The sequence below is a fragment of the Bos indicus x Bos taurus genome, chromosome 22 (assembly GCF_003369695.1).
Source record: "Bos indicus x Bos taurus breed Angus x Brahman F1 hybrid chromosome 22, Bos_hybrid_MaternalHap_v2.0, whole genome shotgun sequence".
NCBI lineage: Eukaryota > Metazoa > Chordata > Mammalia > Artiodactyla > Bovidae > Bos > Bos indicus x Bos taurus.
In genome coordinates this window covers 55,148,860-55,220,948 of record NC_040097.1, presented here as the reverse complement: position 1 = coordinate 55,220,948, position 72,089 = coordinate 55,148,860, and the positions used below count along the sequence as shown (strand labels likewise).

The following is a 72,089-nucleotide window of genomic DNA, read 5'->3' as shown; positions in this document are numbered from 1 at the left end:
AACATATTTAGTGGATGGCACTCTACAGAGGCCTCTTTATTGGGGCTGTGGTTCAAAGAGACAGAAAGTCTTGTCCCAGATTGAAACTTTTACAATTCTGTCTGGCAAGAAAAGCTTACATACACACACACACTGCACTTGAATACCAGTATAACACGCAATCAAATGACTTCACAACATGAAGACACAATGTGATAATCTAGATTAAAGGAAGTTTGGTTGGGTTGGGGCAGCCTCATTAGCGATGGACTCTTTGTGAAGTCATGGAGAAAATACTGGCCTTGGAGTCAAGCAATCTTGGTCCACATTTAACTTAAATTTCCTCTTCTGTTAAATGAGAATACATAGTAATAGTGCTGGAGAAGGCAATGGCACCCCACTCCAGTCCTCTTGCCTGGAGAATCCCATGGACAGAGGAGCCTGGTGGGCTGCAGTCCATGGGGTCTCTAAGAGTCGGGCACCACTGAGCAACTTCACTTTCACTTTTTACTTTCATGCATTGGAGAAGGAGATGGCAACCCACTCCAGTATTCTTGGCCTGGAGAATCCCAGGGACGGGGAGCCTGATGGGCTGCCATCTATGGGGTTGCACAGAGTCAGACATGACTGAAGTGACTTAGCAGCAGCAGCAGCAGTAATAGCGCTTGACTCATAGGATGGCTGGGAGGACTTAAGGATTGGAATGTAGAGCAAGGTAATATTTTACAATACTTTTTATATAAACGTTTCACATTGGGTAGTGTGGCAGGGTGAACAATGGCCCCAAGTGTGTCTACAGCCCAATCCCTGAACCCATGAACATGTAACTTTATATGGTAAAAAGGGCTCTGGAGATGTCACTAAGTCAAAGGACTTGAGATGGAGAGATTATTCCGGGTTACCCAGACGGGCCCAGTGTAACCCCAGGGGTCCTTATAAGGGGAAAGCAGGAGGATCAGAGTTACAGCAGGAGCTGGAAAGACAGGAAGGAGCAGAGTTGAGTTTGGAGGGATGCAGGGGCCCACAACGGAACTCAGACAAGAACAGAGCATTAGATGGTTGGCTGCGTGTGTGAGTGCTAAGTTGCTTCAGTCATGTCCTACTCTTTGCGACTCTATGGATCATAGCCCACCAGGCTCCTCTGCCCAGGGGATTCTCCAGGCCAGAATACTGGAGTGGGTTGCCATGCCCTTCTCCAGGGGATCTTCCCGATCCAGGGATCAAACTCGCATCTCTTAGGTCTCCTTCATTGGCAGGCAGGTCTTTGACCACTAGTGCCACCTGGGAAGCCCAGATGGTTGGCTACTACTGATTTCCAAATAGACTCCCAAAGCACGTTCAGAAACAACAGCTGTGGAAGCCAGGACATTCACTTCACAAGAGTTGTGATTTTTTTTGAGCAAGGAGGGAAAAAATGGAATCTCAGGTTCCAAAGATCAAAAGCTCATACACTCAGATCAGAGGATGGAAGAAGAGGTGGGTTCCTGAGAGACGTTCAGCCACCACCCAGGAAGAGCTAAAGCCTGGGAGTGATGTGGAGGAGCATGCAGGGGAACAAGGTCACACGCGAGATGCAGCCCTTCTGACCCAGAGGGGAGGTGGGCAGGCAGCTGTCTGTGAAAGTGAAAGCGTTAGTTGCTCAGTTGTGTCTGCCTCTTTGCAACCCCAGGGGCTATAGCCCACCAGGCTCCTCTGTCTATAGGATTCTCTGGGCAAGAATACTGGAGTGGGTTGCCATGCCCTTATCCAGGGGAACTTCTCCACCTAGGGATCAGCCTGGGTATCCAGCATTGCAGGCAGATTCTTTAACACCTGAGCCACCAGGGAAGCCATGTGTGAGGTGCTAGTGAAACCCAGTAGGATGAGTTCAGGCCTTGCCGACCGTGAAGGGTCTTCTGCCCCAGCTCACTTCAGTGGTTCTGGCAGAAACGCCCTGGGAGCTCCCCAGAGCATGCCCCACCCACCACCAGTAAGCAGGAAGTGAACAGAGACCACGGACTTGAGGCAGCCAGAACGCTTCCCACTGGATCCCAACTCCAGCGCTCCAGTGGAGGGCCCAGCAGAAGGCTGAGAGGATCCATTCACCGAGAGGGAGCTGGGTCAAAGGAAGACAGCAAGTACACGGAAACCATGGCCGCGGCCTGTGACTTGGCCCACGGATGGCGGGGAGCAGCACAGCAAGCTCAGAGCAGGAAACAAGGCCCGCCCACCTGAGAAGAAAGCATGAGCTCCTCTGAGGCTCCCACGACTGTCGACGGAGAACTCCCTCCCTCCAGCTGTGACGCTGCGTGGGCTTTCCTCTGCACACGGGCAGCATCCGGAAAGGAAAGCGGATGGGAGAGCCCCTAAGAAGGGAGAGCAACCTAAGATTTCTGGAAATTTCAACTCTGGATTAACAAAATGTATGAGAAATTTATGACTTGTGAGAATTGATTAAAAAAGAAATTGTTTTAGCCAAATAATTTGAGTTGTCTTGGCATGACAAAAAAATTCTGCCCCACCACCAAAAGCAAGCTGAATTTGATTACAAAGAAGGAAGTTGAAATACACTGTTGTTCTTGCAACTTGTGACCATGGGTGTTAAGCCTGGTACCTAGGCATGAAGCACTCAGCACACAGGAGATGTCCAATGATATTATCACATATTACCTTTTGCAAAGGAAGGAAGGGGTTTGTCTAGGGGAAAAAGAAGGGTAAGGACATATTTTGTAGAAGGAACTAGAATCCAGTCTTAAAGGAAGTAGCAGGTGTCTATTGCCACCCCTTCCTGACCAGCTGCTGAGGCTCGGGGAGCAGGGAATGAATTCACCAAGGCTACACCCACCCTAGTCCTGAGATTTGGGTGGGAAAGGATTTGCCAGAACAAAATCAGGGCAAGTGCAGAAGAGACCATGGGGGCTAGAGAGCAAAAGCCACAGATGCCACCTTAGCGGATATGATGGAGCAGACATCTGAAGCTGGAAGAGAAGCAGTCATAGCAAGGCAAAACTGAGAAAGCCGCCGAGAGAACGGAGGTGAGTGATCCCACTCGAGAGACATGAGCCGTTCTTCCTAAAGTGTGGATGGCAGCCTGGATCTGTTTATCCTGTATCTCCAGGAACCTTTGGCACAACACCCGGCAGTTTTTGAAATGTTTTCATTGAAAATAAAACCTCTCTCAATTGAGAGAATGTTTTCCACAGCTAAGGAAGACTACATTCTTCAAAACTGATGGCTTTGCACGCAGTGTAGGGTTCCCTGGGAGACGCAGGAAGCTCTTTCATTCCACCTTGTTCAGCTTCTGTATGAGAAAGCAATGAGGAATCACAGGTGAGGAAGTTATAGCCTCTGGCCCCAAATTTTGCATGTTATCAGCTATAAACTTCAGAGAAGCTAGTATCAACATTTTTTTTTTTTTTGAGTAAGGCTTTTTTTTAAATTGCAGTATAATTCATTTACAATGTTGTGTTAGTTTATACTATACAATGAAGTGATCAGCTATTTGTATACATATATCCCCTCCCCCTTGGACCTCCCTCCCACCTCTCTAGGTCATCACAGAGCACGGAGCTGAGGTCCCTGTGCTGTACAGCAGTTCCTTGCTAGCTTCTGTTTTACAATGGTAGTGTATATATGTCAATGTCACTCTCTAAATTTGTCCCCTCTCTCTTTTTCTCTCTTTTTCTGTTTAATCAAGTTCTCCAGCCACCATGTTCTGACCAGGAAAAAAAAAAATTGACTCTTTCCCCTTCAGAGAAACTCAGAATCTTCAACTTAGCCTATCCATGATTTAAATTTTGTCTCCCGAAGATCTCTATTCAGTCCCAGCTACATGTTTTGGCCCCATTGCAACACTAATTATTAATCCTCTCAGGACATTATTAATGCTCAGAACAGCCAGAGCAGAACATCACACCAAGCTGTAAGCCCTCTAAGCAGGGTCCCTGGACAGACAGCAGGTGACACGAGCCTGGCCTCTTCATGTCTCTTCCTCCTCCTCCCCTGAAAGAGGAGACTTCCCAAATGCCTTTCCTCTAAAGAACCTGCTGCCAATGCAGGAGACAGAAGAGATATAGATTCCATCCCTGGGTCCAGAAGATCCCCTAGAGGCGGAAATGGCAACCCACTCCAGTATGCTTGCCTGGGAATCCCATGGACAGAGGAGCCTGGCGGGTACAGTCCATAGGGTCGCAAAGAGTCGGACCCCTGACTGAAGTGACAGCACGCACGCATGCACCCCCTCTCCAGGTTTACCAGGACAGGCGGTGCTTTGACTGCAAATTGTTACCAAGCGAGAGGCCTCTCCCGCCTTCAGAGCCTCCATTTAGCACTTAAGTTACATATTCCTTTCCATCCCATCGCTGGCCATTGCTTACGCTTTGGGGTCTGTTTAGAGTTCTTTCTCAGTTATTTTATCTGACTTACTGCAAATCCATAAATCTCACCCCTCCACCCTGACAGGTGAATAATATTTTGGCTGCAAATAAGACTCCTCAGGCAGAGACCTTTCCTCTTGGAAGTGTATGTAGACATCATTCTGCTATCTTCTAATTTGCAGTGTTGTCAGAATACAGTTCCAGTGACAGTTTGATTCTTTTTTTCTGCCTAACTTTATTTTTCTGTCTGAAGGATATAAATTTTTCTCTTTACCCTTTAGGTTTAGGAATTCTGGCAGACACATTTAGTTACATGGTTCTTCTCTTCAATACTGCTTGGTGCTTGGAACACTTCAGTCTGCAGGCTAAGAGTTTTCTTTAGCCTCAACTCTCTCCTCAGTGCAGATGAATTTCTTTTTATTATCTGTTTACAAATAAGCTCTCCAGCATCACTTCTTTGCTCTTCCTGGAACTTTGCTGTTCATACGTTAGGGTCTTGGGGGCCTATGTACAAATCTGTTAAGTCCTTTCTTAATGATTTTCTTCCCTATGCAAACTTGCTCCATCTTTCTGCTCTCACCCTCCTGGTTCAAATCTCAATCGTCACCATCCTCTTCCACTCATCTGCAAGAATTTAAAATTAAAAGATCATGGTCTTGGTTCCACAGAATGTTCTTTTCTTTGTGCTAAAGTCAAATTACCTTTAGTGGGCTTCTTGCCCTTTCACGTGAGCTCTTGAACAGGCCTCCCAGCACCTTCATTTCTTTGAGATGCTGCCTGGACAGGGGTCCCGCTGTTCTTCTTTCTTGCTCTGAATTTGAGATCTCTCCACCCTTGTCTCTGGAGCCCAGGGCTGCACCAAGAGCGGAGCACTGGCCACAGTCTGCCCTGCATGCCCGCTGCTAAGAGCATCTGCAGGAAAATGTAAACAAGCATAGAACCTCTTTATCTTCACTGTGGATGGCAATTGAAACAATGTCAGTGATAAAATACTCCTCTCCCAACACTCTTCTGTTGGTCTAAGTTTTAAACAATGGCTGTGGTTATAGTAGGGTTTGAATTATACATACACTAGCTTCAAATTAGCATATTTTCGTCACTTATCTCTTAATAGACACTACATTCTACATAGAAGCTAATTCATAAAACTTTCAGTTGCACAGTTGGCCTCCAGTACACCCGACTCAGTGCTGAGCTTCTGTGAAGAATAAGCTCACAGCGAGTTGGAAACCCTCCGGTTCAGGTCTGTCTCCAGCCCCCAGGGTACCAAGTGTCCCTGTGTTGGCACAGTGGGCTCTAAGTGAGCAGTGACAGCATGGTAGCTACTGTGGCCAAGAAAGAGAAGCTGGGTCACTTCAGTTCTATTACAGTGGCGTTATCTGTGTTTAAAATCTTTTTTAATGAAACGAAGTATGAACTGCAAGCCAAACTATTTCATTTGGGAAGCGAAATTTTAGTTCATACATCTAACATCTTCCTGAATTTGAATAACATTTTGAAAATTAAAATTTCTTCTTCGTTCATTCTTGTTTATAAAGAACAATTAAAATTATTGTTACCAAATACTACATGATTATCTCTGAAAATAACGTTGTCATATAAAGGCAGGAGTATTAAAATATGACCTATGTTGGCTATAAAATACCTCGATACTTCCCTGGGTCCACTTCCTGGGGCACGTTAGTGGCCAGAAATGGTTCACGGCCTGCCCTGTGGGTCAGTGGGGACCCACCTGCGAGGTGTCATCCCCAGGACACCTCAAGACAAAGCATCTGGGCCCCTCAGCCGCATTGGCAAACACCAGCACTTCTGGGTGTCAAAAGTAGGGATGATTCACTGCCTATTTCAGATCCCTCACAACTTCTCAGGATCTGGCACCAGGAAGAAGTCCCAGAAGCATGCATAGGGCCAGTACTCTTCCCCCGTCACAGGCCGCAGACCCCTTAGGCCATGCTTTCTCCAGGAACCTGTACCTGGCTCCTCACCCCACAGCTCTCTACAGTGCCCCTCAGCTCCTATTAGGCTCAGAAATCGAAAGAAGTCTTAAGATAGTTCCTTCCAAAGACTCCAGCCAAGCCCAAGGCCCGCTGAGGGTCCCCACATCATCCTGCCTGCATGGAAGTTGCGTTTGAGGAGGTCAGTCAACTGCCATCTTTCCAGAGTCCCCACCATGGACTCGAACAGTCACAGCTTCAGATGTACAATCTGGAACTTTATTTTTTGATAACTAAACTTGAGTTCTTTGGCCACTCTTTTTCCTACTTGGAATTGAAAAAATGTTCCCAGTCAATGTAAATCAGTAACTGGCAGACTTAATCATGATCGATTCCAGATTTAAATTCAGTCAGTTCAAGATGGCATCCTTCTCCCTTGCTCTAATCTTCATCCCGTGGCCAACCTGAGTTCCTGAGACGTGCGTTCTCCTGGCCTGGGGGAGGGGCGCTGCTCTGGGTCATCAGCGCCTGGGCCTCCTCTGAAGCTGGGCTCCTCGGAGTTCTTTATGATCAAGCTGGGGAGGTTTGGCAGTTTCCCTGTGAATTTTTTGACACTCCCCCTATCAAGATGTGGAGTCTATCGCCTCCCTTTGAACCCGGGCAGGACTTTGTAACTGCATCCAGGGAGAGAATGCAGAAGCGCTGCCCCATGGTTCTGAGACCAGTTTAGAAAAGGCCACGTGGTTTCTGTAAGCTGTTTTGGGGACACTGGCTCGGGGAGCCTTCAGCCACCACCCGAGATGTCTGGGACTAGTGGCTGCACTACAACAAGACCGCACGGAGAAAGAGAGAGGCCTGAGCAGCACTGATGTGCCTGCCCTCGGCCGTCTGAGTCTTCCTGGCCTGGGGTGAGAAGTGTAAGGAGACAGTCAAGGGAAGCCCGCCCCAAGTGCCTCCTGACTGCATCCACACAAAAGAGCCTGAGCAAGAAGGGCCCCGCTGGGCCCAGCTATCCAGCCCCAGGCTGGTGAGCAAAACTAAGAACTGTTCTGAGTTTAAACTCATGCCAATGGCTTAAGCTAGTGTCTGGTTCATTTTGCAGCAATAGACTGCTGAAACACATGTCTATGAACACACCTATGGTTCCCTCAGCAGAAGCAAAGCTCAGTAGCTGAACTGGGAGCTCCATCTCTTCCCTGCCATGGGTGACTCTGATTCTGGGCTAAGTCCCCATCTGTTCCTGGCCTGGGATAAATAACCCACAGCCTCTCTCATGAGGTCCCTACACCCAAGGCCACACAGATGCCCAGCGGTCCCACCAGCTCTCAACTCTTAGCCTACTTCCTGGTCCCACTCCAGTGTGAGAGGTGGGGTGCTACCCCCCAACTCTTCTCCAGACAAGGTCAGCAGCCTGTGCCTCGCCTACTGTGAGGGCCTCTTTGGGGGATGAGGCTAAAGACTGTTTGGTTCTAAATGAGAAACTGCAAGGAATACCCTCAGCCCTCAGACACACCAGGCATCTTCTCTGCGTGCAACCGCGTCTAAGCTCCAGTTTCCTTCCTTCCTAATTTCTTACCCCTACTGGATAAGTTTTTCCTCTGATGTGAGATTCAAAGGCTCTTGCGCCATCCCATATATTTCCATCTCTACTTTGTGTGGCACATAACTATCCTCAGAATTCTCCAGTAATTATGATCTATACAAGGCTCCAAGTGTTTGATCATCAAAGGTCTTACGGGTTAAACCAAGGAGTCTGCCCCAAAATAAAAATTCCTGAACACAGCCATGAGCAGCAGCCTTCAGCATCCTGCCTATCTCCCAACACAGGCTCTCAAATTATCAAAGAAATGGAAACAAACAAAAAAAAGAAATGGAAACAGAAGCTTCTGCTCCCTAGAATAAATCAGAACACCTCCCACCCCCATCATGACCGAAAATAAGGCAAAGGGGTACAGCAGTGTGGAGCCAGTCGGGAGAGCAGGCAGGATTTCCTCCGAGTAAAACCCTGCCATTGAGACAATCACCTCATTCCGAAATTCCAGAAGAGCTGAAGAGGGTGAGGTCATGGCTGTCTGCAAGTAAGTCCAGTTTCCAAGTCATCATTCTCCATTAGAATCTCCACCTTGGCTCAAAGCTCGTAGAGAAACACTGTGATGGATGCAGTCAGCAGGAGAGGCTTGAAATGCACACGTCCCCCTGAGCACCTTTTCTAAGTGCTGTCCGTGTCACCTGTGTATGTGTGCAGAGCAAAAGGGCAGAGAAGGAAAAGCCGAACTGGGAGAGAAAGAAAGTTTCTCATCAGTTTTCTGATCCAAAACAAAGAAAAACCCGTGAGGGAGGGCTCATCTACTGGATACATCCCAAGAGCTGGGAGAAAAGTACGGCAGAGTCCTGGAGGTTTCAGACACTCATTCCCAGGGCAGGAGCCTACCCAGCTCGTGTGAGAGAGGAGAAAAATAGAAGCAATGTTCCTGAATTTCCAATATGACTGCAGCAGCCTTCCCTTAAAAATACCAAGGGCCTTAGCTCAAAATACCAATTCAGAAATTAGCATTCTTTTATAGCCATTTCTCTGATATTTTGAATAAAATTAACTTTATTAATGAAATCAATTGCAAAAGCATCAAAGCCACTATTTGGAACATGAAGGAAAAGAAACTTCTCTCTCACACATACACAAAACCTTCACTGCCTGGGACACAGCAGGGGCTTAAGAGGGTATATGGAGTAATAGTGAGTGAATGAATGAATGAATGAACAGCCCCTCAGAAGCCATGTAACATATTTCTTACCCTCTCTTTGCATAGATTTCCAGGGAATCCGAAAGAATGGATATAGCTACTGACTCAACCCTGGTATTAAATGATGGCACCATCCAAGGCCTTGCCACCATCACCCAATCGTTACCCATTAGCCATTGCGTCTTCCCGGAAGCAGCGTTCCTCTCTGTCCTGGCACAGTGATCAGCGTGCTGGGGAGACAGCTTTGTTCTCAGAGGTGCGTCTGCAGGATCCTCTGTGAGCCACTGGGAGGACTCACACCATTGGGATCCTCCACTGGGAGGACTCACGCCATCTGGCGAAGGTTCCTGAATCCGGGAGAGCAGGACTGGGAGTCACCCCAGACTCCTGCTGCCAAAGCCATCCTCAATTGAACATGAAGTAGTTGTTCCATCCCTACCACCACCTTTGGCTAAAGAGGCAAATGAAGCTGTTTTCTTCAAATCAATCAGCCAGACTTCGCTGAGCTTTCAGCTCCTGCCTGCAAGGAACTTACATCTGTTGGAAGAGAGAAGCTTTACACCCAAGGAACAATGAAGGAACTAATAACACACGGTCAAGACTAACGGACCACACGGGAGTGTCTTTACCACTTCCCTTCTTTTTGCCCATGACAGGAAAATAAACACTGGCCCACAATAAACACATCACAGAAGTGAAACTGGACAAGACTTCCACTGAGATGCATATGGAGAGAAAACAACGAGGGGTCTCCGTGATGCTCAGAAGAGCACCAAAGGAGTAAAGCACCTTCACTGCACTCGGGTGCTGTTTTCAGCAAATGACGCCTCAGGAAAGCGCAGGCCAGCGGCTCTCAGACTTAGGTGTGTCAGAACCTCTCGGAAGGCTTGTTAAAACAGACTGCTGGGTCTTGCCCCCAGGGTTTCTGATCCAGGAGATCCAGGTGGAGCCTGAGAATCTGCATTTATAATAAAATCTCAGGAGATTTGCTGATGAGAGGGAGGGAGGACCACACTCTGAGATCTGCTGATTTAGGCGGCTATTTTGAAGTGGACACAGTCTGTAAATGTTTGGTCTATGTACGTTCCAAGTGATGCCCAATTCTACATAAAGCATCTCACTGCTTGTTAGTGAGAGCCTGGGGGAGGAGGGAGGAAGGGGTAGAACGGGAGGGGAGAGGGAAAAGAGGAATCAAATTGTCGCTATGGAAGAGGGTTAGCCCTGATTACAGACTAACTCAGGGTTGGCAGACTGTAATATCTGTAGGCTCCAGGAGGTGACACAATTGAGAAAGGGGCAAGCAGGGATGAGAAACAGCCACTGCCCACTACAATGTGAGAGACAGCAGGGGCGCGAGGGCTGGTTTTGGGGACCCAGAACTTCACGCCGCCTCTAAAACAAACAGCCCCTATTCAACTCCAGTGGGCTGTCATTATTCAAAGAATGGGGCCTGGGATTCCCAGAGTTGCTAACTTTTCAAAAGAATGAAAAACTTTGGATTTTTGTAAAATATATCTATTAGGTACTGATAACCAGACCCATAGTTTAAAAAAAAGAAAAGTTATCCATTCAGTATCTGGGATGACCTTAAAGACAAGATTAAGCAATTCTCCAGAATTCGGCTGTGGAACAATGATTGATATCTCTTAAGGACAGAGAGCTCGCCCCTCTGGCCAGAAGGCAAACAGGTCATCTCAAATTTGCTGTGAGGAGCTTTCATCGCCAGCCAGGGACATTGACCAGGGCCCTGTGTGCTGGATGGCAAAAGCTCTTCATCCCAGGACAAGAAGCCAGAGGTACCCCCTCTTCCCCAGGACTCCAGGCAGTCTCCCAGCTGAGAACAGAGGCCACGGCGTGCAGCTCCAGGTGGCCCCAGCACAAGCCTTCCTTCCCAGACACATAAGCAGGGAAGCAAGCTCAAGCCGCTGAGAGCCTCCGGGAGAGCAAGTGAGGAGCCCCCTGGGAGCAGGGCTGTGTCCCCTCACCCAAGGACCTCCGGAGCCCAGCTCAGGGCCCATTCAACACGCAAACTCAGCGCTGCGGACCTAAAGATACTTCCACCCAAATGAGAGCCCTCTGGAGAAGTAACCCACTTTCTTAAAAACCTTCATTTTCCTTTCTCTTCTTTGGTCCCCACAAACCTCTCTGCTCTCCTGGTCTCCCTGCTTTCCCTGTCCCCTCACAACAGGGTCCCTGTGTATCTATGTCTCAGACACTGAGAGATGCTTTTTGAGCCATTAGAGCAGACAACCCGTGCTGCCCTTCATCTCCTGTCTCCAGGGGGTTCCAGGAGAAGAGAACAGGTGCAAGGAAGAGAAGACAACTGAGAATTAAACACTTTGATATTTGGCAAAACTAATACAATTATGTAAAGTTTAAAAAAAAAAAAAAAAAGCTTTAAGCAGCACTTACTTTAGACCCAAGGCAACTTCCAAAACCCCCAGCACAAGGCACCCCATTAGAAGTTGTGGTAGGGGCATGTGGCTTAGCTTAGAGGATGAAACCGGGTCTAGGGAGGTCAGTTCTCTATTTACACGAGACTGAGGGGCTTCCTGGGATTCTGGAGTTTCAGAGCTACAACTCAGAGTGTCCCAGGAAGAACAGGATGGATGGATGAATAAATAACCGCAGGATTCCTGGCCCCTAGGCCTGTCTTAAAGGTTGAATCAACTGAATGGGAAGTTTTCAAATATTCCCACACCATCATCACGCCCCCTTGCCTCCTACTTCTCCTGCAAATCAAAGTGTTGGAGACAAAATCAAAGGATGAAATGGTGGACTAAGAATGAGTCCTTCGGCTTCACCCACACTAGGAGACTCAGCGTGAAGGAAGGAAAGAAAGCCAAAAGGCTTTGCTGACCTTGACAGCACATTATTTAATCCACAAATTAAACAGAGTCCAGGCAGAGCAACCCTGCCTTGGAAGTGGGGGGACTATATAGGGGAATGAGATGGAGACAGAAGCATGCTGGGGAGTGCCACCCTGGAGGATTTCATTCTAAGATCTGTGTGTGTGCTCACTCACTTCAGCCATGTCCAACTCTTTGCGACCCCATGGACTGTAGCCCGCCAGGCTCCTCTGTCCACGGGATTCTCCAGGTGAGAGTACTGGAGTGGGTTGCCATGCCCTCCTCCAGGGGATCTTCCTGACCCAGGGATCGAACTCAGGTCTCTTACATCTCTTGCACTGGCAGGTGGGTTCTCTACCACTATCGCCACCTGGGAAGCCCTTAAGATGAGGGCTCCTCCCCTTCCTTTTCCTTCTGAGGAGCCCTGCCCTCCTTGCACAGGCTGGTTCCAGGATCAGTTCCATAGATTCTCTTTTGCATTAGTGCTCTGGAACAATAAAGAAATGGGTTCTTGCAAATCATTTCTGGAAGCTGATTGCTTTGACACAGTGAACTTCAGCATTTCACCAAAGCAGATTTCTCTTCCATTTAGCTTATTTCACCATGAAATGACCCCATTCAGCAATAGTGTGCTACATACCACACCTGGACACTGCAATTCCTGTCGATTGCCAGAAAGGGAGGAAGCAAAAGAAGGCTGCCCCAATGGAACAGAGACTTTATTTAAAACAATTTTCTGAAAAACAATGACTAACCAGAGGTTCTGAGCCAGGATAACTGGGAACAAGCCATCATATTCCCCTTTCAAGGCACAGCTCCCTGTTGCTTCCAGCAGACCACGTATTTCTTAGTATCTCTGAAGAAGCTCCCTAAAGGTTGCTGACAAATCAGATGCTGCTCTGTAAAAACATGAACCCCACTGCCAGGGAAAACTGAAGGCCTAAAGAGTTTTAAGAAGGAAAAGGCCATTTCCCACTAACACGCCAGCCAGTATTCTGACATCCAGGGCGTCTCGGCTCACATCAAAGGCACAGTCATGGGTCCTGGTTGACTCAGCCAAACCTCTGAGGTTTAAAACTCTTAGGAAGGTACAAAGAGAACATGGCCTTAACCAACCTGGAGCTCCATATTAATTTTGAAAATGATTTCCGATTGCAAAGTAGTCCCTTCTACCTGGGCAGTGCTGTTTCCAGAGTATTTCACACCATCATGTCATTGCTTGCCACAAAAACCTGAATCCGGTCAAGACGGTATTCTCACACGTATCCCTCAGCCAAGGGAAAGGAGGCTCAGAGAGCCCTTCATAACGTGCTCTAGATCACACAGCTTGAAAGCGACAGGGTTGGGTCTAAAACCTAAGGTTTCTAATTTTTCTATTTTACATTCCTCTTTTGAGTACTTCTTCAAATCAATCCAAGATTTCCTGCTAGCTTCTATACTACCTGATAATAATTCATATATTCTGCCACAAAGAGCAAAGCTCCTGGTTTCTCCAGCAACTTTATCTACTTATATTTTTTAATGTATCAATTCTTATGTTAACAATTGTATAGCTTTATGTTTTATTGCTCAAACTCAATCACTTCAGAAATATTTGTCAGACTCCTCCGAGCAGTGTGCAAGAAACTGCCAATGAGACACAGAACTGAGTATTAACAAAACAGCCCCCACCCCCACAGACCCCCACCCACAGCAGGGGCTGGCAAACACCCTCTGTAAAGGGCTGGTTAGTGCATATTTTAGGCCTGGTGGCTGTACCGTACCTGTCACAACTACTCTTTCACTGTTCAGTTCAGTTCAGTCGCTCAGTCATGTCTGACTCTTTGCGACCCCATGAATTGCAGCATGCCAGGCCTCCCTGTCCATCACCAACTCCCGGAGTTCACCAAACTCATGTCCATTGAGTTGGTGATGCCATCCAGCCATCTCATCCTCTGTCGTCCCCTTCTCCTCCTGCTCCCAATACCTCCCAGCATCAGAGTCTTTTCCAATGAGTCAACTCTTCACATGAGGTGGCCAAAGTACTGGAGTTTCAGCTTTAGCATCATTCCTTCCAAAGAACACCCAGGACTGATCTCCTTCAGAATGGACTGGTTGGATCTCCTTGCAGTCCAAGGGACTCTCAAGAGTCTTCTCCAACACCACAGTTCAAAAGCATCAATTCTTCGGTGCTCAGCCTTCTTCACAGTCCAACTCTCACATCCATACATGACTACTGGAAAAAAGGGATAAAGCAACCATGGAAGATGAATGGATGTGCCTGGGTTCCAATAAAACTTTATTTATAATCACAAGCAGTGCATAGGATTTGTCCCATGGGCTGTAGGTGGCCTACTCCCCATCCAGAGTGAGCCCCAAGGCAGAAAAATCCAACGATGAGGCCATATGTTAAATGTTCTAAGATCATGTGTGGGCGACTTGGCACCATCACTCCTCTCTGGGGCTTGGAAGTACATTTCCTAGAATGCCCTTCCTTATGGCTCTAGGTTAAAGATGACTAACAGGAAGTCATGTGAGATCTTGAAGGCAGAAGAAAAGCAGAGGCCATTTCTTTAGGAGGTCATAATGGTCAAACAGGAAGAGAAACAAATGGCCATACGCCCAGAGGGCCCCAGTTGCCCACCTTCTCCTCTCAGTCCACATCTAGCCCCATTCCTGGCTGCCAGCCCTTCTGACCAGCAGTCGCCCCAAGTTCACCACAAGGCATCTCACTGAACCCTGTCCAAGGGACAGATTCCGCAGAGACAGCAATTTCCACATCCATTTCCACAAGCACCTCCCTTGGAGTTTCATGTCAGCAGTCAGGCACACGTAGCATCTTGGATTTTCCTGAAGTTCCAACTGTCTTCCCAGCCTGTGCTTCAGGCAGGCATGACAAGAGACTGTTTCTCTGACACTGTGACTTCCCCCTTCCAGACCTTCACTTCTTCATGGCCTTTCATTTTCACATAAGAAAAAAGTCCTGTGTTAAATTCCATATCCCATGCTATGGTGTGAATATTTGCATTCTTCCAAGAAGCAGACTCTAAAATGAGGATTGCATTTAAGTACTTTATTTGGGAAGAGATCCCAGACAGTCTCACTAGGGCAATAAAAGCAGGAAGGGGAAGCGATAAATAAAAATTGTTTTATCAAGTCACTGCCATTCTGGGTAACTGAATTTTAATCCCAAGGGGTAACTCAGGAAACTATGCAAAATAAATGCCTCAGAGTTATCCCACCTGAAAGGTGAGGGAGCGAGGGTACTGATACACGAACTCCTACCAGCTGTTATTTAAGGGCTGCTGGGAGTGATGGTAAGCGACTTTCCACTGCCTTGAAGAACACCGTCAGGCAAAAAGATACGGATGCTGGCAGCTGGAAACCTCACAAGTGGGCTGGAGGTTGAGGGGATGTGAGCAGGAAATGGACATCATCTTTGCAGTATGGTTCTTTGCTGTAGGAAGCACCTGGCAGTTAGTGAGCTCTCAAGTAAGTGTATGTAAATGAATGATTAAATGTGAATCAATGAATGGGAATGAAGTACTAACATCCCGATTTCATACAGGGAACTAGGCAAGTGATGAACATATCTGAGGCTAAAATTCACACGCTTGCATGCCCAGGCACAGCGACTAACTACCCCTCCATGGGCTGCTCCTACAGGAAAATTGTGCGATGTTTTCAAGTGCCTTAAAAGAGTCAATTTACTACAAAACTGCAACAACAGCAATCATCATCATAATTCTTTGTACTTAATAACACATCGGAGTCAGTGACAGTAACAATTATGCTATAATGCGCTTAGCTGGCAGGGAAATTCAGCTTGGATAATACTGTACGCATACCTGTTTTTTGCTTCCATTTCTATTTCCTTATTTTTGACTAAAGATGTGTTCACCACAATTTCCCCAAAGGTCATATTCCGGAGATAAGCGCTGGAGAGGAGATAGAACTGCTTTCTTGTTTACACAGCTTTTATGTCTGCCCATGTCATCTCTCTGCCACTGACTTTTATGTTCCAGTGTGATTACTGTCATTCACGTTTTTCCTGCATTTGGTGAAAATACCTAATATTCCCATAAGCTTTTATGGTTTTCAAAGCACTGTTCTTTACTGATGCTCATGTGATCCTTGTCACAAACCTGGGACAGAGTCACCTGTAAGATAGTCATCAGAAAGTCATCTGATAGTTCACTGTACTGTTACAATAAAACTCTACATATGAGGGGGATAAATGAGGGCCAAAATTCAGCTGCATAAAACATGGGATTATTGGGAAATTACAAGAGACAACTCTACACATGGATATTGCCAGATGGTCAATACTGAAATCACACTGATTATATTTTTTGCAGCCAAAGATGGAAAAGCTCTATACAGTCAGCAAAAACAAGACCAGGAGCTGACTGTGGCTCAGATCATGAACTCCTTATTGCCAAATTCAGAGTTAAATTGAAGAAAGCAGGGAAAACCACTAGACCATTCAGGTATGACCTAAATAAAATCCCTTATGATTATACAGTGGAAGTGACAAATAGATTCAAGGGATTCGATCTGATAGACAGAGTGCCAGAAGAACTATGGATGGAGGTTCGTGACATTGTACAGGAGGCAGTGATCAAGACCATCCCCAAGCAAAAGAAATGCAAAAAGGCAAATGGTTGTCTGAGGAGATCTTACAAACAGCTGAGAAAAGAAGAGAAGCAAAGGGCAAAAGAGAAAAGGAAAGATATATCCATCTGAATGCAGAGTTCCAAAGAATAGCAAGGAGAGATGAGAAAATCTTCCTCATGATCAGCGCAAAGAAATAGAGGAAAACAATAGAATGGGAAAGACTAGAGATGTCTTCAAGAAAATTAGAGATACCAAGGGAACATTTCATGCAAAGACGGGCTCGATAAAGGACAGAAACAGTATGGACCTAACAGAAGCAGAATATATTAAGAAGAGGTGGCAAGAATTACTACACAAAAAGAAATATACAAAAAAGATCTTCACAACCCAGATAATCACGATGGTGTGATCACTCACCTAGAGCCAGACACCCTGGATGTGAAGTCAAGGGGGCCTTACGAAGCATCACTTCATAGTGATGAGGACCTAGTGGAGGGATGGAATTCCAGCTGAGCTATTAGAAACCCTAAAAGATGATGCTGTAAAAGTGCTGCACTCAATATGCCAGCAAATTTGGAGAACTCGACAGTGGCCACAGGACTGGAAAAGGTCAGGTTTCATTCCAATCCCAAAGAAAGTTCAAACTACTGCACAACTGCACTCATCTCACACACTAGTAAAGTAATGCTCAAAATTCTCCAAGTTAGCCTTCACCAGTACGTGAACTGAGAACTTCCAGATGTTCAAGCTGCTTTTAGAAAAGGCAGAGGAATCAGAGATCAAATTGCCAACATCCACTGGATCATGAAAAAGCAAGAGAGTTCCAGAAAAAAATCTACTTATGTTTCATTGACTTTGCCAAAGACTTTGTGTTCGGTTCAGTTCAGTTCAGTCACTCAGTCATGTCCGACTCTTTGTGACCCCATGAATCGCAGCATGCCAGGCTTCCCTGTCCATCACCAACTCCCGGAGTTCACTCAGACCCACGTCCATCGAGTTGGTGATGCCATCCAACCATCTCATCCTCTGTCATCCCCTTCTCCTCCTGCCCCTAATCCCTCCCAGCATCAGAGTCTTTTCCAATGAGTCAACTCTTCGCATGAGGTGGCCAAAGTACTGGAGTTTCAGCGTGGATCACAACAAACTGCGGAAAATTCTTCAAGAGTTTTCAGGTGGGAATTGACCACCTGACTGGCCTCTTGAGAAATCTGCATGCAGATCAAGAAGCAACAGTTAGAACCAGATATGGAAAAACAGACTGGTTCCAAATTGGGAAAGGAGTATGTCAAGGCTGTTTGCTGTCATTCTGATTATTAACTTATATGCATAGTACATCTTGCAAAATGCCAGACTGGATGAAACACAAGCTGGAATCAAGATTGCAGGGAGAAGAAATATTAATAACCTCAGATATGCAGATGACACCACCCTTATGGCAGAAAGCAGAGAACTAAAGAGCCTCTTGATGAAAGTGAAAGAGGAGAGTGAAAAGTTGGCTTAAAACTCAACTTTCAAAAAATAAAGATCATTGCATCCAGTGCCATCACTTCATGGCAAATAGATGGGGAGATAATGGAAACAGTGTCAGACTTTATTTTCTTGGCCTCCAAAATCACTGCAGATGGTGATTGCAGCCGTGAAATTAGAAGACACTTGCTCCTTGGAACAAAAGCTATGACAAACCTACACAGCATGTTAAAAAGCAGAGATGTTAATTTACTGACAAAGGTCTGTCTAGTCAAAGCTATGGTTTTTGCAGTAGTCATGTATGGATGTGAGAGTTGGACTACAAAGAAAGCTGATCATGAAAGAATTGATGCATTTGAACTGTGGTGTAGGAGAAGACTCTTGAGAGTCCCTGCGACTACAAGATCAAACCAATCAATCCTAAAAGAAATCAGCCCTGAATATGCATTGGAAAGACTGGAGCTGAAGCTCCAATACTTTGGCCACCTGATGCAAAGAGCTGACTCATTGGAAAAGACCCTGATGCTGGGAAAGATTGAAGGCAGGAGGAGAAGGGGACAACAGAGGATGAGATGGTTGGATGGCATCGACTCGATGGACATGAGTTTGAGCAAGCTCCAGGAGTTTGTGATGGACAGGGAGGCCTGGCGTGCTGCAGTCTATGGGGTCACAAGGAGTTGTACATGACTGAGTGACTGAACTAAACTGGACTGAAAGAATATATGACTGTATATTTGTACTTACAGTTACCTTTAGGATGGACTGGTTGGATCTCCCTAAAGGAGATCAGTCCTGGGTGTTCTTTGGAAGGAATGATGTTAAAGCTGAAGCTCCAATACTTTGGCCACCTGATGCAAAGAGTTGACTCATTGGAAAAGACCCTGATGCTGGGAAAGACTGGGGGCAGGAGGAGAAGGGGATGACAGAGGATGAGATGGTTGGATGGCATCACTGACTCAATGGGCATGGGTTTGGGCAGACTCCGGCAGTTGGTGATGGACAGGGAGGCCTGGTGGTTCACGGGGTCACAAAGAGTTGGACACAACTGAGCAACTGAACTGAACAGTTACCTTATGGGAAAAAAATTTTAAATATGTCCTCATTTATTATATGTGTAGTAACTAGGAGAGTTATCATAAGCAATGGGTACACCAAACACTGGACTTAAAATTTGCTCCATGGGGTGGTGGAAGGCTAGTCCCAATCCCAGCTGCAATTCACCCAGTGCAGCCTGAAAAGGCTCAGTAGCATCCGTTTTACTGTCAAAAATGTATCACGGTAAGGATGATAATCTTTACAGTCACTAGTTTTGACAAATTTCACTTTATAACAATGAAGTTCTCAACAGGGTTTTACTGTATTGCTTCATCTTGTGGATACCAAAACTGAGACTCTGAGAAGTTAAATGACAGGCCCAAGCTGACACCGTTGTATTTGTTCACAGCCAGAACCAGAAGCCAAAACTAGCTTCCTGAGTGGGCGTGTGCTTCAGATACCCTCTGGCACACTGCCTGTCCTGGTCTGGGCAGCTATAACAAAGTACCGCAGACTGGGAGGCTTAGAAACAGCAGAAATTCATTTCTCACATTGCTGGAGGCTGGAAGTTTGAGATCACGCTGCCAGCATGGTTAAGTAACTGGTGAGAACTCTCTTCTGGGTTGCAGAGTACCAAATGGTTCTCGTATTCTCTAGTGATAGAAAGAGGGCTAGAGAGCTGTTTAAGGTCCCGCATATACAGGCACTAGTCACATTTATGAGGGCTCCTCTCTTGTGACCAAATTATTTCTCAAGGGCCTCATGTCCTAGTATCATCACACCAGGAGTTAGGATTTCAACACGCGAATCTGGGGAAGGGCAGATTGCAGACCTCGGGTGTATAACAGTAGTTAACTGCATTGTTTCCGTTTTGCAGATGAGCAAATAAGTAAACGGAGGCCCTGAGAAATTACATTACATACCCAACATGACACCACTACTATTTGCTCATAGTTAGAACTAGAAGGCAAAACTAGTTTCATTCCTGGCACACAGCCTCCTCACACAGGCTGACTCTCACCAGTCATCACTTGAAGTGTGTCCCCTTCACATCACATCATCTTATCATTCGGTTCCAGTATCTTCTACTCTGCTCTCACACATTCTATTTTTAGTATATTTACAGCGAGAGCACAGGTAGACAATTAAATCTACATTCTCATTAACTACATTATCTGACAGAATGTGGTCCACTGGAGAAGGGAATGGCAAACCACCTCAGTATTCTTGCCTTGAGAACCCCATGAACAGGATGAAAAGGCAAAATGATAGGATACTGAAAGAGGAACTCCCCAGGTCAGTAGGTGCCCAATATGCTACTGGAGATCAGTGGAGAAATAACTCCAGAAAGAATAAAGGGATGGCGCCAAAGCAAAAAGAATACCCAGATGTGGATGTGACTGGTGATAGAAGCAAGGTCCAATGCTGTAAAGAGCAATATTGCAAAGGAACCTGGAATGTCAGGTCCATGAATCAAGGCAAATTGGAAGTGGTCAAACAAGAGATGGCAAGAGTGAATGTCGACATTCTAGGAATCAGCGAACTCAAATGGACTGGAATGGGTGAATTTAACTCAGATGACTATTATATATACTACTGCGGACAGGAATCCCTCAGAAGAAATAGAGTAGCCATTATGGTCAACAAAAGAGTCCAAAATGCAGTACTTGGATGCAATCTCAAAAACAACAGAATGATCTCTGTTTGTTTCCAAGGCAAACCATTCAATATCACGGTAATCCAAGTCAATGCCCAACCAGTAACGCTGAAGAAGCTCAAGTTGAATGGTTCTATGAAGACCTACAAGACCTTTTAGAAGTAACACCCAAAAAAGATGTTCTTTTCATTATAGGGGACTGGAATGCAAAAGTAGGAGGTCAAGAAACACCTGGAGTAACAGACAAATTTGGCCTTGGAATACAGAATGAAGCAGGGCAAAGACTAATAGAGTTTTGCCAAGAAAATGCACTGGTCATAACAAACACCTTCTTCCAACAACACAAGAGAAGACTCTACACATGGACATCACCAGAAGGTCAACGCCGAAATCAGATTGATTATGTTCTTTGCAGCTAAAGATGGAGAAGCTCTATACAGTCAACAAAAACAAGACCAGGAGCTGACTGTGGCTCAGATCATGAACTCCTTATTGCCAAATTCAGACTTAAATTGAAGAAAGTAGGGAAAACCACTAGACCATTCAGGTGTGACCTAAATCAAATCCCTTACGATTATACAGTGGAAGTGAGAAATTGATCTAAGGGCCTAGATCTGATAGATAGAGTGCCTGATGAACTATGGACTGAGGTTTGTGACACTGTACAGGAGACAGGGATCAAGACCATCCCCGTGGAAAAGAAATGCAAAAAAGCAAAATGGCTGTCTGGGGAGGCCTTACAAATAGCTGTGAAAAGAAGAGAAGTGAAAAGCAAAGGAGAAAAGCAAAGATATAAGCATCTGAATGCAGAGTTCCAAAGAATAGCAAGAAGAGATAAGAAAGCCTTCCTCAGCGATCAATGCAAAGAAATAGAGGAAAACAACAGAATGGGAAAGACTAGAGATCTCTTCATGAAAATTAGAGATACCAAGGGAACATTTCATGCAAAGATGGGCTCAATAAAGGACAGAAACAGTATGGACCTAATAGAAGCAGAAGATATTAAGAAGAGGTGGCAAGAATACACAGAAGAACTGTACAATAAAGATCTTCATGACCCAGATAATGACGATGATGTGATCACTAACCTAGAGCCAGACATCCTGGAATGTGAAGTCAAGTAGGCCTTAGAAAGCATCACTACGAACAAAGCTAGTGGAGGTGATGGAATTCCAGTTGAGCTATTTCAAATCCTGAAAGATGATGCCATGAAAGTGCTGCACTCAATATGCCAGCAAATTTGGAAAACTCAGCAGTGGCCACAGGACTGGAAAAGGTCAGTTTGCATTTCAATCACAAAGAAAGGCAATGCCAAAGAACGCTCAAACTCCCACACAATTGCACTCATCTCACATGCTAGTAAAGTAATGCTCAAAATTCTCCAAGCCAGGCTCAGCAATACGTGAACCGTGAACTTCCTGATGTTCAAGCTGGTTTTAGAAAAGGCAGAGGAACCAGAGATCAAATTGCCAACATCCGCTGGATCATGGAAAAAGCAAGAGAGTTCCAGAAAAACATCTATTTCTGCTTTATTGACTATGCCAAAGCCTTTGACTGTGTGGATCACAATAAACTGTGGAAAATTCTGAAAGAGATGGGAATACCAGACCACCTGACCTGCCTCTTGAGAAATCTGTATGCAGGTCAGGAAGCAACAGTTAGAACTGGACATGGAACAACAGACTGGTTCCAAATAGGAAAAGGAGTACGTCAAGGCTGTATACTGTCACCCTGCTTATTTAACTTACATGCAGAGTACATCATGAGAAATGCTGGGCTGGAAGAAACACAAGCTGGAATCAAGATTGCCGGGAGAAATATCAATAACCTCAGATATGCAGATGACACCACCCTTATGGCAGAAAGTGAAGAGGAACTCAAAAGCCTCTTGATGAAAGTGAAAGAGGAGAGTGAAAAAGTTGGCTTAAAGCTCAACATTCAGAAAACGAAGATCATGGCATCTGGTCCCATCACTTCATGGGAAATAGATGGGGAAACAGTGGAAACAGTGTCAGACTTTAGTTTTTGGGGCTCCAAAATCACTGCAGATGGTGACTGCAGCCATGAAGTTAAAAGACACTTACTCCTTGGAAGGAAAGTTATGACCAACCTAGATAGCATATTCAAAAGCAGAGACTTTACTTTGCCAACAAAGGTCCGTCTAGTCAAGGCTATGGTTTTTCCTGTGGTCATGTATGGATGTGAGAGTTGGACTGTGAAGAAGCCTGAGCGCCAAAGAATTGATGCTTTTGAACTGTGGTGTTGGAGAAGACTCTTGAGAGTCCCTTGGACTGCAAGGAGATCCAACCAGTCCATTCTGAAGGAGATCAGCTCTGGGATTTCTTTGGAAGGACTGATGCTAAAGCTGAAACTCCAGTACTTTGGCCACCTCATGCGAAGAGTTGACTCATTGGAAAAGACTCTGGTGCTGGGAGGGATTGGGGGCAGGAGGAGAAGGGGACGACAGAGAATGAGATGGCTGCATGGCGTCACTGACTCGATGGTCGTGAGTCTGAGTAAACTGCAGGAGTTGGGGATGGACAGGGAGGCCTGGTGTGCTGCAATTGATGGGGTCGCAAAGCGTCGGACACGACTGAGCGACTGAACTGAACTGAACAGAACATTATCAGTTAGGATTAGAAGTGCCCTAAACAAGACAGACAAAGAAGGCAATGGCACCCCACTCTAGTACTCTTGCCTGGAAAATCCCATGGATGGAGGAGCCTGGAAGGCTGCAGTCCACGGGGTCGCTGGGGGTCGGACACGACTGAGCAACTTAGCTTTCACTTTTCACTTTCATGCATTGGAGAAGGAAATGGCAACCCACTCAAGAACCCAAGTGTTCTTGCCTGGAGAATCCCAGGGATGGCGGAGCCTGATGGGCTGCCCTCTATGGGATCGCACAGAGTCGGACAAGACTGAAGCGACTTAGCAGCAGCAGCAAACCAGACAGAAGCTTCGTATCGCTCTTAATTAACAGAAGGCTTCAGGCAGGAAATCCAGACTGCCAAGGTGGCTCCACAGTCATTAGGGATCTTTCTTCCCTTTCTCCTCCACTATCCTAGAATCTGAATCCCATCCAAGGGCACCTTGTGACCAAGACAGCCTGTGAAGCTCCAATTTTCATCTGTGAAGCTGGAAACAGGAAGAAGAAAGGAGGGACAGCGGTTAAAGGGGTGTGTCTGTCAGGGAAGTCGGCTCCTTTCAATCAGATTTCCCGGAAATCTGACTCAGCGCTCTATGCTATTGGACAAACAGTGAAGAAAGGAAGGACAGGGTAAGGGGTGTATTTCTCAGAGAAGTGTGCTCCTTTCAATCAGACCTCTGGCTCAGTATCTTGTACAGAATTTAGCCACAAAGACATATCTACAGTGAAGGAAGCTTTAAAAATGTTTTATTTTAGCTGAGCATACTGCTGTCCCAATAAAATTAGAATTTTGTTTTCACAGAATAAGGAGAGAATCAGTTATCTTCACAATAATGCTGCGTAAGAAACCATCCCAAACCTTAGCGACTTACAACAACAAGCACTTTTTTCTCATTTGTTGAATCTGGATTCACAGAGTAGTGCCTGATTCACAGAAAGCAGGACCGTGACTGTGTGATCTAAGCTGGCAAATTGAGAACAGAGGCCACTGTGGAAGGGTCTGTACTGCTAGAGTTCAGTGGGAAGGGTTGCATGCCTTTAGGGTCCTGCTGGACGCCTTGGAATGGAATCTCTCTAGAGCTTTTCTCGAAAGCCCAGTCACCAACCCCCCCAAAAAAACACCCAGGGTTATATCAAAATAACAAGGAGATGAGAGGTCTCCCCAGAGGCCAGCAAAGTATGCAGCACTTGTATCAGTTAATGGTGCGGTGAACAGGGCTGCAACACTGCCTAACTCCTGAGGTTCCCGATCCCGTCACAGCTGATGCAGGCAGCAGCACAAACTTTACATGGCCTTAAGCATAAGCCCTCACTGTACATGCCATGCACACTTCTCTGAAATGTGTCCTTTCCCAATACAATGAAAACATCCTTCCATGAAAATAGGGGTGGACCTTCTTCTTTTTTGGGGTTGTCTAATATCCTATGGTGTAGATGTACCACAATATGCTTAGGTACTTTCTGAGTCATAGACACTTAATTGTTTCTAGGTGCTTTTTTGCTGCTATAATCACTACTGTGAAAAGCTTTCTTCTCCATATATCCTTTCCATCCTTACCTCATACCACACAAAAATAAAATTCTGGACAGATAAAAACAAATGAACTTAAATATGAGAGAAAAACAGAATGTAGTAGAAAAATATAAGATGATGCTTTTATATATTGTGGTATAGGCAGCCTTTATAATACAAAGCCTTTATCAGTATAACAGAAAGTAGCTTTTATGTATTTGCATAACTATAGAAAAATTCCCCTGGATAGTTTGATTTTATAGGACTTCTAGATGGATAGACATAATACAAAGTTAAAAGACAAACAGACTTGAAGCTAATGTTTGCAATCCATATTGAAAACTAACAGTCAAAATACATTTATTTAAAGAGTTCCTATAAAGTGATTTCTAAAATGAGTGATTTAATAGAATTAGAGCAAAGAAGGTGAATTGGTAATTCACAAAAGAAAAATAAGAATACAAATGAAAAATGGGACATTCAGTCTTACTGGTGAATAGGGAAATGCAATTTAAAATAACAATAAAATATAACTTTAAACAACTTTTCAAACCCTAGAGTATTGGTAACATTTACTGTTGGTGAGAACTTGGAAAAATAAACATTCCCATGCTTGCTGGAAGCAGGGAGCCTTAGTACAATTTTTCTGCAGAATAACTTAGCACTATCTACCAAGATATTTAACAGCTCAGCAATTCAGTCCTGAGAACCCAACCTGAAGAAATATGCTTACAAGTGCAAAGACACAGACACACACTTGCACACACAATCATGGGGTTTTATCTGCAGAGACAAAAACAGGACAAAGACATAAAATGACCTAACTGGTCATGAAGAAGTTTATTTAAATGAATGATATAGATCTATATGGTCTAATTTGGACAAATGTCCACAAAATACTTCTAGAGAAATAAAAAGCATAAAAATATGTGTAGCTTCATTCCATTTATCTAAAAAATATTTTATGTCTTTGCATAACCATAGAAAACTTCTATATAGAAAGCTATATGCCAAAGCTAACTTCTGTAGGAGAGGGGATATTAAACTGGGAGAGAGAGAACCAGTCTTTCATGTTTCATACATTTTGTTCTTTTGAATGTGTTACAACAGGCAAATATACTTCTCTGATTTAAACAATAAAGATTTAAAAAAGAGAAGTGACAAATGTTTCTGTCCTCCACTCCTGAGCAGGATGGGGTTTCCCTCAGCGTAAGCAGCACTGGCTGGTGTGAGTCAAGGTGGACAGCAGGCAGGCAGCCTGGATTGTAGTGTTTGTTGGTTTCCATTGTGTAAATATCCCCACACGCTCAAATTTCAAGTGACTCACGAAAGTCACTTGAGCATAATATGTGCTCAATAAATCAATTTTGAAAATTAAGTGTTAAACAGAACTGAACTGCTGAGGTCCTGAATAAATTAACAAGTTAGGTCAGAAATTCCGCTCTGGTGGAATGGAAACATCCTGCTGGATGGGCAAGTCTCAACCTCGTTTGTTCACAGCACATCCATCTCTCTCCCCCGCTTGCCACTGAAAATTCAGCATTCAAGTTTTCTGAGGTTGGTGTGGTCTTGTTACAGTTTTACAAGGTCAACTGATTTTGCCAATCTTTAAATGAAGCTTCACACTTTAGAAATAGGTCAGGTAGTGGAAGGAAGTCTGCCAGGAAGGTTCCTTGTTCATTATCAGCCCAGGCAACTGAATTCTGCAGATGGTGCACATAGGGAGAGAACCTGGTTGAACTTTCAGCCTTTACAAAAATATTCCTGCAGATGGGAAGATGTGAGAGCTGCAGTGCAGCCCCATTTCCAAGTGCTTCTCTACACTGCAGCAATTAACAAGGCATGTGGAATTCATCCAGCTGGGAATGACGAAGAATTCCTGCCCTCACAACATGATCACAGTCTAGTAGAGGACAACCTGAGCAACATCACAGAGTCGGTGCTATGATGGCCAGCCCACTACCAGCATTTGCAGGGACTATGAAAGTTGCCTTCCTTCTCCTCTCATTCCAGGTTCTACCTTCTACTTCAGGGGTTCTTATGTGGACACCCCGCCCGTGTGTCCAAACTTGATCTACCTTCGCTGTCCTTTAGAACCAGACATGCACACCAGCTACACCATCTGCCCTCTGGTGCAAAGAACCTGGGAAAGAGACCCCTGCAGCTCTTGGAAAGAGGCAAAGGCCATTTGGGATAGGGGTTTCAGGGTCCTGGTTATTCAAGAATGATCGAGAAGCAGGGCTGGGACTCTTCACCTCACCAGAGGAGGAATACAGCCCACATGGGGCCTGACCTGTGTGTGTCAGTCAGGCAGTCATGTCCGACTGTTCACAACCCCATGGACTGTAGCCCGCCAAGCTTATCTGTCCATGGAATTCTCTGGGCAAGAATACTGGAGGAGATTGCCCTTCACTTCTCCAGGGGATCTTCCTGACACAGGGATCAAACCCAGCTCTTCTGCATTACAGACAGATTCTTTACCATCTGAGCCACCGGGGAAACTCCGGGGGACTGACAGGAGTCCTCAAATGCACAGCATGCAGAGCAGGGGCTCCAATGGCCTGGAAAGTATCGGTAATGTGAATAACTGGGGCCAAGAAAACAACTACCCCACCCTTAACCAGTGCAAAGCAGGCTTCCTGGAGGAGACAGGCCTAAACTGGGCTTTGCCCTTGGCATATAGTTTAACCCATCAGAGAACAGGGAGGGAACTTCAGACATGGGAACAACATGTAACAGGATCTTAAGAGCTGAGAGATGCTCACAAGAGCTGATGTTAAATTGTTCCTAAGAGTCTTTGCCTTTTTGTTTACCCAAGTCAGAGAGATGCTGCTGCCTTCACCCTCAAGCCCTGAGAACAGGGAATGGCAATTTAGTGGGATCTAGTCACAGAAGAGTGATCTGCATTCTCTAAGCAGCTAGCTGGAGTCCAAATTGTGAGCAGATGACATTGATTCTTGATTTGCCGTGCAGACCAATCCTGCCCCAGCCCCTCCCCCAGTGCTTTCCTCTCCTCCCTCCACGCCCTCCACAGTTCACCGCTCTCTCAGGAGAGGCACGAGGACCCAGGACTGCAGCCAAGGTGTTCATTTTCCTAACGAGTCGGCAGCTAACCCATTTGTATTGAGTGACACATATCACTTCTGCTTAGAGCCCACTGTCCATACGCAGTCACATGCCCACACTCACTGCAAGGGACTCTGGGCGATCTCGGACAGCACATATAGTGTTTGATAAGCACAGTCCCTCTGCCACACAGGCTCTGCCCGTGTGTAGTTGTACGACCTTGGACAAGGTTTGGAAATATTCTGTGCCATACTGCATCCTCCATAGTGAAGCAGGAGTAACACTAGTCTCTGACTCCAGTATTGTGGTCTAGGAATTGATAATATGCTTTTCAATCACAATGCCAGGCACATAGCGAGCACTCAGCAAAAGTCAGTTGCCATTTTTATTGTTACTGATTGTATGATTGTGAGAAAAATGCTTTGTCCTTCTGGGTCTATGCTCCCTCATCTGCAAACCAGCCATGACAATAACCCTGATTAGGCTGGCTATTCAATTAAATGGCACAATACATAAAAAGACCATAGCACTGTGCTCGACATATAATCAGCACTTAATACAAGTTATCTCCCCTTAGTGGAGGTAATCATGAATTGATAATCCTCCTCAGATCAAGAGGCAAAGGCCTTGTTTGTGGATTTAATAGGGTGCAATAGTATTTAAGACGCTGACCAATGAAACCCCAATACAGAGTATTTCAAAACATAAATGATTTTACAGATTTTCTATTTTCCAGAGGCAGCTTAACACCCAACTAGCAGGCTGAGTCACTCCAGTCAAGTACAACTCTTTGTGACCCTATGGACTGTAGCCCGCCAGGCTCCTCTGTCCATGGGATTCTTAAGGCAAGAATACTAGAGTGGGTTGCCATTTTCTTCTCCTTAACACCCAGAGACACAGTATCTAATATGCAGTATGGTTCTGTGGACCACTCAGTTATGTTTCGAACTGCATTTCCCAGAGTCCCTTTTTAAGGTGGTCTGGGTTAGCATTGTGAACAGTGAACTGAGATTTGGACATGGGTGTGGAGCGGCAGCCACTCTGCTCTGGAGGTCAGTGTTGGTGATAGGTGTTGAGGGGTGGACACCGAGGTGCTGTTGGGTCCACTTTGTCCTTGATGACTTTCCTTTCATACTGCCAGTCCTGGGGAACTGTGCTGAGTCCAGGCCCGCAGCTAGGACTTACCAGGTGACACTGTGCAAGGCTGACCCTCTGAGAACTCCTATATCCGCTCTGTTTTGCCTTTCCAGTAGCTGGACTGTGTCATAGCTTCCATATTTTCCTGGAGGTTCTGCTCATTCATCCCCACCAGGACTGCTTTGTGACCTGCTGTGGACTGAATTATGTCTCCACAAAATTCATTTGTGTAAGTCCTAACCTCCAGGACCTCAGAATGTGACTGTTTGGAGACAGGGCTTTTAAAGAAGTGATTAAGGTAAAATGAAGTCATATGAGTGGGCCCTAATCCAATGTGACCGGTGTCCTTAGAAAAAAAATGGAAATTAGGGCACACACACACACACACACACACAGAGGAAAAACCACGTGAGGACCCCAGGAAGATGGCCATCTGCAAGCCAAAGTGAGAGCCCCTGGAAGAAAGAAACCCTGATGACACCCTGGTCTGGACTTCTGGGCCCCATGAGAAAATACATTTCTGTTATTTAAGCCGGCAAGTCTGTGGTACTTTGTCATGGCCGCCCTAACCAGCAAATGGGCTTCCCTTATAGCTTTTCTTATAGCTCAGTTGGGAAAGAATCTGCCTGCAATGCAGGAGACCTGGGTTTGATTCCTGGGTCAGGAAGATGTCCTGGAGAAGGAAATGGCAATCCACTCCAGGGTTCTTGCCTGGAGAATCTCATGGACAGAAGAGCCTGGTATATCCACGGGGTCGTAAAGAGTTAGACACGACTTAGTGACTAAACCCACCAAACCAACCAACAAATACACAACCTTTCTATGACCTGTCAACTTCTAGCTGTGGATCATTGTTCTTCCGGCTCTTCTCACACCTGGGTAAGGCCCATTTCTCCTGTAAATCCCTTGTTCTATAGTTCTCACGGTGCTTTTGGCTCCCTGATTGAACCCAGATTGATACATGTAAGGCCTAAGAACATGGACTCTAGCGATAGTCTTTTGGGACAGAAATCTCATCTAATTTTATTCTGTGCGATCCCTGGGCTATTACTTAACTTCTCTGTGTCTCTGTTGCCTTATCTGGAAAATAGGATAATAGTACTTTCCCCTGCTCCCTTACAGAGTTGAATTAAACGAACTACTGCAAAGAGACTTAGTATATTCTTACACGAAGATTATGCTCAATAAGTGTTGATTAATGCTGTGATTGTGGTTATTACTTGTTACCCACCCAAGAGCTAAAACACTGATTCATAAGTACCCCTTTCCCTGCCCTGACTTCCTATATGTATGTCCACTTTTCCTCCTGGATTGTAATACCCTAAGAAGGGTATCATAAGTTATTTTTGCTTTTCTACTCCTGAAACTTCCATCTTCATGTGTCAAGAAGCCTCCACTGTCTGGATGCTGGTCAACTGAGAATTAGAGTTTCATATGGTCCAAGGAAGGCTTAAGGTCTGTGAGATCCAGCCTCTAAGATCCTGGCTCTCAGGACTCTTGCCTCCTGGTACTCACACCTGTATAGTCTCCTCCCACATGAAGCGGGGCTGACCTATGTAACCTATAGGACATTGGGGAAGTGATGAGTGTGACTTCCAAGGCGAAGTCATAAAGGAAAGTGATGTTTCTACCATGCTCTCCTGGATCGTCACAGGGGAAGCCAACCACCATGTCATGAGGAAACTCAGGCAGCCTTATGGAGAGGCCCACACAGTGGGGAAGTGATACCTCATCCCAGAAAAAGCCCTAACTTGCCAAGCATGTGAGGTACCATGTTGCAACCAATCCTCCAGCCCCAGCCAAGCCTTCAAAAGACCACAGTCACAGTGGAAATTCTAATTGCACCATCTCATGAGAGACCCCAACAGAGACTGTTCAGGTAAGTAGTTCCCAGCTCCTGACCCAAAGAAATCATGTGAGGTCCTAAATATTTATTGCAGTTTGTTATACAGAAATAGGAAAGTAATATACAATCTAGAAGAAAACTGGCCTGAAAATATGCTTTAGCTCATCAACTGCAATGGTAAGAATCAGTTGTATTATATATCAAGTGCTAATTATCTGTTAGGTGTTATACTGAATACTTTACAATCATAACCTTATTTAATCCTTAATATTATCTTACTTAATGAATGACAGAATTAGGTTTGTACTATTAATAGTCGCATTTTTCAGATAAAAAAAATGAGGCCTAAAAAGGCAATCAATTTCTTCAAAGTCTACCAGCTAGGTGGTGATACAGCCAAGACTGGCTGCTCATCCCCAGGTCCCCAGAGCTGGGTTCTCCTCACTGACACCCTATTACATCTGTTTGGCAGAACTCACCAAGACCTCATCTAAGGTACTGGTTTCCTAAAAACTCAGGGGAACAAAGCCCCTGGGCTATGAATATTGCCCCCAAATCCTCCAGACCTGGATAATGAACGCCAGCTCGCCACTTCCTACAGTCTGGTGCAGCCCTCACTGGGAGTGCAAAGACAACGAACTAATCACAAGTTTGTGCTGTGAACACACTAACACCATATACAAAAATAAACTCAAATGGATTAAAGACCTAAATGTAAGACGGGATGTTACAAAACTCTTCAGAGGAAGACATAAGCAAAGCACTCTCTGACATAAATCACAGCAATATCTTTTTGAATCCACCTTGTACAGTAATGAAAATAAAACCAAAAATAAACAAATGGTATCTAATTAAACTTAAAAGCTTTTGCATAGCAAAGGAAACCACACACAAAATTAAAAGACAACTCACAGAATGGGAGAAAATATTTGCAGATAAACTGATGATCAAGGGAGTAATCTCCAAAATATATAAACAGCTCATACAGCTAACTATAAAAAAAAAAATCAAAAAATGAGCAGAAGACCTAAAAAGACAGTTCTCCAAAGAAAACACACAGATGGCCAACAGACACATGAAACGATGCTCAACAGTACTCATTATTAGAGAAACACAAATCAAAACTACAGTGAGCTATCACCTCATACCAGTCGGGATGGTCGTCATCAAAAAACCTAAACACTGGAGAGGATGTAGAGAAGAGGGAACCCTCCTACATTGTTGGTAAGAATGTAAATTGTTACAACCATTATAGAGAACAGTATGGAAGCCTCTTAAAAAATCTAAAAATTGAACTACCATATGATTCAGCAATCCCACTTCTGGGCATGCATCAAGACAAAACCATAACTCGAAAACACGCATGCGCCTCTATGTCTACTGCAGTACTATTCACAACATCCAGGACGTGGAAGCAAGCTAGACATCCAGCAACGCGGGAGAGGACAAAGGTGTGCATATGCAATGGAATGCTGCGCTTGCTTAAGTCACCTCAGGCGTGACCATCTCTCTGTGAACCTTTGGACTGTAGCCCACCAGGCTCCTCCATTCACGGGATTCTTCAGGCAAGAGTACTGGAATGGGTGGCCATGCCCTCCTCCAGGGGATCTTCCCGACCCACGGATCAAACCCGTATCTATTATGTCTCCTGCATTAGCAGGTAGATTCTTTAGCACTAACATCACCTGGGAATGAAATACTACTCAGCCATTAAAAAAGAATAAAGTAATGTCATTTGTAGCAACAGGGATGGACCCAGAGATTATCGAACTAAGTGAATCACAAGTCAGAATGAGAAAGACAAACACCGTATGATATTACATGCAGAATCTAAAAAAAAAAAAAAAAGATACAAATGAACTTGTTTACAAAATAGAAACAGAGTCACAGACTTCGAAAACAAATTTAGGCAGTGGATTAAATTAGGAGTTTGAGATTGACATACGCACACTACTATATATAAGACAGATAACCAACAAGGACTCACTGGATATCATAGGAAACTTTACTCAATATTCTCTAATATTCTACACATGGGAAAAGAATCTAAAAGAGAAAGAATGGACATGTGCACATGTAAAACTGAATTACTTTGATGCACACTTGAAACTAATACAACATTGTAAATGAACTCTAATATAAAATAAAAATTAAATTAAAAAAAAACCCATGCCCCCAGGTAACTGCAATTCAAGTATCCATATTCCTTCCCTGTCACTGCACTCTGACTTCCCTCCTGGCGTAAGTGGTTTTTTCCCTGCTCGGGGAAGGGCTCGAGGATGCTTCAGGAGCAATTTCACACCTCATTCTAGAAACCTGCCCTGCTCTCCAGGGGAGGATACAACAAAGAAAGTAATTAGCTCAGAAAATTGAAAAGTGAAAGTGTTAGTCACTCAGTCATGTCTGACTCTTTGCAACCCCAGGGAGTGTAGCCCTCCAGGCTCCTCTGTCCATGGGATTTCCCAGGCAAGAATACTGGAATGGGTTGCCATTACCTTCTCCAGGGGATCCTCCCGACCCCGGGATCAAACCCAGGTTTCCCGCATTGCAGGCAGATTCTTTACTGTCTGAGCACCAAGGAAGTCCAGTTCAGAAGATTACAGATCTTATTACGAGAACCAGTTGCTTTCAGTTTTCAGCGCAACTTATATTCTCTTTGGCTCTTTCTATGTGTTAGCACTTGGGCTGACTTGGATTTCTTGCTGGTATAGTCCTTGATTACTTAAACAATTCCATTTTCCACGAATCATAAGCCAGTGACTTCCTATTAGTGAACTTCCTCGACCACAAAACATCTACTTAATCAAGATGTGTTCTCATAGCATGGTGCCTAAGTCCTATGAAAAAAAGTGAAAGTGAAAGTTGCTCAGTCACGTCTGATTCTTTGCAAACCCGTGAACTATACAGTCCATGAAGAAGGCAATGGCACCCCACTCCAGTACTCTTGCCTGGAAAATCCCATGGACGGAGGAGCCTGGAAGGCTGCAGTCCATGGGGTCGCTGAGGGTCGGACATGACTGAGCGACTTCACTTTCACTTTTCACTTTCATGCATTGGAGAAGGAAATGGCAACCCACTCCAGTGTTCTTGCCTGGAGAATCCCAGGGACGGGGGAGCCTGGTGGCCTGCTGTCTATGGGGTCACACACAGTCGGACACGACTGAAGTGACTTAGCAGCAGCATACAGTCCATGGAATTCTCCAGGCCAGAATACTAGAGTGGGTAGCTGTTCTGTTCTCCAGGGGATCTTCTCAATCCAGGGATTGAACCCAGGTCTCCCGCATTGTAGGCAGATTCTTTACCCTCTGAGCCACCAGGGAAGCCCTATAATATATTGCAAAGGAGAGGAGAGACTTTTCAGATTTCTACTTAATTTGCTAGGAGACCAACCAATCTTTGTTGTTTTCTTTCAAACTATAATACAGAGTTGGCTGACATACAACTATTTTCCAAGTCCTGCCAGCTAAATAATGTCACTCGACATCTAGTCCTACAAGGACTGAGTCCTGAGCCACTGCAAACCCTGATCTACAACATACCCTGAGAGGGGTGCAGGGTGCAGATCTCCATGAGGCACTCTGTGCACTGGGAAACTGTCAGATCAGGCCTTCAGAGAGTTAGACGTTTTCAGGAGAAAATATTATGAACCCCATTCTTGCACCTTCCCATCCTTAGAAAAGCACTGAAACCATTCACTAAGACATCTGTTCCTTGTGACCAGCAGCAACCTTCTACCAAATGTTCCTGCTTGCTGCAGAAACCCCTTCATAAAAATCACGAATATACTGATACCCCTTCAGAACAGTTCCTCAGAGCTGTGAGAAGCTGACTCCCGGCTAGAGTCTCAGTAAAACACTGAATAAACTTGACTCACAGCTTCCACATGTTGTATATTTTTGTTTTCCAGTCAACGACACATAATACATAAAGTGGAACTTGCCCAATATCCTGCCTTATCAATTATCATTATAAACAAATCAGAGTACACACATTCAACTTGTATGCTAAAATATTTTACTTTCATTTTCTCCTTTAAAAAACAGAGCTTATACGTACTCTCTCGTGTATTTTTTTCTCTTAGAAGTCTCTCTTGGAAAGACTACATCTTAGAAAGATGTTTTGCATTAGTACTGACGGGGTTTGGGGCACAACGCTGTAAGATGTACCACTTTGGCAAACGGATTATTTTGAGCTGAAAACAACTGAGGTGTAAAAGATTCAGGAAGAACCTTTGGACTTGCTTCTTATTGCCTAAAAGAATTTAAAATAAGAGGCCTGTCCCAGGAAGTAGCTATCTTCCTGGTTAACTATAGTGAACGATTAAGTGTGATAGACGGGGAGAAATGTAGCAAAGCCCATTTGATCAAAGTTCTCTCTGTGTCACCGTCTTTGGATGGCCCAGCAAACAGCTGTCTGCCAAATATTAACATTTTTTACCTTCCTGTGAATTATCTTACTTTCCTTTGGAGTCTGAGACCCTTATTTCTTCTCTTTGTTTAGTCACTAAGTCATGTCCTACTCTTTTGAGACTCCATGAACTGTGGCCTGCTAGGCTCCTCTGTCCATGGGATTTTCCAAGGTAAGAATACTGGAGTGGGTTGCCATTTCATTCTCCAGATAATATATATACCTCATCTTGCCTGGCTGTCTTTGGAACTCTTCATTCCTATGTGAATTATCCATGCACATAATAAATTTGATTTTTTTTTCCTATTCATCTGCCTTAAGTAATTTTTAATTGCCAGCCAAAAGAACTAAAAGGGGAAGGATGGGGATATCCCCTTCCCCCACAGCATGAAGAGATTCTTATTCTTTGAAACAGTTACTCTGACATGATCAACTATTCTCATATTCAAGGAGCTGTGGGCTGCTTCCTTCCTTTTTCCAATGGCAATCTAATGTGGAAATGACCGTTCTTACCTGTATGCCCTGCACATTCAGAGGAGTGTTTCTGGAGCGTAAATTCCTATAAAGGGGAATTCTGAGATAGGATTTGTGAGCTGTATCGGCTTACATTCCCATCAACAGCATCTGAAGCTGCCTGTTCCTCTGTACTTCTTCAAGATTGGATATTATCCTTTCTTCTCTCGTTTTGCATTATGCCTAACTCTTCTTATAATTAACACTGGTGAAGGGAACAATGGATTCTTTTCCTCCTCTACAGGTGGACTGAAAAGGAAATTCCCTCAGTAGTAAACAGGAGATTAAGTTGGCCCAGAAGTAATTAGCATTTATATAGTGCTCATTCTCAGAACTAATTCCCATTTACACACACAAAGAGGAGTTTACACTGAGGGGAGCTCTGCATGCGCTTCCTCAGAGCTTGAGTTCTGCTGTTCTTGGCTTCAGCCAGTGATCTAGAGCCAGGAGGTCCCCCTGAAGATAGGTTAAATTGTGGGTGTTTAAGAATCACTTAAGAGGACTCAGAAAAAAATGGAGTTTCTAGCTCTCTTATTTCCCATTTGATTCAGGAGGCCCTGGGTGGACATTTCTGCGTCTTTTGGAGCATGAAATGCTGAGGTCATTATCCTGTCGGGCTTGGCACACTGACATCGCTACTCCACGTGAGGCCACTTCTTTGTTTTATCCAGTGACTTGCTTTGACTCCCATCAACTCCCATATCCTCTATAAGCAACCATCTCTAAGCATTGGATATATTTTCCAGAATTTTAAAGTATCTCTGGGAAATATGTAGTGTGGTTTTACATGAATGTATGTATAAATTTTATATAAATATATATTAGATAAAAATAATGTTATAGGTATAATATAAAAAAAGAATTAAGTTGTGGTATAGATGTTTCTTTTTCTTGCTTTTCACTTCAGCACTCTATTTTAAGATCTATTCTGACGGCTGTGGGTTGCCCCACAGAATTCCCTGGTTCTAACTGCCAATCTTTTTGTCTTTTCATACTGTTCATGGGGTTCTTGTGGGAAGAATACTGGTTTGCCATTTCCTCCTCCCATGGACCAGGAGAAGGGGCCGGTGGAGGATGAGATGGTTAGGTAGCATCACTGACTCAATGGACACAAATCTGAGCAAACTCTGGGAGACACTGGAGGACAGAGGAGCCTGGCAGGCTATAGTCCACGGGGTCGCAGAGTGGAACAACTGCAGATCAGATCATCATATCCTCCTGCGCTGCCATCACCTCCCGCCCAGGCATGCCCTCAGAAATGGGCAGGGTGGTTGTGTCCAAGTCCACGCCCTGCTGCTACAAACCAGGCCGCAGTGGCCAGCCTACCAAGTCCTGAGAGGGAATTTCCCTGGGTTTTATGCCTGGGAGTTTGACTGTTGGGGTTGGGCAGTTGTTTTTAATCTCTTGATAGTTTTGAAAAATAAACAAAAGTACAGTAAGTGGTATAATGAGCTCCTTACCCCCATCTGCCTGAATTTTGAATTATCACGATTTCACTGGACTTTAGCTCTTTCTTTTACGGCACTATTTTAGAGAAAATCCCTGACACTGTGCCATTTTACTCGAAGTATTTCCATCTGCATCTTTAATACATAAGAAAATATTTTACATAACCCCAGTGTCAAAGTCACACCTAAAATATTAAAAATATTCTCTCGATATCATCTTCTTTAAAGCTTTTTAAATTTTACTCAGGAATAATTGACAAATAAAACCGTACATATCTGGACTGTAAATATATATATACACATTGTGTACATATATACACACATTGTGAAATAATTACCAAATTAATTCAACATTTACCTCATGTAGCTAACTCTGTTGTAGTAGTTAGCTTTATTGAGATATAACTTGACAAATAAAGTCATATATCTAAGTGTACAATGTGACGATTCAACATAAGTTTAACTGTGAAATGACTCCCATCACCAAGTTAATTAACACATCTGTTTCCTCATATATGTATATATATATATGTATATATATCACATTGTGAAATAATTACCAAATTAAATTAATACAAGTATCACCTCACACAGCAAACTCTGTTATAGTAGTTCTTCCCTACCTATAGGGTTTTTAGCTTTACTGGATATAACTGATAAAGTTGTATATTTAAGTGTACAATGTGACGATTTGACAAAAGCTTACACTGTGAAAAGATCCCCGTCACCAAGTTAATTAACACATCTGTTACTTCACATGTTTCTTTCTTTTGGATGAGAATACTTAAGTTCTACTTTCTTAACAAATTTCCATTATACAATAGGGTGTTATGTCAACTACAGTCACCATGTCACACAATTAGGTCTTCAGACCTTATTCATCTTAAAGCAGAAAAGTTTGTATCTTTTTACCAACTTCTCCCTCCAGGCCCTAGAAACTACCATTCTACCCTGTCTCTGAGTTTGACTTTTAAAAAATTTTTACACTCCATATATAAGTGATACTGTGCAGTATTCGCCTTTCTGTCTAGACTATTTCACTTAGCATAATGCCCTCAAGGTTCATTCATGTTGTCGCAAGTGGCAGGGTTTCCTTGTCTATCATGGCTGAATATTACTGAATAGATCTACCACATTTTCTCTTTTCAATTCATCCCATGACAAACATGCAGGTTGTTTCAACACCCTGGCTGCTGCGCGTGCTGTTGCAGTAAACCTGGGTGCACAGATACTTTTTGACCTTTGACATGGTGATTTCATTTCCTTTGGATGCACACCTAGAAGGAGGATTGTTGGATCATATGGTGGTTCTATTCTTTTTTTTATTTTTTGAGACTCCTCCATAAACTGTTTTCCATAGTGGCTGCACCAGTTAATATTCCCATCAACAGTGAACAAGGGTTCCCATTTCTCCACATCCTTGTCAACACTTATGTCTTATCTTTTTGATAAGACATCCTAACAGGTATAAGGTGATAATGAGGAAACTGGACACCCAGTTCAGTGTTTATTATATAAAAGAAACAAGAGAAAACATCAAAGGGGCAAACAGGTGCCCAGAGATACATTCTGCTGCTTCTCAAGTTTGCCTTAATCCAGTTTTACTGGGATATACTTTATACCGTGAACAATAAAGTATATGATTACACTCAAACTGAGAGTCTGGTCTCAAAGGAGCTTTGTATATACTATCAGCATAGCTAAGGGAGAGGAACACAGCAACAAGGAATATTTTCTCTAAGTTACCACTCACAACTTTTAATAATTTGTCTTTTTTAATTTTTGAGGCTTGAAGTAACATAATTACAAAGTTGAATGCTGTCTCTACTGTTTACTGTGTGATCTTGGATAAGTCATGTAAACTCTGATTCCCAGTTTCCTCGTCTATAAAATCTGGGTGACAATATCTATTTCTCATGATTGTTGTTCAGGGATTCGCTTATTCCTCTAAAAAACATTAATTCAGTGTGAAGGGACTTACAGAATATGCCACTCCGAAATATGTCACATTGGCACATGGATCATTTTGGGCCCAAGACAATTGAAAACAGATGCAGAGAGAAACCTTCTCAGAGCTTCTCTTGCCTGATGAAAAGCAGAAAAACTTCTGAGAAATGAGAACTGCCCTATATCACTCCTCCAGGGGAGTTTTGTGACCATAAAGAAAATGGGAAATTGAGCACCAAGATGAATGAAACAAATCTAGCTAAAAGTAAACCTTATCTTCCATTAGTTTCCCCACACATAAATACACTCCCACAATTTACTACTCTAAGAAGCCCAAACTTCCCTTGTCTTGTCCCATCTCTTATCACCTTTTCTTAAAGTGGTATATAAGCTTCCACGTCTAACCACTTTTTTGGCTCTTCGTTTTTTTGTGGAGCCCTGTGCACATAAAACTGAAATGTTTTTCTCCTGTTGATCTGCCTTTTGGGAGTTCAATTTGCAAACCTTTGTCACTTACCCTTGGCTGGGGTAGAAGGCCATCCCTTGTGGAGGGCTCTGCTTCAAAGACGGACGTAAGTGGCAGACGTGAGCACTAAATGAGCTGACTACCTCCAAGGAGTAGGTCTCAATCAATTTTCACTTCCGTCTTTCCTGCATTCTTCTCTGCCAATAACCCAACTGATGCCACAGGTATTCGTTTTAAAGAGTAAAGAAGTCCTATAGGCATTTAGTACTCCAGCCTCTGCCTGTGGACCAGGAGCCTTGGTCTCACCTGGGAGCATGTTAGGAATGCAGTATGTCCGTTCCCAGCCCAGACCTGCTGCGTCAGAATCTACCTTTTAACTAGATCCCCAGGTGCGCGTTCTGCACACAAAGGTTTAGGAAGCACCTCTAGGGGATACAGGAAGGGACTAACTGCACTGACAGATGAAAGGGAGATTCCAGAAAGCAGAGAACGTCAAGGAGAGCTCCTCAAATGCAAGGCTGCAGCAGCATCGGTGAGGCAGGTCTACACGTGATCCGGGATGGTTGATACATCACACGTCCTCCACTTCCGCAACGTTCCCTTCCACAAAGTAGCCCTGTCGGTCCTGCTCTCAACCTGGTTCCCTCTTCTGACAATATCTTCTTGCAATTTAGGAAGCACAACTCAGATGCAAATAACAAGAGGCTCCAGTAGTGCCAGGCCTTGTCTAAACGAGATTAGTCAGCCTCCGCCTGCAGCTGCGAAGTGTGAAATGAAATTCCCTAGTTCGGATGGATGGACTCTTTCTGCCACGTCTAAATGCAATGGTAGCTTGAAACAAGCGGAGCTGCGCCCCAGCGTTTATTATTTCTGGCTGCACTGGGTCTTCACTGCTATGTGCAGACTTTCTCCAGTTGTAGTGAGTAGAGGCCACTCTCTAGCTGTGGTACGCAGGCTTCTTTTCTCATCGCGGTGGCTTCTCTTGTTACAGAGCACAGGGTTTCGGGGGTGTGGGATTCAGTAGTTGTAGCACACAGGCTTAGATACTCTGAAGCAGGTGGGAGCTTTCTTCCTGGACCAAAGATCAAACCCGTGTTCCCTGCACTGGCAGGCAGGGTCCCAACCACTGGGCCACTGAGGAAGTCCCAGTTTTCTAGAGCCCGAGAGGGTCAGAGTGAGGCAGAAAGAAATGGAGGTAGACCTTACTTCCCACAGGGCAAAGGCAACGCAAGGAACTGGGACCTAAACAGGCCCAGGCTTAGCAAATGCCCACTAAATCTGGACCAACTTCTGTCCCCTTTTTACTATATCCCACTCTTCCTCACTTCTCATTTGTACTAATTAACAATTAGGCAAATGATTAGATAGATAATATCGGTGAGGGAAAAAACCAATTCTCCTCTCCTCACTTATGTTTAATAATTAGGGGTATTCAAAGTAAACCAGAAAGACACATTAACCCAAGAAAAGACAAAGTTTATTCCTGTAAGTACAGGGGAGCTTCCAGAAAATGTGGCTCAAAGCAGCAGCTAGAATTTGGGGCTTATATAGCATCTTAATAGGAGAAGAAGAGGGGAAGGAAGGACACTTTGGGGAAAATGAATGACTTTGGGCAAAGATAAATCCTACTCCAGGAGAGTAGATGGGGAGGGATGATGGTTTTCTAACAATGTTTGTTTCTGCAATTTCTCTTCCCAGTGTCAACTTCTCATTCTCCCCAGTACATCTTCCCCCAGTATAGGAACCCCGCCCCCCGAAGGGGAACTTATGGCAACCGAATTCTTTTGGAAGATTCTACTTGTAGGCAAATAAAGGGGGATGGGGGTCAGACAGACTCTCTTTCTGCATCTTTTGATTCCAAATGACTGTTCAGCTCAAAATAATTTTATGCCACATTGGGTGTAATTTCCTTCAATAATTGGGAAAATAAGAGAATATAAATAAAACTACATGCAGGCATGCACACACACATGCACACCATCCACTATTGACACCAACGGAAATGACTGTTAACATTTTTTTTTATGATTTGTTTTTTAATCTTTCTTTCCACTTTTTGGTACAGCTTTGGGATCACACTATATATACAGTTTCATTTCTTGGTTTTTCTACTTTAATATTTTCAGCTTAGCACTGGAGAAGTGTATATGAAGAAGACTTTTTAAAATTTAATTAAAAAATTATGAAACCCTTCAAATGTAAAGTTCAGGAAGTAATATAACAACTATCCAGGATTTAAGAGACATGACTATTCTGCTATATTTGCTCTAGATTACTCTGCAAACAATGTCACAGATGCACTTAATATGTCCCCCCAAACCCCACCACAACCACCCCTTTCCAGAGGTCACCACCATCCTGAGACTGGTATGTTCCACTCTCAGCCTTATTTTTAACTGCTGCCAATGAAATATGTCAATATTTCTTGGGGTTTTATATCTCCCATAAATGGTATTATGTTGCAAAAATTATCCTTTTGCAATTTGCTTTCTATCATTCAACATTAGGTCATCTCCATAAAGATAATCTCTTTTCCATTTAATTATACAAATGAAAAACAGGTATCCATTGTTCTGTTAAAAAATGTTCCAGTTTTGCAAAGGCCCAGAGCTGAGAGCTGATGGCAGACGGAGTTAGATGGTACCTTCTTGTCTTTTTTTTAAATTTATTTTTAATTGGAGGATAATTGCTTTACAACTGCTATACAACAGTGTGAATCAGCTGTAAGTATACATATATCTCCTCCCTCTGGAGTCCCCCTCCCACCCACCCCCCGCCCATCCTTTTAGGGTTCTCCCTTTCATGTGCCTTTTTGAATCTGTTCGTTGTCAGAGGACTCAAGGGCATTCTGGGAGAAACAAGAGCAAGCACAAAGCCCAAATCCTCTTAAGTGTCAGGTTGTATAGACACATTTAATGTGGCCCTGGCGGAGGCTAGGTGGCAGGAAAAATCAACAGAGAATTCTTAGGGTACCCATAATCGTGGGGAATCTAATCTGAGACTCAGATTGTAAAGCAAGCCTATTTCTAGGCACAGACTAGAGAATATCTGGTTATGAACACTGTGTGAGGATGTGGCACCCAAACTTCATCCCATCTGGATGCCCTGGCTCATGGGCAGGAGAAGGAGAGGCTGGGGCAGGCAAGGCTATCTGTGCATACACGGCAAGAACCAGTCCTGCCAGCAAGTCAGCTTGATCGCCCTGGACGGTGGAGGCTCTGTAACGTGGAGACCACGTCTCCCGTGGCCAGACGCAGGGGGGGTGATGCAGACGCCACCTCGAAGGGCAGCTGGGAGGAGCATTAGAGGCAGAGGTACTACAGCTTCTGCTTTTCCTCCGCAAGCTGGTGGTTCTGAGCTTTTGCTGTCCTTGGACTTGTCTAGGGAATGGGATCTGAGAGAGTGAAGGATGGACTTTCCCTAATCAGATCCCACTGATTCTGTGCCAACAGATTTGAACACTTAAAGCAACGTGACCCATCTGCACATTCTCCAGAAGCCACGTACAAAGATGGTCGTGATGGCACTGTTCCCATCGCCCTGAACTGTACCTACTGCCATGCCCTTCAACAGTATATAGGTGAATACATGGCTACCAACTTACACAATAAAAATTTCTACACCCACGGGAATGACCAATTTCCACAGTAAAGACGAGCCTCACAAATACAACATTGAATAAAAGAGACCATATACAAATGAGCACAGATTGCAAGGTTCCATTTATAGGAAGTTGAAAAACAGGCAAAAGTTAATCTGCACTATTATAAGTTGGATTGTAGTTGCTCTTGGCATGAGTTAACGAGTGAAAGGGGACTTCTGAGGCCCTGGTGCTGTTTTATTTCTTGACTTGGGTACTAGTGAAAAGGGTACATTTCAGTTTGTGAAAATTCATCAAGATTTACACTTATGCCAAACTTTCTATAGGTATACCATCATTCCAAGGAAAGTTTTTTAAAAGCGATATTTGACTTCAAGCTGAGGCTTACACATGAACGCCTATCAAAGCCTTAACTTTACCCTCACATTCCCTGGCACTGGTTAAAGGTCAAGACACTCTGTCATCCCTCCACTAAGCAGCCCACTCTAATGACCCAGCCATCTTCCCAGTGTCCTCCCAAAACAACGCTGTGACCTGACTGCTTCTCCACACCCCTATTCCACCTTCTCTGCACTTCTATGAGAAAGTGCTAGAAATCGGTGCTAAGCCAAGACAGGAGAGTTCTCGATCCCCAGGACAGGACTCTGGGGGTAAAGTGATGATCTGAGGGCCGACAGGGCCCACAATGCAAACATTCCTAGGAGAGGGAAGGCCCAGCTTCGATCTTGCAGCATCTATATTTAGCAGCCTGGGGTTTGCCTCATGCAGGCCTCAGTAGGCATTTTGAGACCTTCTGTTGCTGCACACCAGAGAGAAGCATCAAATGAGAAACTCTCTCAGCTTTAAGGCTTTGTTCCCACTGGACACTGTGAGTTCTGAGCAGGCTTTCAATTCTCTGCATTTTAACCGTGGTTCTTACCTCTAACATCCCTCTTTGTGTGTTTTTTTTTAAAGCCAGTCTCTTTAGAGCACTTAATTCTGTTTCAGACATTTGTCTCCGTCGTGCCAGCAAGTCTGAATTTGCCTGTCTGATTCCTGTTGGCGAAGTCTCTTTCCTGTGACCCCTCACTAAACGATGGTATTGCAAGGGGAAAAGATCCCTCTGAATACAGAGGGGGCTACCCCTCCCCCATGAGCCGTGTGTCCAGTGGCGCTGCCTGGGGCCTCTTCCGGGCGCTTGTGGACTTCAAAATCTTTTAAGTGTAAAATGCACCGAGATCAAAGATGATATTAATACGTTACTGGAAAAACTAAGCCCCACTAATTCCCTTTGTTCCGTGTATGGCACCTCTCTTATTACATTGTTCCTGAATAGTGCCGGAATGATAATATGTCCTCAGTACATGAGGAGGAAGAAAGGAGAAAGAAAGATGAACAAGGAATGTGAGACGATTTCCTGATTATAGTCCAGAAGCCTGTTAGTCTTTTTTCACACTTCAAAATCAACTGGTTTGGCAAGATACGCTGTCAAATAATTATTCTAAGGTTTTTTTTTAAAAAGTGGTAAAACTCTGTACACGGTAACGTCTTCTTGGATATTCATAATGCACATAAGACACTAAAGCTGTTGGAAGTTCTATATCACAGAAACATGTTTGATTTGGGTTTCTGCAGAGTGCTTCATGGAATCCTCTTCAGGTCCTCAATTAGATCTCTCAGTACCATCCAGTCACATCCTACAAGACTAATGTTCTTTAGAGGATGCTTTGGCAAATGCACCTTTAACTCAAACAGATAGGATTCAAAGACTGTCAGTCCCACACAGAGAGTTTCTGAACCCTTAGTTATCACCACCATGAATGCCAGAGACTGCACCAAAGACACTCTGATTAAATACCTGCTTGTATGAAGCAAGGATACATGGCTGTATTGCACTGCACACACTGTGCCTTCTGTACAGCCGGAAGGAAGCTGTCAGTCTCAGGGGTTTCAGATACAAGTGACAGTAGGCAGCATGGCTGAACAATCGGGAGAGCAAAGGTCCACTCTGGGGGTCATTACAGATGACTCAGAGGACTTATCAGTCCAGTCCAGTCACTCAGCTGTGTCAGACTCTTTGCGGCCCCACGGACTGCAGCATACCAGACTTCCCTGTCCATCATCAACTCCTAGAGCTTGCTCAAACTCATATCCATCAAGTCAGTAATGCCATCCAACCATCTCATCCTCTGTCATCCCCTTCTCCTCCTGCCTTCAATCTTTCCAGCATCAGAGTCTTTTCTAATGAGTCAACTCTGCATGAGGTGGCCAAAGTACTGAAGTTTCAGCTTCAGCAACAGTCCTTCCAATGAACACTCAGGACGAATCTCCTTTAGGATGGACTGGTTGGATCTCCTTGCAGTCCAAGGGACTCTCAAGAGTCTTCTCCAACACCACAGTTCAAATGCATCAATTCTTTGGCACTCAGCCTTCTTTATAGTCCAACTCTCACATCCATACATGACCACTAGAAAAACCATAGCTTTGACTAGACAAACCTTTGTTGGCAAAGTAATGTCTCTGCTTTTTAATATGCTGGCTAGGTTGCTCGTAGATTTCTTCCAAGGAGCAAACATCTTTTAATTTCATGGCTGCAGTCACCATCTGCAGGGATTTTGGAGCCCAGAAAAATAAAGTCTGTCACTGTTTCCATTGTTTTCCCATCTATTTGCCATGAAGTGATGGGACCAGATACCATGATCTTCATTTTTTGAATGTTGAGTTTTAAGCCAACTTTTTCACTCTCCTTTTTCCCTTTCATCCAGAGGCTCTTTAATTCTTCTTCACTTTCTGCCATAAGGGTGGTGTCATCTGCATATCTGAGGTTATCGATATTCTCCCAGCAATCTTAATTCCAGCTTGTGCTTCAACCAGCCTGGCATTTTGCATGACGTACTCTACATATAAGTTAAATAAGCAGGGTGACAATATACAGCCTTGACGTATTCCTTTTCCTATTTGGAACCAGTCTGTTGTTCCATGTCCAGTTCTAACTGTTGCTTCTTGACCTGCATACAGACTTTTCAGGAGGCAGGTCAGGTGGTCTGGTATTCCCATCTCTGTAAGAATTGTCCAAAGTTTGTTGTGATCCATACAGTCAGACTTTGGCATAGTCAATAAAGCAGAAGTAGATGTTTTTCTGGAACTGTCTTGCTTTTTCGATGATCCAATAGATGTTGGCAATTTGATCTCTGGTTCCTCTGCCTTTTCTAAATATATCTTGAACATCTGGAAGTTCATGATTCATGTATTGTTGAAGCCTGGCTTGGAGAATTTTGAGCATTATTTTGCTAGTGTGTGAGATGAGTACAATTGTGCAGTAGTTTGAACATTCTTTGGCATTGCCTTTCTTCGGGATTGGAATGAAAACTGACCATTTCCAGTCCTGGGGGCACTGCTGAGTTTTCCAAATTTGCTGCCATATTGAGTGCAACACTCTCACAGCATCATCTTTTAGGATTTGAAAAAGCTCACCTGGAATTCCATCACTTCTACTACCCTTTGTTCATAGTGATGCTTCCTAAGGCCCACTTGACTTTGCATTCCAGGATGTCTGGCTCTAGGTGAGTGATCAGACTGACAGACAGGTTAATATGTGTATTACCTGATCCTGGCATTCAGGTTAATTTTGTGTCATTTATTTCAGGCAGCAAAACAAAGCATTGATTATCTCTCCAAATCCAACTGCAGACGGCCATGCTTAACAAGGAGGAAGAAAGCAAGTGGTTATTGAGACCAGAGTTTGCAGATGTCAACCACCCAGTGATAAAAGTGATCTGAGCCTGTCCTGTAGGGAAAATAATGGAAAGCTGGTCTTGTCATGGCATCTCTCATGCCAATAAGAGGCAGGCAGGATATGACCTCTCATGAAGACAGATGTTTTTTTGACCCCAGATGGATACTTTATCAATATCTTCAGTGCGGGGATGCACTGACATCTAGTGGATGACCAGGTGGCTGATGTTTTGGCCACAAATGATAAGGTAGGAATCAATAAACTACACAGTAATGGCATCTGAAAAAAACTTAGTTCAAATAACATCTAAAGTAGAAATACAGATTTTCTTTTCTCTCATGGCTGAAGCCAATTAATTAAATTCATATTTAAATTAATATTACATGTGAAGACTTTTTCCTGCTAACAGTACCACCCCTCTGGTCTTGTGAAACGCTGGTGCATGGTTTGATGCCTACCAGAATTAACAAGCTTACAGGCAGGTAAAGACAGGTAACAGAACACCAGAGATACCCAAATAAGGCAGGAAATACTGTCCATTTTGGTTTTAGAAAATAAATATTTAATCTAATCATCAAATACAAGTTGAATTGTTAGGTTCTAGCCACCTGTGTGGATCACAATAAACTGTGGAAAATTCTGAAAGAGACGGGAATACCAGACCACCTGACCTGCCTCCTGAGATATCTTTATGCAGGTCAGGAAGCAACAGTTAGAACCGGACATGGAACAACAGACTGGTTCCAAATAGGAAAAGGAGTATGTCAAGGCTGTATATTGACACCCTGTTTATTTAACTTATATGCAGAGTAAGTACATCATGAGAAACGCTGGACTGGAAGAAGCACAAGCTGGAATCAAGATTGCCGGGAGAAATATCAATAACCTCAGATATGCAGATGACACCACCCTTATGGCAGAAAGTAAAGAGGAACTAAAAAGCCTCTTGATGAAAGTGAAAGAGGAGAGTGAAAAAGTTGGCTTAAAGCTCAACATTCAGAGAACGAAGATCATGGCATCCAGTCCCATCACTTCATGGGAAATAGATGGGGAAACGGTGGAAACAGTGTCAGACTTTATTTTTTTGGGGTCCAAAATCACTGCAGATGGTGAATGCAGCCATGAAATTAAAAGATGCTTACTCCTTGGAAGGAAAGTTATGACCAACCTAGATAGCATATACAAAAACAGAGACATTACTTTGCTAACAAAGGTTCGTCTAGTCAAAGCTACGGTTTTTCCAGTGGTCATGTATGGATATGAGAGTTGGACTGTGAAGAAAGCTGAGCACCAAAGAATTGATGCTTTTAAACTGTGGTGTTGGAGAAGACTCTTGAGAGTTCCTTGGACTGCAAGGAGATCCAACTAGTCCATGCTAAAGAAGATCAGTCCTGGGTGTTCTTTGGAAGGAATGATGCTGAATCTGAAACACCAATACTTTGGCCACCTCATGCAAAGAGTTGACTCGTTGGAAAATACTCTGATGCTGGGAGGGATTGGGGGCAGGAGGAGACGGGGACGGCAGAGGATGAGATGGCTGGATGGCATCACCGACTCGATGGACGTGAGTTTGAGTGAACTCCGGGAGTTGGTGATGGACAGGGAGGCCTGGCGTGCTGCAATTCATGGGGTCACAAAGAGTCCGACATGACTGAGTGACTGAACTGAACTTAACTGAGCCACCTGTCAGTATGGAATTTGAGAATTTTAGAAGTTTGGTCAAAAAACTGCAAAGCTGAATACGATTATACCAGATGCTACTCTAGAATGGGGAAGAGGGCATTTCAAGTTTAAAGAAGAAAGTCTGTGTGTCTAGTTTTCCTAGAATCACTGATCAAGGAGTGTGTAAAGTAAATCTTATGTATCTAGTTCACTGAATGATACATTGCAGGAAGTAATTAGTGTTAAGATGCAAGGGGAAAAATGGACTCTTGGATTGTGAAACAACTGGGAAATGGACTCATGGAGTAAATCAGACAAAGATTTAACAATGCAAGTCCTACTCTGGGTAAAACAGATTGAAGAACGCTGTTCAAACTGTGCCCGGCATAGATTTTTCTAATAATACCATTGACTCCTGGGATTAAATTTATGCTGATATGATTATAGTGCTTCTGTCCAGTTTCTGTCTCATTTCTACTTTTTCCAGAACTCTATGTGTTACCATCTCTTATATCTATTCTTCCCTAACATACAATGATAAGAAAAGCATTATCCAAAATTTGGAAATAAGGTAAAGAGTATGACTTTTCAATGAGGTGCCTTTTCAACGTCATGCTAGAATTTTGTTTAATAGGTCAACATAAAGGACTTTGTAATTTTCTAAGAGAGTGCACCTATATTTGACTTATAGCTTATTATTTGAATAGAGCTCAACCACTGTGAAGTTACATGTTAATCTGTAGAGTTCTCTAGGAAGAATCTGAATACACAAATGGGAAGTAGCCAGACCATGTATAAAAACAGAATTCTGAGACAGAACTTGAAGGAATTATCTCCAGTAACCAGTCCTGGAAGCCAGATGGCTGTAGGTTGGACCTGTAGGAATCAGATCTCCATCTCCAGTAACAACTCAGGGAGCCAAACAATAAGCTCCGTAACGATCGGTCCAAAATGGCTAAGACTGGATCAATAACTGACAGCTTTCTGATTTGTATGCCTGCTTCCAACTGAAGACCAACCAGAGGAAGTCAAATATCAGTTCAGTTCAGCTCATACACTCAGTTGTGTCCAACTCTTTGCGACCCCATGGCCTGCAGCGAACCAGGCTTCCCAGTCCATCACCAAATCCTGGAGCCTACTGAAACTCATGCCCATCGAGTCAGTGATGCCATCCAACCATCTCATCCTCTGTCGTCCCCTTCTCCTCCTGCCTTCAATCTTCCCTGGCATCAGGGTCTTTTCAAATGAGTCAGTTCTTTGCATCCGGTGGCCAAAGGATTGGAGTTTCACCTTCAGCATCAGTCCTTCCAATGAATATTCAGGACTGAACTCCTTTAGGATGCACTGGTTAGATCTCCTTGCAGTCCAAGGGACTCTCAAGAATCTTCTCCAACACTACAGTTCAACAGCATCAATTCTTAGGTGCTCAGCTTTCTTTATAGTCCAACTCTCACATCCATACATGACCACTGGAAAAACCATAGCTTTGACTAGACGAACCTTTGTTGGCAAAGTAATGTCTCCGCTTTTTAATATGCTGGCTAGGTTGCTCGTAGATTTCTTCCAAGGAGCAAACGCCTTTTAATTTCATGGCTGCAGTCACCATCTGCAGTGATTTTGGAGCCCCCAAAAGTCTGTCACTGTTTCCACTGTTTCCCCATCTATTTCACATAAAGTGATGGGACCAGATGTCATGATCTTCATTTTTTGAATGTTGAGTTTTAAGCCAACTTTTTCACTCTCCTCTTTCACTTTCATCAAGAGGCTTTTTAATTCTTCTTCACTTTCTGCCATAAGGGTGGTGTCATCTGCATATCTGAGGTTATTGATATTTCTCCCAGCAATCTTGATTCCAGCTTGTGCTTCATCCAGCCCAGTATTTCGCATGATGTACTCTGCATATAAGTTAAATAAGCAGGGTGACAATATACAACCTTGACGTACTCCTTTTCCTATTTGGAACCAGTCTGTTGTTCTATGTACAGTTCTAACTGCTGCTTCTTGACCCGCATACAGATTTCTCAAGAGTCAGGTAAGGTGGTCTGGTATTCCCATCTCTTGAAGAATTTTCCACAGTTTGCTGTGATCCACAGAGTGAAAGGCTTTGGCATAGTCAATAAAGCAGAAGCAGATGTTTTTCTGGAACTGTCTTGCTCTTTCGATGATCCAATGGATGTTGACAATTTGATCTCTGGTTCCTCTGCCTTTTCTAAAACCAGCTTGAACATCTGGAGGTTCACCGTTCATGTACTGTGGAAGCCTGGCTTGGAGAATTTTGAGCATTACTTTGCTAGTGTGTGAGATGAGTGCAACTGTCAAATATACACCCCAACAATCACACAGGATGCCGTGCTTCTGTATAGCCCACCTAGGCTGCTCTATCCCAACAGCCTCCGTCAGGGCACACCCAGAGCTCCCCCTCATTTCCACTATAAAGGCTTCTTCCTCAACTGCCTGCCATTGAGTTTCTTCCAAAGTGTGAGTGGCACGGCTGACTCCCTTGCTATGCCAAGCTCTGAATAGTAACCTCTGTTACTTCACTCATCTCCACAGTCCAGTAGAAAAGAAAGCCTCAGAGGTTAATGTTTCCTCATTCTGTAGAGAATTAACCAGTTGTGTATGTAACCCAGCCACTTTATTTTAACAATCTTTTCTGATTGCCCAGAAATAACTGTCCCTTATATGCTCTTGGAACCAGTTTTACCATCTCACTTGTTCCCTCATTAATGAGTTAATTAAACTGGTGACATGCGTTCACTTTATATTTGTATGGGAATGGTGTTTTTAAATTTTTGAAAATTACACATTGAAAACAGAAAAGAAACAAAATGCATATAAACATCTAAGGAGAAATTCAAATACATATTATATTAAAAGTTATATTAAAAGACAAAATAGCATACTTATTACGCCTATAGAATATCTTCAGTTTATTTTAATATTGTGAAGTAGCTGTCCGAGATATTGAGATTTACCAAAGTTCCTCAGCTCACTGGAATTATTTGGCTCTGAGTGGCATTAGTCAGTTTTTGCTGTGTAACAACCCCACCCCCGCTGCCAAATCCAACTTTCTGCAATATTTATTTTTCATACTCAAAGCTGTGCAAGTCAGCTAGAGTGGCTCTGCCTCAATATGAGCAGGCTCAGATCTGCTCTACCTTTGAACCAGAGGCTATTTGAGACAAATTTTTCCCATAGTGATGACAAAAGAACAAGAGGACAAGCTCTCCCAGGCCAGCCACCTCGCCTCATGTCATCCTAGTCACGCAGCGGAGCCCACATTCAGGGTGAGCGCAGGACATACACTCCCTCCAGAGCAGCAGGCACTGCAAAGTGTCAGGTCAAAGGTCACAGATGTATACACCCCCACAGAGAGGCAGTAACCTCACTGAACCTACAACGAAAGCGAAACCATGGAGGAAGGAAGAACCCCACTGACTGGCTTTCAGAGGGGCTACACGTAGCCACAGACCAGACGTGGAGGACGGCAGGTAGGGACAGTACTCACCTCCCTGAGGGACGTGCCCTGCGCTGGTGTGACCACAGCTCTTGGAGACCTCAGAGCGCTTCTGCAGCATGAAGGTCACAATTCCAGAAGCAACCTACAGGGAAGTATGAGTCAAGATTTTAAAAGCCCGTGTCAGCTCTGTGAGGAGAATCTCAGGAATAATCTGGCATTAGCCCTGGTGTGCTTCAGTTCCCAGAGGCACTGACTGGGCTGGAAGAAAACCATGCAGAGCCCGAGGCCTTGGAAATAGAAGACAATACATTGTGAACACTTGAAATAAATACACTGCATAAAATCTCTGAAAAATCTTATTATAGTCTAATTCTGAGTAATGTTCATAAAACTGATGAAATAAAAGCTAAAGTCTAACATCACTGATATGCCTATTTGTATACATCCCAAGTTGGTCACTAATTATTCTCTCTTAAAGTATCAACAGCTCATTGATTGTGACAGATGGTTTATTAGGTGTAAGCTTTATTTTTATATGAATAAATTTGATGAAATGTTGTAACTGTTCTTACATAACTTTACAGATAAAGCCATGAAATTAAAAGACGCTTACTCCTTGGAAGGAAAGTTGTGACCAACCTAGATAGCATATTCAAAAGCAGAGACATTACTTTGCCAACAAAGGTCCATCCAGTCAAGGCTATGGTTTTTCCAGTGGTTACGTATGTATGTGAGAGTTGGACTATGAAGAAAGCTGAGTGCCGAAGAATTGATGCTTTTGAACTGTGGTGTTGGAGAATACTCTTGAGAGTCTCTTGGACTGCAAGGAGATCCAACCAGTCCATTCTGAAGGAGATCAGTCCTGGATGTTCATTGGAAGGACTGATGCTGAAGCTGAAACTCCAGTACCTTGGCCACCTCATTCGAAGAGCTGACTCATTGGAAAAGACTCTGATGCCGGGATGGATTGGGGGCAGGAGGAGAAGGGGAGGACAGAGGGATGAGATGGCTGGATGGCATCACGGACTCAATGGACATGAGTTTGGGTAAACTCTGGGAGTTGGTGATGGACAGGGAGGCCTGGCGTGCTGCGGTTCATGCGGTCACATAGAGTTGGACACGACTGAGTGACTGAACTGAACAGATAGAGTCTGTACTCCAACTATCAAATAAGCTATGATCACTATGTTTTCCCATGCAGCTTATAAGTGTCTGATTACGGGAACACAGGCTTAAAAAAAAAAAAATTAGATGCCTGATAGAAAAATGCTTCAGTTTGCTACCCAAGTTGATTTTTTCACTCAAAATTATGTTAGTGAGATTTCTCTTATACGTGTAGTTTTTGTTTACTCATTTCCAGTGCTATATTGCATTTCATTGTCTATGTATCCTGTTTCCAAATTAATTCTTGTACTAATAGTTATTTAAGTTATTACTTCAGTTTGGCATCCCCAAATATTCTTTTCCTTATCATTTATCCTTCCACATATGCTCATGTCACTCCCTAGCAGACGTGCGCCATGGCTGGAGTTTGGCACTGACTGGTTCTAAGTATGTGAAGGAGGGCCCGCTGGGGGATGTGCTGCCTCTCCTCTACTCCATTCATGGTTGAGGCCAAGATTACTCAGGTAAGAGAAACATCCAAGATGCTCTGCACTGGGCCAGGCTTGGTGGATCCTGACTAGCTTGCTCATGCATCTGCAGTTGGTCACGGGGAGGTGGACTGGTCCAGGAAGGTTTCACATTTCTAGAGGCAGCGTGGTTACTGGCCTATTGACTGGGGCAAAGAGCAGCTGGGCAGAAGTCTCTTATCTTCCAGTAGGCAGGATATCAAGATGGAAGTAGATGCTCCTAAGGCCTGTTAAGTATCGGTATAAGCTAAACATCACCTCTTCAACATTTTATTGGCCAGCCAGCTCCTATTCAAGGGAAATAGTTCAGTTATCTATATTTCTATATAACAAATCACTTCAAAACTAACTACTTTAAAACAATTCATTATTTTACTCACCAATCTATCATTTGGCCAGAGCCCGGTGGGGACAATTCATCTCTGCTCCACTAGATGTCAGCTGGACTAAGGCTGAAGGATCCACTTCCAAGATGGCCCCATCCCATGGCTGGCAAATTCCTGTCCAGGGGAGATTCTCAGCGGGCAGGTTACACTTCTTGAATCATGGGAGATGGATCCTAAGAGACTGGAAATGGAAAATTGCTAGTTTCTTAAGTCTTGGCCCAGAAACTGGTGTAGCATCACTTCTGCCAACTCCTTTTATCACATCCTTATTCAGGAGGAGGGAGACTTGAGACTGTATCTTAAAACTGCCATAAGTGGGCTCTAAGCCCCAGCTTTATGAGAGACGTGACAATGCCACCTTGTAAAGGGCATGGGAACTGGAAGAGGAAAGAGTCGCAGCCATTTTCACAATCAGTGTGAGCGTGAAGGGGGAGAGATTTCTGGTTCAATACTCTCCTTTTACAAAGCTACTATTTACTCATCTCAGCCTTATATTAACTATAACTTATCAAGAGGCAAATTTAGAAAGCCTACTCATTATTTAAATGGCTTGGGATTTTATATAGAAAGGCTTTAAAGTGCCTCCTTTTTATTTCAACATAAATGTTAGTACTTTAGCTCCCCTTGAAAGATGTGAAACCATGTTTTATTGATGGGATAACTATTATGCAACAAGAGCGAGGGTAATCATCTTATTCCACTCCACAGGATGAACATGGCCACTTCTGCACAAAAAAGACAGTGAAATGCTCAATTACAGCTGTGTGGTCAGTGTAAAATCTCTCATTTATATGAGCTGCAGAGTCATTAATTAGACATGGGCAAGGAAAGCTGTGGCCACCTTGGATTTTCTTTAGGCTGTCTTCTCTGTGCTGTATGAGCCACAGCCAAAATGACCTAGAGGCCAACCAGATAGAATCAGTCATTGACTCTCTCCATGCTCATTCATACTCTTCACACGTGACTCCATGGGATAGAACCACTCCTTCAGGGAGGAAATTCTGAACTTCATGCCTCAATTACATTCCCAAATCCCTACTTTCCTTTCCTAGACAGAAACTTAATTTCAATAAGAAGATCTGACCTCCCAGAAGTCCTAAAAATAAAGCGTCTACGATGTCCACCTAGTATGGTTTAACAAGCTTTGTCCAAAAGTTCCACGCCAATTCCACCTCCTGGGGAGCACTGGGGTGGTGATGGCTCTATTCACTGAGACAATTTGAGTCAGTCTTTTTACGGCTTTTCAGCTGCTCTCAGTTAAAAACTGTGTTTGGCAACAAATGATGGAAAACTTTACGTACAATAGCTTTTGAGAAACGGAGTTGCTCTTGTTTCCCTTTTATGTTAATGTTGACTTATTTATTCACTTATTGAAGTATGGTTGATTTACAGCGTTGTACCAATTTCAGGCACACAGCAAGGTGACTGTTACATATTAATATATATTCTTTTTCAGAGTCTTTCCATTATGCGTTATCATAAGATACTGAATACAGTTCCCTGTGGTATACAGTAGGTCCTTATTGTGTATATATTTTTATATGATAGGTTTCAGGGATCATTTCTATAGTTTTTTGTTGTTGTTGTTTCTTTTAATGCACAAAGAAGTATAAAATTCTGGCAACCTCATGATGCAATCAGGTACTTATACTGCTGTTTGGATTTTCTTATTCTATGGTTTTCATCCTCATGTTTGTAACCACAATGTTACCAATCAACATTTTAAAATTTTGGATTGAAATTACTATGACGATCTTCCTAGGGGAAGTGTTTGAGGCTGTAGACAACAGAAGAGGAATCAGCCAAGAAACATGAGGAGCCCGGAGCCTTTATTCATTTAGGTTAAGGCCATTCTGAAAACACTCTTAAAATACATGTACCTGTGGTTTTTTAAATTATCTTTTTAATAAACAGATTGGTCTAAAGTTTCTTGTCTTTTGGAACTGAAAGAATCTTAACTGATACAAACTGTATATTGCATATAAAGTAATTTCAGTTCAGTTCAGTCACTCAGTCGTGTCCGACTCTTTGTGACCTCATGAACCACAACACGCCAGGCCTCCCTGTCCATCACCAACTCCCGGAGTTCATCCAAACCCATGTCCATTGTGTTGGTGATATCTGAAGGTCTCTAAATCTATCTTTAAAAAATATTTATTGAATGTATTTGCTTTTTGCATTCGTGTAACAAGAACTCACATGGCAAGAATTTGGAACATGAGGAATTCCTGAACTGAATTTGGGAAAAACTACAAAAGTTGTATTTAGAGGGGACAGATAGTCTTGGATGCTTATAACAGAAGTAGAGACTGAAATTTATTGAGCTAATCACCAGTGCCAGAATTAAGAAAAGGACTGAATATACGTAGGCATTTTCAAGATGGTGGAGAAGACATGGAAATCATCTTCCTTCCTACAAATACATCAGAATACATTTACACATGGAACCACCCCTACAGAACATCTACTGAATGTTGCAAGAAGACCACAGACTTCAAAAAAGGGAAGCTGATCTCCACAAAATGAGATAAGACCAGAGAAGAAAGGAAAAAAATGGACAAAAGAAATGGGATGAGGCCTGCAATTTAGGGAAGGAGATGTGAAAAAGGAAGTTTCTGCACACTGGGAAATCCCCTTACGGAGGGGACAGAAGGGTCCTTTTGAACCTCAGAGGCGGGGAGTGTAGCAGCAAGTGCATGGAAAACAAAGTGGAGAGAATTCACCACGGAGATCAGTGCCGACCAGCACTCCCCAGTGGGACATTTGTACGCCCACCGCAGCAAGTTGGGGCTAGGTGCTGAAGCTCAGACTTCAGAGGCAGACCTCAGGCAGAGGACTGGGGTAGACTGCTGGGAAGATACTCTGGAGGGGCTAGTACAACACAGCTGAGGGAGACCAGAGAAAAGCCTGGGCCAGTCAGAGAGCCAAGAGATCTTTGTTGCAGGGACCCTCTAACTCCCTTCACTCACAATCTGCAGAACACCACCTTTACAAGGGCCAGAAGCAGGGTGGGATGCGGCAGTGGTTTGCGACCCCAGAGGCAGCCAAGCCTGCCGGCCACCAACCACCACAAAAATCCACGGGAGAGCAAGAGGCGGGGGACTGTAACTGCGATCTGGAACCCCAAAGATGAGCAGACTGGCTGGCTGCTGCCTAGGCATACCCAAGTACTAGAGGTAGGAGATAAGACGCTGCTGCAGTCCCTGACCTCAGAGGTGGGCATGACGGGACTCAAGCTGTGGTATCTTACTGTGGGCCTCTACTGCTGCAGGCACTCCACACATGTCCCAGTTGTGTCTGCTGGACCCCTCACTGCCCCCAGACCAACTGAGCAAGTGAGCCCTGATAAGCCAATGCTTTCGCCCCTCTCTTGTCTGGGCAGGAACAGATGCCAGAGAGAGGCCTACCAACAGAGACGGGACCAAAACAAAACTGAGCAGCAGGGGCCGTGTGACCCAAGAACAGGAGGGGGATTTGCTTGCAGTCATGGGATCAGCAGATTAAATGCCCACAATTAGCTTGAGACTGTGGGCTTCGGGGGCAACTACAGCTGGAGTAAGACCAGTCTAACCTGACCACACAGTGCCCACAGCAGTTCCAGAGACCAACCCGGAAATCCCGAGGGAATTCCCGAGTAGGAAGACTGGTTGGAGCTAATTGTGTGGCAAGGACACTGACAACTGAGGCCGTGGGAGAAATTCTTATTGCCACCCTCTCTATATAGGTTTTCATCTTTTTTCTTTTTCATATTATTCTATTGTTTGTTTTTGTTATTCCTTTTCAGTTTTTTACTTACATTGTCCTTTTTTAATGTTTTTGCTTTTACGTAAACTTATTTTACTTTACCTTTTTCCTATTTCTACAGTACTTTTTTCTTATATTGCATTTTCCCCATGTTTTTGGTTTTCTATTTTTGCTAGTATAGTTTTAGCAGTGTTTGTTTTTATTTAAAACACTTTTTGGGAGTGCCTGAAGTTCTTTGTGAGTTCTTGTCCATTTAATGTTGCTTTTACCATTTGTCTTGGGGTTTTGTCTTTCTGTTCTTTTTTGTTTGATTTTTTCTTCTCTCCCCTCCTCTCATTTTCTCTCTTTCTTTCTCTTCTATGCCATGTAGCTTGTGAAGTCTTGGTGCTCTACCAAGGGGCTGGCCCTGAATCTCAGAGGTGGGAGACCCAAATCCACGTTCACTGGACCACCAGAGGACTCCCAACTTCATGGAATATTAATTGAGAACAGCTCTCCCAAAGGCCTCCATCTCAACACTAAGACCTGGCCCCACTCAAAGGGCAGCAAGCTCCAGGGCAGGATGCCTCACACCAAACAATCAGCAAATCAGGAACACGATCCTACCTAACAGACAGGCTGCCCAAAGCCATACCCAGTTCACAGACACCCCTAAACACCCCACTGAACATGGCACTGATCATCAGAGAAATAAGATCCAGCTCCCACCAAGAGAACAGAGGCACCAGTTATCCTCACTAAGAAACCTTCACAAGGCACTGGTCCAACCACACCCTCTGGAGGCAGAATCCCCAAATAAGAGGAACCATGACCTTGCAGGCTGCAGAAAGGAGAACCCAAGCAACAGTAAATTAAACAAAATGAAGAGTCAGAGAAACACTCAGCAGATGAAGGAACATGGTAAAAACCCACAAGACCAAACAAATGAAGAGGAAATGGGCAGTGTACCAGGAAAAGAACTCACGCTGCTAAGTCGCTTCAGTCGTGTCCGACTCTGTGAGACCCCATAGACGGCAGCCCACCAGGCTCCCCCATCTCTGGGATTCTCCAGGCATGAACACTGGAGTGGGTTGCCATTTCCTTCCCCAATGCATGAAAGTGAAAAGTGAAAGTGAAGTCACTCAGTCGTGTCCAACTCTTTGCCACCCCATGGACTGTAGCCTACCAGGCTCCTCTGTCCATGGGATTTCCCAGGCAAGAGTACTGGAGTGGGGTGCCATTGCCTTCTCCACAAAGAACTCATAGTAATGACATTAAATATGATCCAAATTCTCAGGAATAAAATGGAGGCACAGATGAACCAAATGAAGGCACAGATCAAGAAAATACAAGAAATGTTTAAGAAGGAGCTAGAAAAAATGAAGAATAGACAACCAGCAATGAACAACACAATAACTGAAATAAAAAATACACTAGAGGGACCCAATAGAATAACTGAGGCAGAAAAATGGTAAGTGAGCTGGAAGATAGAATGGTGGAAACAATGAACGCAAAGCAAAATAAAGAAAACAATGAAAGGAAATGAAAACAGTCTTAGAGACCTTTGAAACAACATTAAGCACACCAACATTCGAATTATAAGAGTCCCAGAAAAAGACAAAAAGAAAGGATCTGAGAAAACATCTGAGGAGATTATAGTCAAAATGGGGCTTCCCTGGTGGCTCAGATGGTAAAGGATCTGCCTACAATGCAGAACACCTGGGTTCGATCCCTGGGTCTGGAAGATCCCCTGGAGAAAAAACTGGCAACCCACTCCAGTATTATTTCCTGGAGAATTCCATGGTCAGGGGAGTCTGGCAGGCTACAGTCCATGGGGTCAATAACAGTCAGACATGACCAAGTATCTAGCACACACACAGGGTCAAAAACTTCCCTAACATAGGAAAGGAAATAGCCACCCTAGTCCAGGAAGTCCAGAGTCTCATGCAGGATTAATGCAAAGAAAAACACACTAAGACACATAGTAATCGAACCAGAAAAAATTAAACCAAGAAAAAATATTAAAAGCAGCAAGGAAAAAGCAACAAGTAACATAGAAGGAAACCCTCATCAGGTTCAGTTAAGTTGCTCAATCACGTCCAACTCTTTGTAACCCCATGGACTGCAGCACGCCAGGCCTCCCTGTCAACAGCTCCCAGAGCTTGCTCAAACTCATGTCCATCAAGTCGGTGATGCCATGTGACCATCTCATCCTCTGTCATCCCCTTCTCCTGCTTTCAATCTTTCCCATAAGGTTAACCACTGATTAATCAGCAGAAACTGCATGCCAGAAAAGAGTGGCAGGATATACTTAAAGTGATGAACAGAAAAGACCTACCACCAACATTACTCTATCCAGCAAGGATCTCATTCAGATTCAATAGAGAAATCAAAATCTTCACAGATAAGCAAAAATTATGAGAATTTAGCCCCACCAAACCAGCTTCCAGAGAAGGCAATGGCACCCCACTCCAGTACTCTTGCCTGGAAAATCCCAGCTGGTTTTGTAAACCAGCTTTACAAAAAATGACAAAGAAATTTCTCTAGGCAAGAAACAGAAAAGAAAGAAAAGTTCTACAAAAACATCCCCAAAACAAGTAAATGGTAACAGGATCATACATATCAATAATTAACTTAAATGTAAATGAATTTTATGCTCCAACCAAAAGACACAGACTGGCTGAAGGGATACAAAAACATGACCTATCAGCTGTCTACAAGAGACCCACTTGAAACTTAGGGACACATACAGACTAAAAGTGAGGGGCTGGAAAAAGATTCCATGCCAATGGAAATTGAAAGCAGGAGTAGCCATACTCATTTAAAATAAAGACCATCACAAGAGATAAGGAAGGACACTACATAATGATCAAGGGTTCCCTCAAAGAAGATATAACAATTATATATGCATCCAACAAAGGAGCAGCTCAATACATAAGGCAAATGCTAACAACTATAAAAGGAGAAATCAACAGCAACATAGCAGTAGTGGAGGACTGTAACACACCACTCACATCAGTGGACAGATCACCCAGAGAGAAAATTAACAAGGAAACACAAGCCTTAAGCGGTACATTGCACCGGATGTTCCTAATTGATATCTATAGAACATTCCATTGAAAAGCAGTAGAATTCAGTTTGTTCCCAAGTTCACATGGAACATTTTCCAGGATATATCACATCTGGGGTCACAAATTAAGCCTTGTATATTTAAGAAAACTGAAATTGTAGTGAGCATTTTTTCTGACCACAGCACTGTAAGATCAGATATCAATCACAGGAAAAAATGGCAAAAAGCACAAACATATGAAGACTAAACACTATGCTTCTAAATAACTAAGAGGTCACTGAAGCAATCAAAGAGGAAATCAAAAAATATCTAGAAACAAATGACAATGAAAACACAACCGAACACCTGTGGGATGCAGCAAAAGCAGTGCTAAAGGGAAGTTTAGAGCAATACAAGCTTACTTCAAGAAACGAGAAAAGCATCAAATAAACAACCCAGCCTTATACCTGAAGCAACAAGAGAAAGAACAAAAAGCCTCCAAAGTTGGTAGACTTTGGATAATAAATCATAAGATGAGAGCAGAAATAAAAAGACATGAAGGAAACAACAGCAAAGATCAATAAAACCAAAACACTGGTTCTTTGAGAAGATAAACAAAATTGACAAACCATTAGCCAGACTCATCAAGGAAAAAAAAAGAAGACTCAAATCAATAAAATTAGAAATGAAAAAGGAGAAATTACAACTGACAATGCAGAAATACCACGGATCATGAGAGACTACTGTAAGCCACTATATGCCAATAAAATGGACAACCTGGAAGAAATGGAAAAAGTCTTTACAAAGTACAATCTCCCAAGACTGAACCAGGAAGAAACAGACAATATTGACAGACCAGTTGTAAGCACTGAAATCAAAACTATGATCAAAAACCTTCCAACAAACAAAAGTCCAGGGCCAGATGGCTTCATATGCAAATTCTACCAAAAGTTTAGAGAAGAGCTAATACCAATCCTGCTCAAACTCTTTCAAAAAATTGCAGAGGACAGAACACTCCCAGACTCATTTGACAAGGCCACCATCACCCTGATACCAAAACCAGACAAGAATATCACACATACAAATGTTTCAGGACAATATCATTGATTTACATAGATGCAAAATCCTCAACAGAGTTCTAGCAGAATCCAAAAACATATTAAAGGGATCATACACCATGATCAAAGGATTTAGTGTAGTCAATGAAGCAGATGTTTTTCTGGAATTCTCTTGCTTTTTCTATGATCCAACGGATACCTACAATTTGATCTCTGATTCCTCTGCCTTTTCTAAATCCAGCTTGAACATCTCAAAGTTCTTGGCTCACCTACTGTTGAAGCATAGCTTGGAGAATTTTGAGCATTACTTTGCTACCATGTGAAATGACTGCAACTGTGTGATACTTTTAACATTGTTTAGCTTTGCCTTTCTTTGGGATTAGAATGAAAACTGACCTTTACCAGTACCGTGGCCACTGCTGAGTTTTCTAAATTTGCTGGCATATTGGGAAAAGGAATACACCAAGGCTGTATATAGTCACCCTGCTTATTCAACTTATATGCAGAGTACATGATGCAAAATGCCAGGCTGGATGAAGCACAAGCTGGAATCAAGATTGCCAGGAGAAATATCATTAACCTCAGATATGCAAGTGACACAACCCTTATGGCAGAAAGTGAAGAGGAACTAAAGAGCCTTTTGATGAAGGTGAAACAGGAGAGTGAAAAAGCTGGCTTAAAACTCAACATTCAAAAAACGAAGATCATAGCATCCAGTCCCATCACTTCGTGGTAAATAGATGGGGAAACAATGGAAACAGTGAGAGACTTAATTTTCTTGGGCTCCAAAATCTCTGCAGATGGTTACTGCAGCTGTGAAATTAAAAGACACTTGCTCTTGGAAGAAAAGCTATGACAAACCTAGATGGCGTATTGCAAAGCAGAAACATTACTTTGCTGACAAAGGTCCATCTAGTCAAAACTACGGTTCTTCCAGTAGTCATTTATGGGTGTGAAAGTTGGACCATAAAGAAGGCTGAGTGCCAAAGAATTGATGCTTTTGAACTGTGGTATTGGAGAAGACTCTTGAGACTCCCTTGGACTGCAAGGAGATCCAACCAGTCCATTCTAAAATCAATCCTGAATATTCACTGGAAGGACTGATGCTGAAGCTCTAATACTTTGGCCACCTGATGTGAAGAGTTGACTCGTTAGAAAAGCCCCTGATGCTGGGAAAGATTGAAGGCAGGAGAAGACGGGGATGACAGAGGATGAGATGGTTGGATGGCATCACCTTCTCAGTGGACATCAAGTTGAGCAACCTTTGGGACATGGTGAAGGACAGAGAAGCCTGGCATGCTACAGTCCATGAGGTTGCAAAGAGTCAGACATGGCTAAGCGGAACACCACCACCACCACCACCATGATCAAGTGGGTTTATTCCAGGGATGCAAGGATACTTTAATATATGCAAAGTGATCAATGTGATATACCATATTAACAAACTGAAAGATAAAAACATATGATCATCTCAATAGATGCAGAGACTTTTTGATAAAATTCAACACCCATTTATGATTAAAGAAATCTGTTCAGAAAAATCAGCTAGAAGAAACCTACCTCAACATAATAAAGGCCATATGCAACAAACACATGGCAAACATTATTCTCAATGATGAAAAACATAAGGGCATTTCCTCTAAGATCAGGAGCAAGACAAGTGTGTCCATTCTTGCCACTATTATTCAATATAGTTTTTGGAAGTCCTAGCCACAATAATCAGAGAAGAAAAAGAAATACAGAGAATCCAGATTGGAAAAGAAGAAGTAAAACTTTCACTGTTTGCAGACAGCATGATAATAAACATAGAAAGCCCTAAAGATGACACCAGAAAATAACTAGAGGTAATTAATGAATTTAGTAAAGTCATAGGACATAAAATTTATGAGAAATCAGAAAGAGAAAATTTTAAATTAAGAAACAATCTAATCCACAACAAAAAATATAAAATATCTAGACATAAACCTACCTAAAGAGAAAATAAAAACCTATATGCAGAAAACTGTGAGGCAGTGATGAAAAAAAATCAAAGATAACACAAACAGATGGAGAGAAATACCATGTTCTTGGATTGGAAGAGTCAACATTGTGAAAATGACTATACTACCCAAAGCTACCTACAGATTCAATGCAATCCCTATTAAAATGCCAATGGCATTTTCCACAGAACTAGAAAAAAAAGTTTCACAATTTGTATGGAAACACAAAAGACTCCAAATAGCCAAAACAATCTTAAGAAAGAAAAATGGAGCTAGAGGAATCAACCTTCCCAACCTCAGACAAAGCTACAGTCATCAAGACAGTATGGTACTGGCACAAAAAAAACAGAAATGTAGATCAATGGAACAAGAATAAAGCCAAGGAATAAACCCATATGCCTGTAGGCACCTTATCTTTGACAAAGGAGGCAAGAATATACAACAGAGAGAAGACAGCCTCTTCAGTAAGTGGTGCTGGGATAATGGAGCAGCTACATGTAAAAGAATAAAATCAGAATGCTTTCTAACACCATACACAAAAATAAACTTGAAATGGATTTAAGACTTTAAAAATCAGAATGCTTTCTAACACCATACACAAAAATAAACTAGAAATGGATTTAAGACTTTAATATTTAAGGTCAGAAACTATAAAACTCTTAGAGGAAAACACAGGCAGTTTGAAATCACAGCAAAATTCTCCTTGACCCATCTCCCAGAGAAATGGAAATAAAAACAAAAATAAACAGGTAGGACCCAGTTAAACTTAAAAGCTTTTGCACAGCAAGGGAAACAATAAACAAGATGAAAAGACAACCTTCAGAATGGGAAAAAACAATTGCAAGCAAAGCAAATGACAAAGGATTACTCTCCAAACTATATAAGAAGCTCATACAGCTCAATATCAGAAAAACAAACAACCCAATCAAAAAACAGGCAGAAGACCCAAACAGACATTTCTCCAAAGACATACAGATGGCCAATAGATTACATGAAAAGATGTTCAACATCACTCATTATTAAAGAGATGCAAATCAAAACTATAATGAGGTATCAGCTCACACTAACCAGAATGACCATCATCAAAACAATGACGAACAATAAGTGCTGGAGAGGATGTGTAGAAAGGGGACCCTACTGCACTGCTGGTGGGGGTGCAAACTGATGCAGCCCCGATGGGAGACAGTATGGAGATTTCTTAACAAACTAGGAATAAAACTACCATATAACCCAGGAATTCCACTACTGGGCATATACCCTGAGAAAACCACAATTCAAAAAGACACATGTATCCCAATTTACTATTTGAAATAAATCCCAACAGCACTGTTTACAGCAGGCAGAATAGGGAAGCAACAAAGATGTCCATTGACAGATGAATGGATAAATCAGACATGGTACATAAATACAACACAATATTACTCAGCCAGAAGAAGGAACAAATATGAGTCAGTTCTAATGAGGTGGATGAACACAGAGCCTATTATACAGAGTGAAGTAAGTCAGAAAGAGAAAACATATATATTAATGCATATATATATGAAATTTATAAAAACGGTACTGATGAACTCATTTGCAAAGAAGAAATGGAAACACAGATGTAGAGAAGTGACATGTAGACACAGCAGGGGAAGGAGAGGGTAGAATGAATTGAGAAAGTATCATTGACAGATATACTCTATCGTATTTAAAATAAATAACTAGTGGGAAGCTGCTATATAACACAGGGAGCTCAGCCTGGTGTTTTGTGATGCCTTGGAGGGGTGGGATGGGAGGAGGGATGGAGGCTCCAGAGGGAGGGTATATATATACATATATATATATGTGTATATATATATATATATATATATATAATTATGACTCATTCATGCGTTGTATGTCAGAAACCAGCACACACTGTAAAGCAATTATTCTCCAATTAAAAAAAAGAAAGGGTTTGCTGAAAAACTTCAAAGAAAGTGAGACAAAGATGATGAAAAAGAAGACATACAGATGGCTAACAAACACATGAAAAGATGCTCAACATCACTCATTATCAGAGAAGTGTGAATCAAAACCACAATGAGGTACCATTTCACACCAGTCAGAATGGCCGCGATCCAAAAGTCTACAAGCAATAAATGCTGGAGAGGGTGTGGAGAAAAGGGAACCCTCTTACACTGTTGGTGGGAATGCAAACTAGTACAGCCACTATGGAGAACAGTGTGGAGATTCCTTAAAAAACTGGAAATAGAACTGCCATATGACCCAGCAATCCCACTGCTGGGCATACGCACTGAGGAAACCAGAATTGAAAGAGACACGTGCACCCCAATGTTCATCACAGCACTGTTTATAATAGCCAGGACATGGAAGCAACCTAGATGTCCATCAGCAGATGAATGGATAAGAAAGCTGTGGTACATATACACAATGGAGTATTACTCAGCCATTAAAAATAATACATTTGAATCAGTTCTAATGAGGTGGATGAAACTGGAGCCTATTATGCAAAGTGAAGTAAGTCAGAAAGAAAAACACCAATACAGAATATTAATGCATATATATCGGAGAAGGCAATGGCACCCCACTCCAGTACTCTTGCTTGGAAAATCCCATGGACAGAGGAGCCTGTTAGGCTGCAATCCATGGGGTCGCTAAGAGTTGGGAAGGACTGAGCGACTTCACTTTCACTTTTCACTTCCATGCACTGGAGAAGGAAATGGCAACCCACTCCAGTGTTCTTGCCTGGAGAATCCCAGGGACGGGGGAACCTGGTGGGCTGCTGTTTATGGGGTCTCACAGAGTCGGAAACGACTGAAGTGACTTAGCAATGCATATATATGGAATTTACAAAGATGGTAACAATGACCGCATATGCAAAACAGCAGAAGAGACACAGTTGTATAGAACAGACTTTTGGACTCTGTGGGAGAAGGCAAGGGTGGGATGATTTGAGAGAATAACATTGAAACATGTATATTACCATATGTGAAATAGATTGCCAGTCCAAGTTTGATGCGTGAAACAGGGCATTCAAAGCCAGTGCACCGGGACAGCCCTGAGGGATGGGATGGGGAGGGAGGTGGGAGGGGGGTTCAGCATGGGGGACACATGTACACCATGGCTGATTCATGTCAATGTATGGCAAAAACCACCACAATATTGTAAAGTAATTAGCCTCCAATTAAAATAAATAAATTATTTTTTTTAAAGGGTTTGCAGAAAAACTCCAAAGAAAGGGAGACAAAGATGAAGAAAAGAGTGAAAGCTTATAAAACAAATCAAAAATAAAATACAGAGGATTAAAAATCATAATAGAAATGTAAAAGTATTTATAGCTGAATTATAATGAGAATTCTATTCACCAAGACTTGTAGGTTGAAACAAAATTGTTACTTGGAAGAGAACAATTCTAAATTCTTGTATTTGAGGGAAAAGGCTAGACTTTAATTTGCTAGATATCCAAGTTAAGAATTTAGAAAAAACAACAAAATAAATCCAAAAAGTAAAGGGAAGAACAGAAAACAAGTGCAGATCAAAGAACAGGATCAAAAAGCCAGAAGTTAGTTCTTCAAAAAGACTGTGGCAATAGGCCAAGTCTAGTAATATTCAGCAAGGGGAAAAGCAGGCGAGGGGGACAAAGGTAAATAACATTAGGAATGAAAAGCTGGCCCTATTGATAGACTCAGCAGATTAAAGCAAGAACAAAGCAGCATTATGGACAATTTCTATGCTAATGATTTGACAACCATGAAAATGGACAATTTCCTAGAAAAAAAAAGAAGATTCATTCAAGAAGAAATAGAGTCTCCACAGCGCTAGAAGCGTTTAAAAAACAGATTCAGTAATTTAAAAATCTTCCCAGAGGCAAGATCTTTTTTCAGGAGGATTCTATCAAATTTTCAAAGACTATATTTAAAGTATACAAACTCTTCCAGAGAATAAAAGATAATATATTCACAGCCCATTCTAAGAAGGCAGGATGACTCTGATCCAAAACTAGAAAAGAATATGAAAATGACCAGCTTTCTTATTGATAGAATATTTTTATGACCCAAAGGTAGGGAAGAATTTCTTAAACAAAAATCACTGAACAGAAAGAACTGAAAACTTCTACATTAAAATTAATATATATTCATTGAGAACCACCATCCAGTGCACAAAGACATCATAAAATAAGGGAAAATTTCAAAACACATATAATAGACAAAGGATTAATATCTAGAGTATTGAAAGAATTCTTTAAATCAGAAAAACAAACAAAAAATGGACAGACATGAACTGGTATTTCACATGGAAAAGAATTACAAATAGCAAATAAACATAAGAAAAGATGACCAACTGCATTATCATTGAAGGAAATGCAAATTAAGACCATAAGAAGTTACATTTTAAATAGAATCCATGGCAAAAATTAAGAAATTTGACAATGCTATGCCCAAAGGATGCAAGTCAATGAGAACTCTTCTGCACTTGATTGGAAGGTAACTTGTTAGAACAATTGTGGTAAGCAATTTGCTCTTCCTTATAAATTCAAGTGTTCACATATCATAAGACACAACCACACCTTGCTTGAGTAACACCTTAGAGAAACTTGCCCATATGTACCATTACTAGAGTGATCATAACAGGACTGTTGCAAATAAGTGACAAATTTAAAATGTCCATCAGTAGGAGATGGGGTAAATAAACTGTGGAATATTCACACTGGGGACTATTTTATACCACTATCAATTGAACACAGAGGTTACGAGAAAAGGAACCGTCATGGAGCGTTGACGGGAGTTACTAACTAGTTCAGAGAATTCAATGAGCAATTTGGTATTATTTCCTATATATATATATACATTTTGTCATTTATTTCCAGTATGCATATGTGCTAACTCATGTCTGACTCTTTACGACCCTTTGGACTGTAACCTGCCAGGCTCCTCTGTCCATGGGATTTTCCAGGCAAGAATACTGGAGCGGGTTGCCGTTTCCTCCTGAAGAAGATTTTTCCAACCCAGGAATCGAACCCTCATCTCCTGTATCTCCTGCACTACAGGCAGATTCTTTACTGCGGAGCCATCGGGAAAGCCCAGAGAACCTCTCAAACGGGTCCATGAGGAGGCATGTGCGAGGATGCTCATTTCAGCACTGTTTGTGAAAGCAAGACTCACCTCCAAAGGGACAAGTAGAATGTGACAAGTGTATGTGATGGAACACTGTGGAAACTGCAATAGGCAGGAAAACAAACCAGACTCACCAAGTGCACATAAAGAGTTCTTTAAAACATAACATCGAGTGGGAGAAACAGCATTTGATTAGCATTTCAGCTATACTTATGTAAATTTAAATAAACATACACACCACCAAACATTCTCAAAGTACACCAACGTCTAAATACTATTGAAGTAGAGGAAGTTCACTTCTTAAATACAGCAGTTCAGCTGTATTTCAGTTCAGTCGCTCAGTCGTGTCCGACTCTTTGTGACCCCATGAACCACAGCACACCAGGCCTCGCTGTCCATCACCAACCCCAGGAGTTCACCCAAACTCATGTCCATCGAGTCGGTGACGCCATCCAACCATCTCATCCTCTGTCGTCCCCTTCTCCTCCTGCCCTCAATCTTTCCCTGTATCAGGGTCTTTTCAAATGAGTCAGCTCTTTGCATCAGGTGGCCAAAGTATTGGCGTTTCAGCAGCAGCAGACTGAGTGTCTAAGAGGCAAAATGGCATTGGAAGTGGGGATGGAAGAGAATAAAATAAACGTGGGGGACTTCTTTAGTGGTCCAATGGTTAAGAACCTGCCTTCCAATGCAGGGGGTGTGAGTTTGACCCCTGGTCAGGGAACTGAGATCCCATATGCCAATGGTCAACCAAACCTGAGTGCCCCAACAACAGAGCCTGCTCGCCACAACTAGAGAGAAGCCTGGGCACTGCAACTGAGACCCAACATAGCCAAAAATAAGTAAATTAATGTTTTTAAAAATGAAAATATTAGTATAAAACAAAAGAAGATGCCTGCATAGATTAAAGCAGGGATCAGGCCAGCAACTGCAGTGTGCACTCAAACTCCTCTCTGTGCAGTTGAGTCTCTCACAAACGCATGCACACACACACAGTCATTCATTTTCAGGGAGGTTTTAAAACTACCCATAAATCTACTGAACCCTCGGATCTTATAGCCTTTGTTTTATCACAACAATTGACTTGTTATCAGAGACCAGGTTAGTTCGACAGGACTTACACCAGTAATTGTCAAATTCTTCTCCAAATTCCCACAGATAGAACATTGCTTGGTTATCTTCTAGAATTGTTTTCAATTTTTTCTATCAACTATTAGATATGTGGGCTTTCCCTGTAGCTCAGCTGGTAAAGAATCGGCCTGCAATGCAGGAGACTCCAGTTTGATTCCTGGGTCAGGAAGTTCTCCTGGAGAAGGGATAGGCAACCCACTCCAATATTCATGGGCTTCCCTGGTGGCTCAGATGGTAAAGAATCCACCTGTAATGAAGGAGACCTGGGTTCGATACCTGGGTTGGGAAGATCCCCTGGAGGAGGGCATGGCAACCCACTGCAGTATTCTTGTCTGGAGAATCCTCATGAACAGAGAAGCTTGGCCGGCTCCAGTCCATGGGATCACAGAGTTGGATACGGCTGAGGGACAAAGCATAGCATTAGGTCTGTAATTCCTAGGATCTCCCTTTTGAAAAACAGGTCATATTTTTCCCAGCTTTACCTTTCTTGTGTCTCTCCCATTCTCCAAAAATTTTCAAATATGGACAATAATAATAATCTTAAAATAATAAACAAGATAAAACCTGCGAGTGCTTTCAGGACTCTGGAATGTGACCTGTCTGAGCTTGTTGGGGTAAATGCATTTAAAGCAGCTTTTTGATTTCTTTGCTAACTCATTAATACTTGCTGCATCTTCATACTAAGACATTGATTACTCACTAAAGGCCACAGCTTTTGCAAAAAGCTTCTGTGATTTAGAACAATACATAAAAATATAAACATAGCATGGAGACAGAACTAGCAGTGGAATATGAAACTGCTCATTCAATATTCAACTGACTATGTTTAAAAGGAATTTACATGGTGATGTCATGAGTAAGAACCAGAAATGTGAATTCTAGTTTCCTATTGCCCATTAATGACCTTCATCTGTAAAATGGTGCATATATTTGTCAGGATCAAATGGGACAATGGATGCAAAATATCCCTGTAAATGTCAAAGAATTTCTAAAAAATGAACATTTTATTTTTTTATTTCTACAACTGTGTCTGAAGAAGTGGAAGGGTGTATTCACTAAGATGTGTCTTGTTACTCAAGCAGTAAGAGGGATGTATTAGTTGAGCGTCTGGAGAAGCTAGATGGGCAGGCAGTGCCCACCTCCCCTCCCTCAGTTTTCAGCCCCAGGTCCTCCGCTCATGCCCACTTTCACAGTCACATGATGCCAACAGCACCCAGGGCCATCACGCAGCTGGTGGTACAGACCTGGAAGAAACTAGGGCTGCAACCCTAAGAGTTTAAATGACACCCCTGCAATTGTGTCTTCCGTTCTGAGTAGCCTGACTTGGGATGCGTGTCCACCCTCTACCCATCCCTGCGGCCAGGAGCCTGGGACATGTGGATGGGCGGAAGCCAAGCAGAAAGCCTGGCCAAAGGAGCAGGCGTGCGCAGCTCCAGAGGGCAGCACTCCTGTGTCCCTGAGAAGTAGGTCCTAGAGAGTCAGTCAATACAAGTAGACGCTGTGGACCCCTGGGAGAAGAGGCAAGGCTTGGACTGAAAGTCCTTTGAGAGTTGGGAATAGGACAGCCTTCCTCACCACCCACAGGCCAGACCCCCAGGAAAGCCCTGGATCTCACCCCATGACGATTTCCCTCATCCCTGCACACTCCTCTCCCCAATTCTTCTCTGGACTTGTTCCCACCTTGGCTCCTAAACCCACAGGCTGAGGAAGTTGTGTGCAGCCACTCTGGTCATTTCCCAAGCCCCCCTCCCTGTCAGCTTACTGGCAGCCTGTGCCTAGCATTCCAGGCCAACATCAGGTACCGTTCCACCCTAATCCCACATGACCATTCAAAGCCACGCTACCTTCTTCTCTCCTTTAAGAGTCTGTGACCCAAATCATAATTTTCCTCCTTTCCTCTGACTTAATTTCATTTCTTTTACTGGTTCCTCTGTTTTGACAAAGGAATGCTGATGTGTTTCTGGCCTCTCTTCAGGGTTCTGTTCTTTTGCTATTGCA

The 72,089-nt window shown here is 43.2% G+C and overlaps 1 long non-coding RNA gene across 2 annotated transcripts; it reads left to right on the top strand.

Moving 5' to 3' along the window:
* The first annotated feature begins 35,362 nt into the window (after nucleotides 1-35,362).
* On the top strand, nucleotides 35,363-47,576 carry LOC113880908. 2 transcript variants are annotated; one of them, XR_003507870.1, is made up of 3 exons: nucleotides 35,363-35,401; nucleotides 36,294-36,386; nucleotides 46,830-47,576. It is a non-coding gene; the product is annotated as an uncharacterized LOC113880908 (long non-coding RNA). The 2 variants fall into 2 exon arrangements; XR_003507871.1 differs by lacking the exon at nucleotides 46,830-47,576 and adding an exon at nucleotides 43,056-45,295.
* Nucleotides 47,577-72,089: the final 24,513 nt, after the last annotated feature.